Raw genomic sequence first — 65,633 nt, forward strand, 5'->3', positions numbered from 1 at the left:
ACTCAAAGCTCCTGGGTCCAGTTTTCTGGTAGGGCCAAAAGCCCCCTCTGTCACAGGTGCAGAGAGAGAAAGTCCCGGCCAGCTCTGTCGTGGGACGATGGGAATGTGAAGGGCAAAGGGCAGCAGGACACACGGGCTAGCAGAGGCTTCACAGTGCCAGGAAACCTAGGAATGTCCTCACAGTGAGCCCGTGAAAGGGCGGCCTTGGGGGGAAGGGAACCCTTATGTGCACAGTCCACATTACCCGGACAGAAGGAGCCCCTGTGTGCACCGTCCACAGTGAGACCGGTCTGCACTACAATTAAACTCAGCCCCCAGAGAGAACTCACACGGCACAGGGAAGCCCATAGTGTCACCCTCCCAGAGCCTGGGAGGTCAGGAGAGTGTCCCCCACAGTGTTCTCCTATTGTTCCCTTGGGGGGCAGGAGCAGGAAACCGCCCAGAGGGCGACACTCCAACGGCCCTCATCTGCAGGGCTGAGAGGCAGGTTTCTACTAGGGCGTGTGGGCACAGTGAGAGATGAAGCCCAGCCTGCAGCAGGTGTCAGGTGACCTTGGACAGTAAACAGGGTGTGGCCAGAGGAAGGGAGTGAGATAATTAGGGAGGGGCCACAGAAGGGGGTAAGACTGGTAGGGAGGGATCATAGGTAGGGAGGGGCCAAGGAAGTAGTCTCAGGGGTCAGCATTCAGCTCTTCCAGAACTTTCCAGCCACTAGACCTCTGGCCGACAATTTCACTGCCTCTCAGATGCATGATTGGGACCAGATCATTTCACTGACAAGAGTGAACTACTGTGCTTCACACACTTTCCTCTGAGAACACTTTTATCTTTACCATGTTTAACAAACTATTCATAACAAGCAATAGATCCTGAGCTTGTTCTTCAGGTGGGCTAGGGTGGTGGTTGTTCAATTTGACGTAATGGTGGTGGGAAGGGGTCATGGTGGTGGGACTGGTGTTGGAATATTGAATGAAATAAATTGTGAACAACTTCAAAATGTTAAATTATAGAAAAAAATTTATAGTGAATGAATGAAAAATGGAAGGACCTGACTCTCCAAGGACGGCCTCTGGGCCCAGGGACACAATACCAGGGCATCCTACTTGGACACGAACAGGGAACTGAGAGATTCTCTCCAGCACTGGCCGTGTCGTGTGTTCAGAGTGTAGGTGGTGGGGTAGGGTCAAAGGGAGGTGTCTCCTCCCCCTGGTTCCTGCGTCCAGCAGAATCAAGACGGGGCAAGGCCGAGGTCTCAGGAGAGGATGCTTGATCTCCTGACCAAGCCAAGTTGGGGTCGTCCTCAGCTCTGCATGCAATGGGCCCTGGATAGGAATTTCAGGTTGATCAGGGGTGGAGTTGGGATTCAGTTTCAGAGAAAGACACCGAGCCCTCCAGGCCCCTCCCCAGCCAGGCCTGTGTCCCACCTGACAGGATCCCAATTTCCGTCCCTCAGCCCTGCTCAGTCTGGGTCCTGCCCGTCATCTGCCACACACTCACAGAGAGCAACTCAAGGACATGCACAGGGAACTGAGTAGACACCAGGCCCAAGGCCAGCAGACCGCCTCTGTGGTTCCAGGATGATGGGAGTGGTCGGAGTAAGCCAGAGAAGTGGCTCCTGAGGCCTTTCAAGAACCTGCAGAGGGTGGTGACCCATTGACATGCATGTTCCAAATCCCAGATAGCTCCGGGCCTGGAGGGGCGGGGAGTTATGTTTCTAGGTGGACAAACAGCCTGACAATGGACACCGTTTCTGATCTGGAGATGTCTGAAACCAACCCTGGGGTCAACTCACACCCAGGTCTGAGACCATAAGAGGAAACTCCTCGTCACAGCGCCCTGAGGTGCCTTCAAGCTGGGAGCTGGGAGGGACCCCGGGAATACAGGGGATAGTGCCCGGCTCTGCCCTCAGGCAGGGCCCTGGTGGGACTCAGTGTCATGCCCACACTTCTCTAGCAGCCTGGGTGGGTCCAAGGAACATCACCTTCAGATCCTGGCAGGTACTTCCTCAGGTGTGCAGGCCTAGCATTGCCCTGTCCTGTGCTGGGGTCAGTATCTGCCTGGCCGTGGGTGCACTTTAAGGGGGACTCTACATGTGCCCTTCCTGACCCTCTCTCCTACAAATTGGGCACCCAGTGTTGAGGAACACTCTCACCCTTGTTCATTCAATCTGCTGCTTTTCAGTCGCCGTAGCTAGGCCTTTATTCTGTGGCACCTGTTGTGTTGAATCAGCGAACATCACAACACTCATGGATTACCTTCTGTTTCCCACAAACCTCCAGCACTGGACTCCTGGTCAGGGGAGCAATGCCCACTCAGTGCCATGGCCTTGAGGCCAGTCCAGAGGGTATCTAGTCCCCAAGTCTCACCCGGCACCTGCTTTCTCTTGTCCGGGTTACCTGTGCCAACAGGTGTTCACTCACCTGTGTTGATGTAGAGTCTCCGATTTGGAGGTGCTGGGCATCTTTCCATGTGCTGGACTCTTGCAGGCCATTTGCGACCATGAGGATGGACCATGAACACACTGTGCTAAGTGGACCTGGTCAGACAGAGTGAACATCCTGTGGATCTCTCTGAGATCACAGTGAAAGAATATCCACAGGGTTTATATCTAAGAGTATAAAGGGTTTGTATGTAGAATTGTAAATGGTTTGTACATAGGAGTTTAAAGGGTTTGTATCTGGGGCACGCCTGTGCGGCTCCTCCACAGCTGCACCCGCGTGAATCCAGACCCAGCTGAACCAACTACAACATGGACTGCTCCTAGCAGATTGTTTTCTGCCTGAGAACTAAGCTGCGACCCCATGCCCGCCCGGAAGGGGAAAGGTATTTCTCTCTCTCACCTGTCCCTTCCCGGGGATGAAGGGCGTGGGGACCGCCATATTATGACAACCACAGATGGGGTTTACAAGTTGCAATGATCAAATATCCGGAAGAAATCTCCCTGGACTTAGTTGTTAAAGTACAGAAATACAAAACCGCGCAACCTCATTTCTCTTCACAACAGGTCTGACTCTAGTGGGGTGCTCCTAATAATAATGGTGAGGTTTGTGTTGAAATATTGAATGTAACCAAAGTAAATAGAAAGTAAAGTGAAATTTATCAGTTACAAGGCGGGGGGGGGTGCGGGGGTGGGCGGGATGGGAGGTGTACTGTGGTTTTTGGTTTTTTTTGTCTTCAGTGGTGGGATATGGGCACTGGTGAAGGGATGGTTTTTTCAGCATTGTATGACTAAGACTTAAGCCTGAAAGCATTGTAATTTTCCACATGGTGATTCAATAAAATAAAATTAAATAAATAAATAAATAAAATAAAGGGTTTGTATCTAGGAAAATAAATGATTTGTATCTAAGAGTTTAAAGGGTGTGTATCTAAGATTATGAAGGGTTAGTATCAAAGAGTTTAAAGAGTTTGTGTGTAGAGTCTAAAGTGTTTGTGTCTCAGAGTCTAAAGGGTGTGTGTTTAAGAGTCTAAAGGGTTTTCAGGAAGTGGCCCAGAGCTTTCAGAGACGCCTGCGTTTCTGAATGCACTGGGGGTCTCCGTCTTAAGTAGTATGTAGGCACACCCTATTAATGTGTTTATAACCCTGCTAGGGTGGAAGTAATGGAGGGGACATCATAACCTATGAGCCACCAGGAAGATCTGGAGGGAGCTCAGGACTCTCCCTGCAGGAGTTATGCCAGACTGTGAGTCACAGCACGAGGACCCCTCATGTCAGCCCAGTGAGGCCACCAATCTCAGGCAAAGCCCAAGCTGAGCTCCCTCTCTATCCAACTGACATTCCAGAATCCTTCGTGTTTATTGAAATTCTTCAGCTGATGCTGCCTCTCAATGGCAAGAGACCATTTCTTCCATTCTGCTTGTGTTTGGACCACACTGGCAGTGTTCAGGGCTGCACAAGCTGTGACCTCAGGATCACTGTTGTTGGGGTTTGCATGACCCTTTGGTGAGCTAAGGGTGAACCTATGTTGGTTGTATGCAGGACAGGAGATGGACAAGCCGTACTGTCCCTCTGTCTCCTGAGAGGGTCCCCACGGCCCCATGGGTAGTCGTGTGCATCAGGGTCTTGAGAGCTGCTCTGAGGGCATATAGTGGTTGGGTTCATCCCCATACAAAGGGTCAAAGTCAGTGACACACCAGGCCAGCACCAGAAGCCAGTCACGCACTGACCCTACTGCACTCCCCAGCACTGTACATCTCAGCCCGGCTGCCCCGAGGCTTGAGGTCGGGGACAGTCTGACGTGGCCCCTGGGGGAGCGTGTGGGTGAAACAGCAGTGCCGGCAGTGCAGAGGGCTCGAGTGCATTGCGGCATAGGCAGCAGCCTGGCTGCTCCCAGGTGCTCAGGGATGCTGCTGCCCGGGGTGCCAGTCACATCCCTCAGAGCCTTGAGCCGTGTGCTGAGAGATGTTGCGGAACAGTTTTCCCAACAGTGCCCTATCATGTTGCCAGCAGGTTCGGGCAGACATGAACCAAGCATGATAGGCTAGTGGGGAAACACCTCAGGAGCAGCCAGTGACTGTTCACTTCATTGCCAAATACACACATATTTAATAGAGGGTTTGACTTCACAGGAAGATCCAATCACATAAAGTTTAGCATTAGTGGCCTGTCACCTTTCTTACTCTGCTTTATCCAGGTCCATTCCACATTCAGTCTAGATGCTGTGGTTAGGATGATTTTCTAAGCATTTGTGATAGTGTCTGTATTTGGGCTCATGTGACTTGGAGGTGCTGACTGGTGCTGACACCCTGCTCTTTCCAACTTTGCCCAGATCCTCCCTTGTGCGGAGCCTCCATTCTGTGCCACTTTGAAAGGTCGGATCTAACCTGCCCCAGTGCCCATCGAACAACCTCAGGGAGAGATACTCTAAAACAGAACACACCCTCAGGACCCCCCCTCTCTGCCCGATGCTCCACACAGGGTAGTGACACCTCTGTTTCTCTTCAGGGAATAGAACCAGCGTGAGACAGACAGCCGAGCCCCGTGTCAGAACCTGAGCTTACAGGAAATCACACAAACAGGCCCACAATCTACCATCTGAAGGAAAGGCAGCACCGAAATCCCATGGATGGAAACCACGGGTGTCACCTACACGGAGGCTGAGAGGCAAATAGTGTGCCGGGTGCTGGGTATTTACTGGGCACTGCAACTCTACAAATCCAGGCATCTCTGTGACCCATGGGCAGTGCACTTAAGCATCCCCAGGGAGTGGGCTGTCAGAGTTTAAGACTGAAAATCAGATACAAGAGAAGGAAGTCACTATTCAGAAATTGACAGTTATTCTCAAACCTTACTGGCACCCTAAGTGCAAAACAAAGCACAGTGAGAAGGGAAACGGTAGTGCAGGCAATGACACCCGTGCCACAGCTGTCCCCACCTAGCCCTGGAAAGTGTGTCCACACAGCGTCACAGAGACACATCTGGATTCACTGTGAACACTCGGTCAGACAAGACATTAATTTAAGCAACCTCCAGAGGGATCAGAGACCCCCTGGAAGGTCCTGGGAGAGACCCTGAGAGGGGCATGTGGCTGAGGCAGGAGGAATCTCCAGCTCATCTGCCCCAGCAGCTCGTCCCCATCATTTGCCTGCTGGAAGCTGAGCCACAAGGAAGCAACAGGCAAAGGCACGAAGCAGCTTCATCCCGCTGGGCCCCGAGGGAGGCAGGACTCTCCAGCACAGAGTCAGCATCCAGGAGGCAGAGAGGGGAGGATCCACACGCAGACTGCCCAGGTCAGGTGCTGAGCCAACTCAGATACTCCCGGGCCCCACTTCTCGGTCAGTGAAGTGAATCGACTGAAGTGTTCCCAGGCCCCACTTCCAGAGTCGGGCACTGCTGTGACTGGAGGGAACCTCGGCCTCCAGAAGTCGGAATTGGCTTCTTGCTGGACTCTGCACTGTGGTCACCCTTGGTCTCTTGACCTCATATGCGCGTCACCACATGTTTCAGGGCTCTCCTGCACCCACACGTCTGTGTAGGGCCCCTGAGCACTGAAGCTTATTGGCTCAGTCGTGGGCTCAAACCCAGTCGCCCCCGGCTCAGTTACTTGGATACCATATTGATTTTAGCCACAGTCAAGGGAGCATTTGTGCTCTGAGGATCTGTTCTGCATTTCCCACAAATTAGCCCCCAGGAACTATTCGCCACTAAGAACCCAGCCTGTCACTAGCAAACATTCTGTCCGCTCTGCAGTGCCTGCTCCCCTCCTCCTGCCACATCCTTTAAGCCCCTTTAAGTCCCATTCCTTGACTCCTCTGGTCCTTGGAAGGGAGGTGACCTCATGCCACATCTCCAGACGTGCCGCTGTCCTCCACAAACTTGCAGAGGCAGCCCAGTACTTCCATGGGCCCCTGAGTCCCTGCCCTTTCTTTGTCCAACCCCCAAATTCAGAAAATCTCACATCCTGTCTACAGGAGTCACCAACCCAATGCACCTCCAGGAGGTGGCAAGAGCCCTCTCTCATGTGGGCACAGCAACCTCCTGGGGGCTACTCGGGGCCTTTGCACCTTCACACCAGCTCCTGGACAACGGGGTCTGCATCCACCCACCCCCAAGTCCCAAAGTGTCGCGCGCCGCTTCGTCCAGTGAAGAAACACGCAACTCGGAGATCCTTTTGGCTGCGATTTATTCAGGAACTTTCTCATGCGTTAGAGAAGAAATCAGGAACAGGGACGAGGAGGAAGGAGGAAAGAGGGACGCATGAGGGAGAACCGACTAGCTAGGTGACTTCCCCCCTTATATACTTCTCCCTGCCTGTTTGCCCTCAAGTGTCTGCAGCTGATAAACCAGCCATAACTTGTGAGCGTGACAAGACATCCTGATTCCCCATCAGGTGTTGTTCATGAAGCACGGTGCAACCAACAAGAAACAGGTGTTCACGAAGCACGGTTCCATGGAGGCTCTCCACAGTTCCCCCTTTTTGTTTTAGAACAAGTCTGTGTAGCGACCTCGGCCCCCTTGGCCTTACCCGTCATTGGGAGCCCTCTCGCTTGTAGGTCCCTGTCTTAGGTTGGTCCAAGGGTCAGGTGGGGTATAGTGCACCCTTTCAAACTCCTCAACTACAGGAGGTCCCCTGCAGTTAAGGGCTCTCAGCTGCACAATACCTTTGCTACATCCAGCTAGACCTCATTGTTCCAAGCGAGATTATTGTTTCAAAATTGCAAGCCAAAGCTTGGGGGATTGCTGTGCCTCCAGGACCGGGGATACCTGCAAATATCACGCCTTTGTAAATAGTTGTACTTGCTGCATTTTGTATAGACACCAGGCAAAAACCAAAGCAGTGAGAAGCAATAAGGATAGTACTACTCCCACTCCACCCACTCTTTTATAAAATAGAGGGGACTTCTACTCTGGTCTTATTATTAAGGTGGGTACGGAAGGGATTAAAGCAGGCCAAGTTGTAGCAATGGCCCAAAAAGCTGCTTCTTCAGCTCGTATCATCACAGGAACCAGGCTGAACAGGAGCACCAGTTTCCACCTCTTGGTCTACTGGAGGTGCGGTCTTCCGTGTCAGACGTTCAGGAATCCACACTGGTTCTGCCCTGTCCTGTGGAAAAACACAAACAGAACCCCTGGCCCAGGTTAACACGGGGTCCGGGCCGTGCCATTCACCAGAAAGGATATCTTTCCATTTAACATATCCTTGGCACACAGGGATCTTTGAAGAATGCCTGTCTGCAGAGGAGATGCCCTTATCAATGATCAAAAAATTTAGAGTAAAAAGGTTCTTTCTCGAGGGGGCCGTCCCAGGCCAACTCCCCCTTTTTGTTTTATTAGGCATGCTTTAAGGGTGGAATGGGCACGCTCAACGATGCCCTGTCCTTGTGGGTTATACGGGAGGCCATGAGATAAAGAGACTCCCATCTGGGCACAAAATGCAGTGAATTTAGCAGAGGTGTATGCCGGACCTTTATCTGTTTTCAGTTGGGCTTGGATGCCCCAGGCTGCCCATGCTTCAAGGCAATGAGAGATAACATTTGTGGACCGCTCTCCAGGAAGGGGAGTGGCATGAATGATACCAGAGCACGTGTCCACGGATACATGGAGATATTTGAGCCTGCCAAATTCCGAGAAATGTGTAACATCCATTTGCCAAATGCGTAAAGGCACAAGACCACGAGGGTTTATGCCCATGGAGGGGGCAGGAAGAAAAGGGACACAGTGTGGACAATGTAAAACAATTGCCCGAGCTTCGGCTCGAGGGATTTGAAATCTATGTTGAAGGGTCCGAGAAGAAACATGGAAACGGTCATGAAGATTTTTTGCTAATTGTAGAGGGGACTGAATAATAAAACAAGATGGTCTAGTGAGTGCATCAACGCAAGCATTGCCTTCTGCTAAGGGACCCGGAAGGCCTGTGTGAGAGCGGATATGTGTGACAAAAAATGGTTTTTCACGGGTCCAAAGAATTTGCTGTAAAGCAGATAACAAGGAGGCTATCGAGCTGGAGGCCTTTATGGGTCCTGCCACCTCAAGTGAGCAAAGAGCATTTACAACATATCGTGAATCAGATATCAAATTGAAAGCAAAGGGGCAATGCTCAAACACTGTCAAGACAATGCGGAGTTCCACAACTTGAGGAGACGTAGTTGGAAATTGCATACGAATAGGATCTTGACCCTCTATCATATAAGCCCCCCAGCCTGTACTTGAACCATCAGTATAAATGTTTGGAACATCCCAAAGGGGTACATAAGAGGTGACTTTGGGGAAAATTACCGGATGGGTTTTAAAGAAGGTCATTAGTGGATGTTTGGGATAATGATTATCAATAACATTGGGAAAAGAAAATCGGAGAATCGCCCAATCATCATGTAAGTTATACAAAGAAACTATTTGGGTAGAATTATAGGGGGTTATAAGAGTATCTGGAAGCCCTCCGAAGTATTGCAAGCAGTCCTGAATACCAATCGGTCACTATCATGTGTCGCAGCTTCCTCTTCAATAGGGGGGGGGGGTCAGAATCCCCGTTAGCCCATCCCTGCTGAAATTGACGTAGGGAGGGATAAAGAGATGGACGGGTCATGGATGGTTCTCGGGGCCTTCCTTTCTTTTTTGGGGCGCGTCCCTCCATCAGCGGGGTTCCCCTAGAGGCCTCGCTTTCCACGTCTGAACCATCCTCTAGCTCAGAGGCTACAATGCCATAACGGCTGCCTCTGTCCGACAGTTCCTCCCTCGTCTCCTCTAACGCTTCCTGTCCCAGTTGTACGTCCTTACCGCACTTCTGATCCTCCAACCAACTTCTAACTAACTTACTAAACGCGAAAGTGAGGTGCAGCTCCTCAATACAGCCACAGAAAGCAAAAACAAAAAAACAAAGGGAAAGACAAACAAACATCCAACCAACAAACAAAACATACACATCCATGGATACCATAGTCCTGACTCACCACAGGAACTTCATCGTCACGACTTCTCGTGAACCTTAGTCCTGACTTACCACAGGAACCTCATCGTCACGATTTCTCATGAACCTTAGTCCTGAATAAATTGCAGCAAGTTCTGAATCCACCGGGGCGGGGGGTACTGGAGGTCGGGTTCCCCGTACGGGCCACCAGCTGTCGCGCGCCGCTTCGTCCAGCGAAGAAACACGCAACTCGGAGATCCTTTTGGCTGCGATTTATTCAGGAACTTTCTCATGCGTTAGAGAAGAAATCAGGAACGGGAACGAGGAGGAAGGAGGAAAAGGGGACGCATGAGGGAGAACCGACTAGCTAGGTGACTTCCCCCCTTATATACTTCTCCCTGCCTGTTTGCCCTCAAGTGTCTGCAGCTGATAAACCAGCCATAACTTGTGAGCGTGACAAGACATCCTGATTCCCCATCAGGTATTGTTCATGAAGCACGGTGCAACCAACAAGAAACAGGTGTTCACGAAGCACGGTTCCATGGAGGCTCTCCACAACAAAGGGCCTCTCACTCTGCTGGGGGCGAGCAGAGGTGAGGCGAGTTCACGGTGACATTGGATTGAACAACCACCCCAAGCCTGCCTGAAAAACAGGCTCTAATTTTTTATTTTCTATTGCTTCTTATGAATGATTTGCGAAATATGAGCATAAAAAGGGTGCCCAGAAGTCAATGTGTGAAGAACTTTTGTCAGTGAAATGATCTGGGTCTGGCAGTCAGCTGAGATGCAGAGAAAGTGTCTGCCAGGGGTTTTGTGGCCAGAAAATTCTGGGAGAGTTGAATGATGACCCCTGACGCTACTTCCTTGGGCCGTCCCTACCTGTGGCCCCTCTCTACCTGTCTCACCCCCTACCAGTGGCCTCTCCCTACCTATCTCACTTCTTACCTGTAGCCACTCCCTGTTTACTGTCCAAGGTCACCTGACACCTACTGCAGGCGTCCCTCACCTCTCACTGTGCACAAAGGCCCTAGCAGGGACCTGCCCTCTCAGCCCTGCAGGCTCAGGCCCTTGGGGAGTTTCCTTCCAGGGGACTTTTCCTGCTACTGCCCTGCAGGATAGAGTGAGAGGACGTCGGAGGGACACTCTCCTGACCCACCCACGCTCTGGGAGGGTGATGCCAAGGGCTACCCTGTTTTGTGTGAGTTCTCTCTGGGGGCCGAGTTCAGCCGTAGAGCTGACCATTCTAACTGTGGTAGGGAAATGTGGACGGTGCACAAAGGGGATCCCCTCCCCACAAGGATGTCCTTTCTGGGCTCGCTGACCAAGGAAACTTCTTCCATCTGAGGTCATGCTGAGGTTTCCCAGCGGTGTGAGGTCTCTGCTTGACCCTGTGACCTGCTGCTCTTTGCCCTTCACATTCCCATTGTCCCACGACAGAAATAACTCAGGATTCTCTCTCTCCGCTTGTGGCTTGTGGGCAGAGTGGGCTTGAGGCCTATGAGAAGACTAGACCCAGGAGCTTTGTGTTTTCGCTGCCAGGACTGGATGGAGGCAAATCGGCTGTGACTCACAGAGGACCAAGGAGAACAGTGCTGGCCTTTGAGTGTGGGCAAAATGGAAGCTGGCACCAACCCACCTAAAAAGATGCAAGATTTTTCTTGTGACAACTTTTTTGTGATTTGTTGGTCACTAGTATTTGTTCTTTGCTATCCTCAGGGCACCCTCATCCTCCCAATGGGGCTGGCCCTGTTTCCTGTACTGACTGAGATGGACAGTCATACATATTGCAATGCCAACACCACCTCTCAGAGTCCTCCCAGCTCCCGTCCAGGCTGATGCTGTGCTGAGCCCGAGTTTTCTGTATGTTTCCCTGCAGAGAGAAGCAGTCAGAAGCCTTGGCAATGCAGTACAACTCCACCCACTCTGTACATGGCCCTGACCGTGTTCAAGATCATTCTGGGATGTTCGAGAAGACATGGAGAGACTAGGTCCTTCCTCTCCTCAGGTTCCAGTGCAGGGTGGGGCAAGTGGCTCTGTGGATTCACCGAAAAATCCTCCTGCAAACTTGTGTTGGCTTAATTTGTGGCAATGTAGAACTCATCCCAGCTCTGGCTTCCCCTGGGAGGCCTCTGAACTAGGAATCCAGAGGAGGCCTTATCCAGGAGATGCCCCAGAGACCCTGACCCACAGTTACAGCTGATCTCTGAAATCCTGAAGCCCACATAGCCTGGGACCACGGAGGCCATGGCTTTCTGGGGTCACTAACTATCCTGGGTGGAGGTTGATTTCTGTCACACGTGGTAGCAGGTCATAAAGTGATTAGGATCTGATGGTGTGACTGTCCTATGTCAGCCCAGGAAACAGTGACCTATTTCTCTCCACCTGGACCTGTCAGTGGAAGTTTGAAACTCCTGGGTCTAGTTTTCTGATAGGGCCTAAAGCCCCCTCTGTCCACAGGTGGAGAGAGAGAAAGCCGCGGCCAGCTCTGTCATGAGACAATGGAATTCAAAAGGGAAAAGAGCAGCAGGACACAGGAGCAAGCAGAGGCCTCACACTGCGGGGAGACCTTGGCATAGCCTCAGATGGAAGAGCTCTCAGTGGTCAGTTAGCCAAAAGGCCATTTCCGGGAGAGGGGAGCCTCTATGTGCACCCACCGTCCAAGTTATCCGGAAAAGAGGGAGCCACTTGGTGCCATCAACTGAGAATGGACAGCTCTACAGCTGAAACCAGAATTCACAAGAACTCACACCATAAAGGGAAGCCTGCGGTGTCACACTCCCAGAGACCAGGATGGTCAGGAAAGTTCACCCTGACCTCTTCCCGCTCTCTGTGAGGCAGAAGCCAGAAAACCCTCCTGGAAGTGGATGCCCTGAGGGTCTAACCTGCAAGCCTGAGAGGGCGGGTCCCTGGCTAGGGGCTGTGGGCACAGTGAAAGGTGAGTAGAGCCTGCAGCAGGTGTCACGTGGCCTTGGACAGTAAACAGGGAGTGGCCACAGGAAGAGAGTGAGACAGGTAAGGTGGGGCCACAGGAAGAGAGTGAGACAGGTAGGGAGGGGCAAAGAAGGTAGCCTCAGGGATCAGCATTCAGCTCTCCCTGAACTTTCCGGCCACTAAACCCCTGGCAGACACTTTCTCTGACTCAGCTGCACTATCAGGCCCAGATCATTTCACTATAAGGGTGAACTACTGTTCTTCACAAACTTTTTTCTAGAACCCTTTTTTTACATCAAGTTTAGTGAATTATTTGTAACCAGCAATACACAAAAATTCTTTAGGGACTGTTATTAGGGCAGGCAGGGGTGGTGGGTGTTCAATTTGAAGTCATGCCAAGGGTACTGCTGGTGGGTTGGTGTTGGAATATTGAAAGTAATAAATTATAAATTATTGTGACCAACTTGATGAAATTAAAATTATAGAAAATAATTTAGAATGATTCACAAATGGAAGCACTGGAATCTCCATGAAGCACTCTGGACCCCAGACAGAGGGCCGGGGCCTCCTACCCAAAACGGACAGGGAGCTGAGAGATTCTCGCCAGCACTGGCCAAGTCGTGTGTCCAGAGACCAGGTGGTGGGGGCAGCGACAAAGCATGGGTCTCCCCCACCAGCACTTAATAGACATGGCGGGCCCCACCCACTCTGACTTTTAGCATATATAAAGGGGAACTTCCAGGAAGTGGATCCTTTCCGGCCTTCACCTGATATGGGGATGCAGCATCTCTGAGCCTTGTACAGAGGTTTAGTTCAGTTTCTTAAAGAATCCCTTAGAACATGGGGCACAAGGGTTAAGAAAAAAGACCTGCAGGAATTCCTTACTTACATCGGTGAGGTTTCTCCCTGGTTTCCCCAGGAAGGTACTATTGACGAAAAACGTTGGGGGAGAGTAGGACATTGCTTAAAAGATTATTATGAAACCTTTGGGCCTGAGAAAGTTCCTGTCCAAGCCCTTTCCTGGATGGAGACGAATCGGCCGTGACTCACTAAGGACCGAGGAGACGAGAGTGCTGGCCTTTGAGTGTAGCCAAAATGGAATCTGGCACCAACCCATCTGAAATGATGCAAGACTTTCCTAGTGACAACGTTTTTGTGATTTGTTGGTCACTGGTATTTGGTCTCTGCAATCCTCAGAGCACCCTCATTCTCCCAATGGGGCTGGCCCTGTTTCTTGTGCTGACTGAGATGGACACATATTGCGATGCCAACACCACCTCTCTGAATCCTCCCAGCTGCTGTCCATGCTGATGCTGTGCTGAAGCCGAGATTTTGTGTGTTTCCCTGCAGAGAGAAGCAGGCAGAGGCCTCGGGACTGCAGAAAACTCCCCGCACTCTGGACATGGCCCTGTCCCTGTTCGGGATCAGCTCTGTTGTGAGACAATGGGACTGGAAAGCACAAAGAGCAGCAGGACACAGGGGCAAGAGAGGCCTCACACTGCTGTGAAATCTTGGCATGGCCTCAGATGGAAGAGCTATCCGTGGTCAGCAAGCCAGAGGGACATCTCTGGGAGAGGGGAGACACTATGTGCACCGTCCAAGTTGTCTCAAACAGAGGGAAACACTGGCGCCATCAAAGGGAGAATGGCCAGCTCTACAGCTGAACCCAGCATCCAACAAGAACTCACATGGTAAAGGGAAGCCTGCGGTGCCACCCTCCCAGAGACCAGGATGGTCAGGAAAGTTCACCCTGACCTCTTGCCGATCTCCTCTGAGGTAGAAGCCAGAAAACCCTCCTGGAAGTGGATGCCCCGAGGGCCTGAGCCTGCAAGCCTGAGAGGGCAGGTCTCTGGCTAGGGCCTGTGAGCACAGTGAGAGGTCAGGGCCATCCTGCAGCAGGTGTCAGGTGACCCTGGACAGTAAACAGAAAGTGGCCACAGGAAGAGAGCGAGACAGGGAGGGAGGGGCCACAGGAAGGGGGCGAGACAGGGAGGGAGGGGCCGCAGATAGGGACGGGCCGAAGGTAGGAAGGGGCCAAGTAGGTAGCCTCAAGTGTCAGCATTCAGCACTTCCAGAACATTCCGGCCACTAAACCTCTGGCAGACACTTTCTCTGCCTCAGCTGCACTATCAAGCCCAGATCATTTCACCGTAAGGGTGAACTACTGTTCTTCACACACTTTCTTCTGGGAACCCTTTTTGAAAATCAAGTTTAGAGAATTATTCGTAACAAGGAATACACAAAAAATTCTTTAGGGACTGTTATTCAGGCAGGCTCCGGTGGTGGGTGTTCAATTTGAAGTCATGTTGGTGGAAAGGGGTAATGCTGGTGGGTTGGTGTTGGAATATTAAAGGTAATATATTATTTTGAGCAACTTCATGAAAATAAAGTTATAAAGAAAAGTTTTAGAATGATTGACAAATGGAAGGACTGAAATCTCCACGAAGCCCTCTGGACCCAGGACACAGCACCGGGGCATCCTACCCAAAACGGACAGGGAGCTGAGAGATTCTCTGCAGCACTGGCTGAGTCAAGTGTCCAGAGACCAGGAGTTTGGGGCCACCTGCAAAGTTTGGGTCTCCCCCACCAGCACTTGATGGACACGGCGGGCCCCACCCACTCGGTCCTGGAGCCTATCTAAAGGGGAACTTCCAGGAAGTGGATCCTTTCCGGCCTTCACCTGCCAACGGGATGCAGCATCTCTGAGCCTTGTCCAGACTCCCCGATTTAGCAACGTCGAAGGCCACAGCAGAGGACCGCCACAGAGTTCAGGTGAGTGGACTCTCCATCCACTCTCAGACAGGATGTAGGTCCGGGGGCTCTTGGAAACAGGAGATTTGGCTGGGGTCTAGATCAGGGAGAGGAGGATGTGCCAAGCAGGGTAGGAGGGGGCATTCCTGGGTGCGTGTGTATGGCGTGTGGGATTCCTTATAAAGTGCACTGCAGGGCTCTGTGGGATAATGTGTGCATGTGTGTGTTTTCCTGTGTGTACGCGTGTGTCTATGTGCATGTGTGTTTATGTGTACGTGTGTGTGTCTCTGTGGGCATGTGTGTGAATGTACTTCTACGTGTGTGTGCATGTGTATGTGGGTGTCTGTGCGTACACGGGCATATGTATGTGTGCATGCATGTGTGTGTGTGTGTCTTTGTGCATGTATGTTTGCATGTGTGTGAGTTGCAGTGAGTGGCCGTGTGTAACTCTGTGAGTGAATCAAGCTTATTTCTCCTTTCTTTAGGAGGCGGACTCTGCCGCCAATACCCAGAGATGAGTTCTGTGTGGGGACGACCCGCTCGGCCCAGAGGCCCTGCAGCCCAGAGAGCCCAGGCCTGGAAGGTGTCCCCGGGAGGAGCCCCGGAGCACGAGGACCCCAAGGTAAGTGTTGGGCTGGTGCAGGGAGGAAGTGGGAGGGTGGACAGGCCCAGAGTCAGGCCAGGAGGGGAAATGAGCGTGCCCGCCTCTGTCCTGTCCCGTCTCTCGCAGCTGGTCTTGGAGCTCATCACGGGTCAAGTGGGCAGGGCTTTCCATCGGGCATCAGTGGGCCATGGGCAGGGCTCCCTGTGCTCTGGCCTCAGACCCTGCCAGGCTCCAGCTGCCCTTTGCCGCTAGTGCCAGGGGGTGTTGGCCCGTGTGGAACCAACGGCTGCCCATGCCGAGACGAGTCCTCCAGGCCCCATGTGTCCCAGCCCTCTGGGGCCACAGGGGCTCTGGGCTGGAATCTCCCAGGGGATCCCTGGGGGGTTGGGGTCCTCGTTCTCCTGGCTACAACTGGCCAGTCCCTCTCTGACCCTGCACAGGCTCGCAGAGATCAGGATCAGATCATTTCACTGACAAGAGTGAACTACTGTGCTTCACACACTTTTCACTGGGAACACTTTTATCTTTATCATGTTTAGCGAACTATTCGTAACAAGCAGTAGATTCTCAGCTTGTTCTTCAGGTGGGCTAGGATGGTGGTTGTTCAATTTGAAGTAATGGTGGTGGGAAGGGGTCATGGTGGTGGGACTGGTGTTGTAATATTGAATGAAGTAAATTGTGAACAACTTCAAAATGTTAATTTATAAAAAAAAATTTAGAGTGTATGACTGACAAATGGAAGGACCTGACTCTCCAAGGACACCCTTGGGCCAGGGACACGACATGTGAGCCCGGTGAGGCAGCTGGGCTCAGGTAAAGGCCGAGCTGTGCTCTCCCTCTGTCAACTGACATTCCAGATTCCTTCATGATTTTTTGAAACTTTTGCTGATGCTGCTCCTTGATGGCAAGGGAACATTTCTTTCATTGTGTTTGTGTTTGGGTCACACTGGCAGTGCTCAGGCTGCCCATGCTGTGTCCTCAGGATCACTGTTGTTGGGGTTTGCCTGACCTTTGGGAAGCCGTGGTTGAGCCCAGGTTTGCCGTAAACAGGACAGGACCTGTGGAGAGCCTCCACGGGACCGAACCTCACAGATGGCGCCTGTTTCCTGTTATTGCATCTGGGCTTCATAAACAACTCCTAATAAGGAAACAGGATGTCCTGCCTCGCCCACGGTGTGTAACTAGCCTATCAGCTGCAGACACTCGGGCATAATCAGCAGCGAGAGGGATAAAAAGGGGGGAAGCCGCCTAGCTAGAGGTTCTTCTTCTTCCCCCTGCTTGGGAAGGTTCCTGAATAAATCCCTGTAAGAAGGATCTCTGGGTTGCGTGTTTCTTTGCTGGTGGAAGCGGCGCTCAACAAGGAGCCGAACACCAACAGATTTTATACTTGTTCTCAGCTTCACAGGTAGATCCAATCACATAAAGTTTAGCATTATTGGCCTCCCACTTTTTCTACTCTGCTTCGCCTCAATCCATTCCAAATTAAGGCAGGATGCTGTGCCTAGGGTGATTTACTAAGCATTCAGTGTCTGAATCTATGGCTCATGTGACTTGGTGGTCGGATGAGGCTGAAGGCTGGACACCTGGTGCTGACACCCTGTTCTTACCAACTTTGCCCAATTCCCCCCTCTGTGGAGCTTCCCTTCTGGGCCGCTTTGCAAGGTCCAGTTTATCTGCTTCTCACTGTGCTTTATTTTGCATTTAGGATGCCAGGCACTTTCCCTCCACCTCAGCCAGCAATCACACCTTCCTTCTTTCTAGAAGCTCCTGCCACGGCTTTGGGACAGAGCCCAGGAGCTGGAATTTTTCCTTCTGACGCGTCCCTTTCCCTAATTGCTCAAACGCAGTCACTCACCCTCTCCAGCCAGTGGCCTCTGCACAGGCTGGCACACTGTCCACCTCAGGCCTGGGGTGCTCTGCGTGGTGCCACTCCAGTCGGTGACTATGGAGGGCACATTTGTCGCTGCGGGCGGGCGAGCGCCAAACTCCATCCTGAATCTCTGGCTGCCTTTCCTAGACGGCGTCTTCCCCTCCGTGTTGACGAGAAACCCGCCTGCCCGGCCTGCAGTGCTTTCATGCTTGGAATAACCAGAATGCTTGGAAACTAAAACATTCCAGAGTTAGGAGCAGAAAGGAAAACAGTGGTAAAAGGAAATAAAACCAGAAATCGTAGGCAACAGAGAATAGCGGTGAGCCCGAGGCCATGAAGGAAACAGCAGGGGCGGTGGGGACACGTCCAGGACCGGGTGGATGTGACAGAGCGTAATGCCAGGATGCTCGCGGATGCGAGCCGGAGGCAGGAGACGCAGAGGACAAACAGCTGCTCGCGTCTCTACAGGAAGTGGGACCGCAGGAACAGAGCGAGAGTCTGGGCCCCTGCAGGCACCAGCCCCTGCCCATGCTGGTCCCGGGCATTTGCAGGGCTCCCCGTGGAGCAGAGCCGCGGTTCTCCGTGGCCAAGAGAGGGACGCATGACTGCTTTTCACACAGCAGCGGTGTCCCCTGAAGGGACAGGAAGGCGCTTGCTCTGCAGGCAGCTGGGGTGGCTCTGACCCGGCTTTGATTCCCAGCCCCTGCCAGGAGCGGCCCTGAGCACGATGCCGGGAGCGCTTCCTGCAGAGAGACACGGACACCAGGAACAGGGTCGCCCAGAAGCTGGGACAGAGCAGCCGTGTCTGTGCGGGACGGTAGCTGTGGGAGCCGGTTGGGGGGCACTCGGGCCTCGAAGGTGCAGAGAGACACAGCGGGCAGGCGGGAGGCGGGCGGGAGGCGGGCACACCGCTCTGGACTCAGGTTGGCGACATGGCACCCCTGGCAGGCTCCGACCCGCTCAGGAATGTGAAGCCTTCCAGGGCCGTGGGACTTTCCCGGCCTACAATAACACGGCGGCTCTCCAGAGCCCCAGGGACAAACTCCAGAAGGGAGCAGCAGCGTGTGTCAGACCACCCCTGGTGCCCTCTGCCCGCCTGGCACCAGCCTCTCCAGGGCCAGGGGGTTGACTCTGGAGGTGCCCTTTACCCTGCGGTGGGGCTGCTTCTATAGCCATTGCATGTTCATTCCCCTGGGACCAGCCAAGTCCCACCCCGCCCCTCTGTGCTGTTGGGGAACACTGGGGCAAGAGTCGGGGGACCTCGGGGTCCCTACAAAGCAAGTACGGAGCTAGCTCTGTGGGCTGGGGGTGGGAGCACAGGCAGTGCTGTGCAGCAGGATGCCAGGGCAGGGAAGTCCTTGCCGGCATCACCGTGGAGGTCGGAACCAACACAGACACCCCCGCACAGAAACCATCTGGGGTTTGGCGCTCAGCCTGTAGTGTCCACGTGGCCGGTCGTAGCCTCTTTGGGGTCCAAGTCAGCGGGGTGGGGGGGTGGTAGGAGGACTCGGGCCAGTCTTCTAGTCTGGCTAGGTTAGGACGCGGAGTATCGAAGAGGGAATCATTGTTTATACCAATGTCAGTTTATACCAAAGTCAGGTGGGGTCTCAGCTGCAGGGGCTCACGGCTGCCCGAATCCCCCTGGAAGAGGCTGTAAGGCTGCCCTTTACACCCTCCTGTGTCCCTGGGCTTGGTGTGGGTTTCCCGTGGACAGCGAGGAAGCCCACCTGGCCTGCTCTACCCACTGACCCTGGGCTTAGCACCGGGTGGTTTACATGCAGCGAGAGAATTTCAGTCCAGTGATGCAGACGCCTCTGGGAGCTGTCCCCGGCTTCCCTCGGAAAGGCCTGGGTGCCTGCATCAAAAATTTTCGTGATTGCTGCCTGTAAATATTTGGCGGGCTTCTCTGGACACTCGGTCTCTGATGCGACTCTTCAACTCTCCCGTCACAGACATGTGGACCAACATGCCCGTGACACGGTCCCAGGGACGTTTCCTCTCCAATGCAGGCCACCAGAGCTGGAGCCTGGGGCCCCTGGACCCAGCGACGTTCCCCAGCCAGCGCGTGGGCAGGAAGGCCACTTGGCCGTCCCCGCTCTCCTGCCCGCGCTCACCTCTCTGCTCGTCCCGACACACGTGGGGGGCTCAGGCAACTCTCGCCCTTGCCTGCTGGCTCTGGAGAGACCACCTGCCCTGCTCTGAGCTGTCCATGGAGTCTCCTGGCCAGGAGCCCAGGGGCCCGGTCAGGCTGCCCGGGGGCTGGGGTGGGCCCAATGATCTCGAGTGAAGGCAAGATTATCTTGGGGATTACCTCGAGTGGAGGCAATTGAGACTCACAACTATCGCTTTGACTGATTCCCTAGAGGCCAACAGGAAAGGCGCCTGGTTTGGGGGGTTCCAGATGTGGGGGCCCGGGTCTCCCTCATCCATGTTGAGTGCAGTAAACCGGCCTTTGCTCTAGCTGATGTGCCTCCTGGCATTCAGTTCCCCCGTCCTCAGCCTCTTAGGGGAGGGAGGGGAGGATCGTCTTGTTCCCCAACAGAACCCGGAGAAGCCCCAGGTGACGGCCACTGAGACCCTGAACCCAGCAGCCTGAAAGGAAGCAACGCCCCGGCAGTCACGAGTGAGCTCGTAGAGATGGCGGGCTGAGGGGTGCTCGGGAGACCCTGTGGCCCGGCTCCGTGCCGCCCTGGCCCAGAGGCCCCGGCCAAGCCACAGGTCCCGCAGCCCAGGAGGAGATCACGCAGGCACCCTCTCTCTAAACACTAAAGTTTGGGGTGATTTGCTACACAGCCATGGGCAACCGCTACAGCGAGGGGTCCAGAACACAGGTGCGCTACGTCTAGGATACCCTAGCGGGGGGAGGGGGAGAGGGTCCTGCCTCCCTCTGTCGGACACACACTTTCCCACAGCATCGATCAACGCTGCTACGGGGTGAGCTGTGCCTTTCTGCTGTTTTCCCGGTCAGTCGCGAAGGCAGCTCTGGGGACCTTCAGACGCTGTGCCGATGTGTGTGAGCCGGAGAGAAAAGGACTCGCTCCCCGGAGCAACTCCCAGCCCCACGCCCCTGGGAACCTCTGTAGCAACAGACTTTGACCTAGGTAGAAGCCGCAAGTGGGGGCAGGTTGGAGGAACCCCATAAAGCCACCTTGAACAAAGGGAGGGCGCGGATGCTGCCCGGGCTGTTTGCTGCTTGGCCCACGTGACCGGGCACATGTGTCGCCCACATCTCCCCACTTGAGCTGTGGACTTTCATGCTTCTGTGTCTAATGCTGGGGTGTGTGTGTGGAGAGAAGCCTGTGCTCTCTCCTGAGCGTTGGTCAACCCTCTCACTTTCTCTCCCTGCTTCCCTCCAAAAACCTCCAAATCTGCTTTTACTTCACCACTCGTCTACTCCTGAAATTCTTTTCTGCTGGTGTCCATCGGGGTGGGGCGGGGGGGAGAGGGAGGGGCACAGGCCCTGCTGTACTGGTATCCATCGGGAGAGGGACAGGCCTAGCTCTCGGTTCACAGGACCTAGAAACCTGTGAACTCGACGCTGTGGGACCCGTGCCAGCGTCCCCTGCTCTGGGTCCAGTCCATCGCCAAGGATCTACCCTCAGATTCCGGCCGCTTCTATGGAGACGACAATGTTATCCCGTGTCCCAGGTGCCTGTGCTCCTGCTGCTTCACTGTGGAGGCCCAGAGCGGGGACAAGCAGGGACAAGGGGGCCCGTAGGGGGGACAAGCGGCTCCCTCAGGCCTGGCCACCAACAGGGCGGGTGCCCTCTCTCTCTCTCTCTCTCTCTCTCTCTCTCTCTCTCACTCTCTCTCTCTCTCTCTCTGTGTATGACCTTCTCTGTCTCTCTGTGTGTCTGTCTCTCCCCCGGCCCTCTTTATTTCTCAGCAGACAGAGAAGAGCCCCTTGCTTCCCTTCCCCCTTCCTCTTTGGAGGGTCCCCTGCCACACACCCCCCCTCCAGGAAGAAAGACTGAGCCGCAGGAGGGAAGCCTTTGTAGAAGATTCTAGAACCCAACCCTCCTTCCGGCAGGGTGGAGCCGGAACCACCCACAGCTGCTCTCAGTCCCTCCTCCCGCCTCACCCCTCTCCCCCCCCTCCTCCCGCGGGAGAGTGTTAGTGAGGGGGCAGCTGGGGTATAGACCCCGGGAGGGCTCGGGGGTCCCTCCAGACTGCACCGGGCAGGGGGTGGCTTGCTGCAGTGTCAGCCTGACCCCGGGGGGCTGGGCAGGAGAGCCCTCCCGGAGCCCCGGGGGAGCCCACGAAGGCAGCCACTGGCCAAGGCCCGGACAAAGCTGCAGCCCTGTGGACCCCTGCTTGTCCCGAGGGCCTGGGGGTGCCAGCTTTGGGGCTCGTGGCTGTGGCAACTTCCCTGGGTGCTTCTGGGGAGGGGGACATGGCCGGGCTCCGCCCCCCCCCAGCCATGCCGTGTCCAAGGCGGGTGCCTGCACCACTCAGCACTGCTGGTGGCCCATCCCTGCTGCCCAGGACCACAGCCCCGGAGAAGGGAGGCCCCTGCCCGAGCACCGGGCTCAGCCCTGCGTCACTGGCTGGGCTGGATTCCGGGGCCCTCACGGCCTTCCGGAAAGGCCCTATCGTGTCCCTGGGGCTGTCGGGCCTGTCACTGTGCGCCGGGCACCGCGGGCAGATCTGGATCAGAGCTGCAGGGCTCCCCGAGGCAGGAGGACAAGACACTGGCCAGGCCTCCCCTCCCCTCTCTGGGCTCCCCCAGGGCCGCCTGGCTGGACGCTTCTGAGCCTCCCCCCACCCCTCCCTCCTGCTCTGCTCCCTTCCCTTCTTTGTATCCTCCCCTCCCTCCTTCTCCCTTTCTCCCCTCTCTCCCTTCTTAGTTTTTTATTTTATAATTTTATAAAGTAGCTCACAATATTTGATTACAGTTAATGTTCAAACACCCATCCCGCCATCACGACACCTTCCCCACCACCATATTTAGGATGTTTCCATCCGGAACCCCAATCCCTGTCCCAAGGCAGAACCAAAATAATATATTTTGTATTGTTTGTTATGAAAAGCCACTGAGAATGCTACCAATAAGTACCCTTAGAGGAAAGAGGGTGAAGATTGTTGCATTTCACCCAGGGAACATCAAGCCCTTCTATAAGAGATCACTTACATGGTGTTAAAGGTTGAGCCCTGTGTGCTTTATATAGATACATATATATGTAAAAAAAAATACTTCCCGCTAATATTGGTTGCCTACTACTTTGAACCCCATCAATTGTGGTGTGGTTCCCTTAGAGTACGGGGAGGGGGTGTGGTATGAAGTGTCCAGGAATAGATTGACTCGTGGGTGAGGCTCGGCCCAAGCATCTGGAGAGTGGCTGTGAGCCTGGCAGTGGTTGAGTTCTGGAGATTTTTGGCTGCGGGGCTGGGTCTCCTGGGTGGGGAGGGCTCTCACCCGCCTTCTTCTGGTGACCCATGAGCCTCTCTCCCTTCTTCTCTGCTTCCTCCCTCCCCCCTCCCTTCCCTTCTTTGTATCCCTCCCCCCACCCCCTCCTCTCCCTCCCTCCCTCCTCCTCTGCTTCCTCCCCTCCCTCCTGCCGCAGAGGCTCACAGTCTGTGGAGGTGGAAGCGGTACTCAGGACACTCAGACAGAGGAGGGGCCCGTGGGGTCCCAGACAAGCCCCCAGCAGGCTGCCCTGTGCCCAGACTCTTGGGTGAGGGCACGAAGCTCAAGTCTCACCCCGGCCTGGGGTCCTGCTGGCCGGCACCTACATCCTTGTACCCGAGGCTCCACACCAGCTCTGAGGGTTGGGCCAGCTGGGCCTCGTGCAAGTGGGCTGTGGGGGGCCGCAGGGCTGGGCGTGTGCCCCCAGCTGCCCGCGTCCTGCACAGACTCCTGGGCTGTCCGAGGCGGCTTTCGTCTCCCCTGGGCTGAGCGGAGACAGTCCCTGTCCACTGCCGCCTGAGAGGTGGGCTGGGCCCCTCCAGCACCCACGCTGAGCACGTGCTGACCCTGGGGGACAGCAGGGAGCCTCATGGGTGTCCCCCACCACCAGCCCCAGGGGAGTGGCCCAAGACCCTGCTCTGGTTGTGGTCACCTCATCCGGAAGGGTCCAGCCGGAAGGAGAAGTCCCCTCTCTGGTCAAGGGGAGATGCCTACGAGTGCCCCCCTGCCAGCTCCTGCTGGCCTGCGCTGGTGTCCACTCCTGGTGTAGGAGTCAGTGTTCCATTGGGGGTGCTCTGGGGTCACTCCTGGCCGGCTCAGGGGCCTTCTGGGGTGAGACCATCGCAAGTGCCCAGCCCTCTGTGCTCCGGCTTCGACCCTCAAGTCCCTTTATCGTTGCAGCCCTTGCCGCTGGATGAGAGAGACCCACCATGGGCGGCCTTTATGCCCACCACTAACCACCCACCGCCCACCACCCACCACCCACCACCTGCCCCGCTGCATCTTTGGGCAGTGCCAAGGCTGCCCTCTGCTGGTCAGCGCTGGTACTGCTAGACCACTGTCCTCTGATGAGAAACTTTGAGCCTGACTTGTTCCTGATCATTTCCTCCCTTATTTTGGGGGCCACAGCTGGTGGGATTCCAGGGGCTATTCCTGTGTGGTGCATGAGGGGCCCTGTGTGATGCTGGGGACAAACCAGGCACCGCCCAAGTGCCTTAACCCTGCACGTCTCTCCGGCCCCAACCGGATCATTTCCTGAGGAGCAAACGGGAGGTTACAGAGACGAGTCACCCATGAGGCCGAGACGTCTGTGCTGGGCTCGGCCTGACCGTCCCCACCACGGAGAGGGGTCCTCGGACACAGCAAGAACCCGGTCAGCTTGACCAACCACAACCAAACCACTGTCTCTTGAGGGGCCATGCCCGCAGAGCCGCTGGTGTGGACGGTGAGTCCCACTGCCGGGCGGGTGCCATGGGTCACCCCACATGTCTGTCACCTGTCACAGGTTCTGTGTCCCCGCGGGGCCATGTCCTCTGCCCACTGGCCTCAGGTTCTAAGTGAAAGGCTCAGGAAAGGCAGGGCAGGCTCTGGGCGCGGGGAGGCTGAGCCTGACGAATGACAAGCACACGGAGAGAGCCACCTGGCTCCACGTCAGCCTCACCCTGGCGCCTCCGGCCCCGTCTGGGGCAGCAGGCGGCTGGGGCTGGGCAGAGCTCGCTGGGTCCCGTTGGAGGCACTCTCGGGTCCCCAGGTGACAGCCCACACCACCAACAGAGACACGGGCCTGTCACAGGTGAGAGAAGCCTGTGGCCGGCGGAGAACACGGCCCCTGACCTTTATTGCGGAGACTGCAGGGCTGGGGGCCGGGGTGAACTGCGTGGGTTTCAGACATGGGGCACGGTGGGGTTCAGAGGCTCCCGATTCTCGCACGGCTGCAGCAGCAGACAGCAGTGCAGGGAGCGGTGGCACAGGCCCACGAGCTCTTCGCTCTTCTGACAGTGCTCCACACAGTGGCCCTTCATCCGGGAGCACCTCTCGTCAAAAATCCCACTCCTGCCTAGGGGAGGGAAAGGTGGAGAGAGGGATTCCGGCCTCACACTGCCTGTGATGGGGGAAAGCGGGGTGGCTGGGGGGTCTCCCTGGGCGTGTTCAGCCCTCCGACAGAGGTGACACTGGGACCCCCCTCACTGCCCAGGCTCTGTTGATTCTGGACACGGCTGACCCTCGGGACATCAGGCTGCCTGGGGGCAGCAGCAGGGCCACCACTGGCCACCAGGAGCAAAGGCCAGAAGCTCGCAGACGTTGGTTCCAAGTGCATGCAGATCCCTTCCCCAGCAGGAGAACGAGGTCCGGCTCCATCCATCAGGGGTGGGGACACAGGAGAGAGCCGGGGACCTGCACGCTGCCTTCCTGCCCTGCTGGCCAGGCCCGCAGAGCCCAGGCTCAGGGTCCGTGGGGGGAAGACCCAGGTGCAGCCCCGGGGGAGCGAGTCCTGATGGGAAGGATGTTCTGTTCACTGAGCCAGAGGACAGGCTCAACCCCTGCCTGGCTCTGGACACCCCGACAAGCTGGGCGCTCGTCACCCCCGACCTCCTCCCCGGGAACAGACCAGCTGCACCTTCCGAGGCGCTGAGCTCCGCACGCGGCAGCCCTGGACGGAGCCTGGCCACAGGGCACCCAGCCCCCATTCCTGCCCTGCCAGCCCAGGGTCACTCAGCTCGGGCAGGACAGAGGGCCCCGGGAGACGCTGGTGTGGAGCCGGAAGCACCATCCAGTTTGCGAGGCTTTGGGGACCATCCATCTAACACCACGTGCCTGAGGAATAGCTCTTCCTGCTCTCCTGCTGGACCTAGTATCCCGTCCAGGGCCAACACGGTGCCCCTGGACACACTGTCCCCCTCCCCATCGCTCAGGCCTCACTGCTGTCCTGGCCTTCCGTCCACAGCCTGGGCATGAGGCCAGCCCCGGGCCCTTCTCCTGCCGTGTCTGTTTCCGAGACGCCGTGGCACTCCCTAATAACAGTGGCAGGAGCGGGGCCGAGCAGAAGCGACACTAGGGGGGTCGTCCCTGACAGCCAGTGCCCTGCAGGGCCCGACACCAGGGCCGGGGCCTCCCACGGCGGGTCACACGGACAATCACGGCACAGGGTCCCCGGCCAGGAGCCTTACCTGGGGCCACCCGGGAGAGGAGAGCCAGGAGAAGCAGCAGCGTCCTCATGCTGGCGGGCTCGGTGGTCCTCGGCATTCTGAGGACACCCACTCCTTCCTGGCCGATAGCATCTTGACCGCTGAGCCACGGCGGGAGGGAGGCATTTCGTGCCGTGCGGCTGCAGCCCACACAGCCCAGAGTGTCCCTCAGCCCCAGCCCCTGCCGCTCTGGTTCTGCTAATGTAGCCGCAGAGACAGGGCAGGCCGGATCAGAGAGGTGGGAACGGGGGTCCTGGGACCCGCATGTTCGTGCTCCTGTCCCTTAGTCGGCCCTGGGAGCGAGCCACTGCTCGTGAGCACTGTGGGGTGGACACTCTAGTGTGCCAGGCTGGTACACTGGCTGGATGGAGTCTGGATCCCGGCCCCGAGCCGTCTCAGCTGTGAGCCCCTGTGATCACTTGAGGGAATCTCACGTCTTGATTGAAAACTGTGACTCTCCTTCAGGACAGAGAAATGCTGCCAGTGGCGCAGCGTCCTGCTTCTAGCTGTCATGCAAGAGGTGAAAACACAAACTGAAAAGCACCCTCGTGTCCCTCCCCTGACACTCGTCCTCCTAAACGCCCGTGGGTGGACAACTGCCGGAGGAGTGCTCTCTGGGGAAGGACCCCAAACCAACCACTGCCCAACCTCTCCTATACACCCCCCACAGCTGAGTGAGGGGCCCAGCGGGATGTGGGGGTGGGCGAGGTGCAGACTCTGCTATCCAGGACCTGGCCTGAGGGTGCACAGGGCCCCGAGTAGCCCCCAGGAGACTGCCGGCGCACACATGAGTGAGGAGCCCTGTGCCATCTCCGGGAGGTGCATTGGATCGGTGACTCCGGTGGATGGGGCGTGAGAGTTCCTTAAACTGGGCATTGGGCAAGGAAAAGGCAGGAGCCCAGGGGACAGAGTGTTTGCTAGAGACGGGCTGGGTTCTTCGTGATGAATAGTTTCTGGGGGCTAATTCCTGGGAAATGCAGGACAGATCCTCAGAGTGGAACCGCTCGTTGGCTGTGGCTAAAAGCAACGAGGTGACTGAGCCGGGGGCGGCTGGGTTTGAGCCCACGACTGAGCCAATAAGCCCCAGTGCTCAGGGGCACCTTCATAGACGTGTGGGCGCAGGAAGGCCCGGAAGCAGGTGGTGGCACTCATGCGGGGCAGGGTCAAGAGGCCAAGAGTGACCACAGTGCAGAGTCCAGCAAGAAGCCAATTCCAACTTCTGGAGGCCGAGGTTCCCTCCAGTCACAGCAGTGCCCGATCCTGGCAGTGGGGCCTGGGAACACTTTAGTCGATTCACTTCACTGACTGAGAACTGGGGCCCGGGAGTATTTGCGTTGGCTCAGCCCTTGACCTGGACAGTCTGCGTGTGGCCCCTCCCCTGTCAGCCATGGGAGCCGTGTACCAGCCGGTCCCTGGCTCTGTGCTGGAGAGTCCTCCCTCCCTCCCTCCCTCCGGGCCCAGCGGGATGAAGCTGCTTCTTGCCTTTGCCTGTTGCTTCCTTCTGGCTCAGCTTCCAGCAGGTAAACGAGGGGGACAAGCTGCTGGGGCAGACAAGCTGGAGATTCCTCCTGCCTCAGCCACACGTGCCTCTCAGGGTCTCACTTGGGACTGTCCCAGGGGGTCTTTGCTCCCTCCTGGGGTCCCTTAAAGAAACGTCTGACCTGACAGAGCGCTGGCTGCAAGTCCAGCTGCATCTCTGTGATGCCGTGTGGACGCGCTCTCCGGGGCTGGGTGGGGACACGGGTGTCATTCCCTGGACCGCTGTTTCCCTTCTCACTGTGCTTTCTTTTGCATTTAGGCTGCCAGGCAGGATTCGAGAATAGGCGTCAGTTTCTGACAGGTGAGTTTCTCCTCTTGTGTATGATTTTCATTCTCAGAACTCTTGGCCCGCCCACTCTCTGGGGACTCTTGAGCCCACCAGCCCCATGGATCAAAGAGACGCTGGGAGTCATAGAACGGCAGTGCCCAGCAATTGTAGGCGCCTGGCACAGTATTTGCCCATCAGCCTCGGGGTCAGCGGCATCCATGGCTTCCATCCACAGAGAAATTTCTGCTGTTGCCGTTCCCTCGGCTGTCGGCACGTGGGCCTGGTGTGGTCTCCCGTAAACTCAGGTTCTGGGATTGGGCTCAGCTCTCCAACTCTCCCTGGTTCTGTTCCCTGAACAGAAAGGGTGTCAGAGGTGTCACTCCCCCGGTGGGGAACAGCAGGCTGGAGAGAGAGGCAGGTCCTGAGGGTGTCTCCCGTTTCAGAGAGTGTCTCCCTGAGGATCATTTGATGGGTGCTGGAGCAAACAAGACCCGACCTTGCAAAGTGGCCCAGAAGGGAGGCTCTGCAGAAGGGAGGATCTGGGCAAAGTTGGCAAGAACAGGGTGTCAGCACCAGGTGTCCAGCCTTGAGCCTCATCCGACCTCCTAGCCACATGAGCCCCAGATACAGACACTGTCATGTACGCTTAGTAAGTCATCCTAGGCACAGCATCTAGCCTTCATGTGGAATGGATCAGGGCGAAGCAGAGTAGGAAAGGTGATAGGCCAATGATGCTAAACTTTATCTGATTGGATCTTCCTGTGAAGCTGAGACCCTCTGTAAAATCTGTGTGTGTTTGGCAATGAAGTGAACAGTCTCTGGCTGTTCCCGAGGGTGCTTCTCTGAGTACCCATCATCCTTGGCCCCATGTATGCCCAGACCCACTGTGCAACGTGATAGGGCACCGTTGGGAAAAACTATTCCCCAAGATCTCCCAGTGCACAGCCCAATGCTCTGAGGGCTGTGACGGGTGCCCTGGGCAACAGTGTGCCGGAGCACCTGAGGGGGGCTGGGCTGCTGCCGCTGCCAAGACACACTAGAGGCCTCAGCCCTGCCGTCTCTGGTGCTTCATCCGCACCTGCCCCCAAGGGCCGCATCAACTCTCCCCCACCTGGAGCCTTGGGGCCACCGGGTTGAGACTCACAGTGTTAGGGAGTGAAGAAGGGTCAGTGCCCGAGTGCTTTCCGGCACTGACCCGGCCAGTCACTCCCTGTGAACCTGACTCAGGGGGTGAGCCCAGCCAGCAGATGCCCTCAGAGCAGCTTTCAAGGCCCTGATGCCCGCGACCACCCATGGGGCGGGAAGACCCTCTCATGGGGACCGAGGGACAGTATGGCAGTCCAATTCCTGTCCTGTCTATGGTCAACCTGGGTTCAGCCTCGGCTCCCCAAAGGTTATGGAAGCCCCAACAACAGTGATCCTGAGGACACAGCACGGGCAGCCCTGAGCACTGCCAGTGTGGCCCAAACACAAGCACAGTGGAAGAAATGGTCCCTTGCCATCGAGGGGCAGCATCAGCAGAAGATTTTGAAAAATTGAAAAGGACTCTGGAATGTCAGTTGGACAGAGGGAGAGCACAGCTTGGCTTTACCTGAGCCCACCTGCCTCACTGGGCTGACATGAGGGGTCCTCCTGCTGGGACTCGACTCTCAGTCTAGTAGAACCCCACGGTGCTTCCTCCTGCAAGGCAGAATCCTCAGCTCTGGATCTTCCTCGTGGCTCAAGGATTGTGGTGTTCCCTCCCTTACTTCCACCCTCACAAGGTTATAAACAGGGTTTATGCCTACAGGCTGCTTAAGAATGGAAACACCCACTGCATTCTGAAATGCAGGCGTCTCTGAAAGTTCTGGGCCACGTCCTGAAAACGCTTTAGACTCAGATACAAACCCTTTAAACTCTTAGATACAAACCCTTTAGACTTAGATACAAACCCTTCAGGCTTTTAAATACAAACCCTCTGACTCTTAGATACAAACCCTTTAGACTCTTAGATACAAAGTTACCCTTTCTGGAATCCTTGCTTACAGAGCCTCAGGAATATGTGTCAGCAGCTCTCTGTGTCTCACTGTCTCTCTGTCTCTGTCTCTGTCTTTCCCAGGTGATTTTGCTCCGTGTGAGCCCTGCAGGCTGGGCCGAGGCAAATGCAGAAAGGAGTGCCTTGAGGATGAGATTGCCATGGGGAATTGCAAGCTCAACTTATTCTGTTGCCAGCCGAGCTTCCGTTAAGCTGGGCCAGACTCCTGTCGCCGTTTCCTTCCTCCTGAGTATAACAGGAACCCACAAGGTGCCCATGTCCTGTTCTGTATTGATATTGATCCGTGCAGTGTCACCCAAAGTGTTGTGAGTGGAGTTACAAATTGATGGAATACACAATACTCTGCATTTCCTCAGTTCTCAGCTACCTCTGGGGTGTCCTCATAGCATCTCCGACTGTATTGGGCCTAGAACAATGCGTCAGATGGAGGACTTCAGCACGCTATTTCATAATGCTTGTATGTTGTCATATGATGGCGTCTGGAGCGCTACTGGTGCCCTCCATGTTAGATAACCCCCTTCCGTAGCTCAGTAGCCGCCGAGGACCTAATGGCTTCACCTGCCAGGGCGTCTCCATCTCTGCCTCTGCCTGGGACCCTCCCAAGTGGCCTCCTCTGACCTCCTGAGCTCACGTCCACATTCCCCGGGGGCAGCCGCTTTCATCTCCTTGTTACACTGTGAGTCTTCTTAGAGTCCATCTCAGAGAGAGCCCACAGGACTTTCTCTCTGTCTGACCTGGTCCACTTAGCACACTGCGTCCATGGTCCATCCTCGTGGTCGCAAACGGCCTCCACTGAGTCCAGCACATGGAAAGATGCCCAGCACCTCCGAATCAGAGACGCTAAACCAACACGGGCAAGTGAACACCTGTTGGCAAGGGTAACCGAGAACAAGAGAAAGCAAGTGCCGGGCGGGACGTGGGGACTGGAGACCCTCTGGCCTGGCCTCCAGGCCACAGCCCTTAGTGGGCATTGCTCCCCTGATCAGTAGTGCCAGTGCTGGAGGTTTGTGGGAAACAGAAGGTAATTCGTAAGTGCTGTGTCCTTCACTGATTCAATACAACAGGTGCCACAGCGTGAAGGCCCAGCAACTGGTGCCCACGGCGACTGACCAGAAACAGATTGAAGGAATGAGGGTGAGGCCATTCCTGAAATTGGGGGCTCAGTTTGAAGAAGAGAGGGTCGGGAAGGGCACATGTAGAGTTACCCCCAAAGGCCACCCACAGCCAGGAAGATACTGACCCCAGCACAGGTCAGGGCAGTGCTGGGCATGCACATTCGAGATGGCACCTGCCAGAGTCCAGGGGTGAGGTTCCTTGGACCCTCCCAGGCTGCCGGAGGAGAGTGGGTGCAATGCTGGGTACCACCTGGACCCTGCCTGAGGGGAGAGCTGTGCACCATCCCCCACATTCCTGGGGTCCCTCCCAGCTTGCAGCTCTGAAGGCCCCTCAGGGAGCTATGAAGGGGAGTTTCTTCTTACGGTCTCGACCTGTGTATGAGTTTGACCCCAGGGTGGGGGTCAGACATCTCTGGATCAGAAACAGGGTCCGATGTCAGGCTGCTGGTCCACCTGGAAACACAGCTCCCTGCACCCTCCAGGCCCGGAGCACTCTGGGATTGGAACGTGCAGGTCAGCGGGTCACCGCCCTCTGCAGGGTCTCAACAGGCCTCAGGAGACCCTTCTCTGGCTCACTCCAGCCACTCCCATCATCCTAAAATCATAGAGACGGTCTGCTGGCCTTGGGCCCTGGTGTCCACCATTAAGGTCCTTGAGTTGCTCTGTGTGAGTGTGTAGCGGGTGATGGGCGGGACCCAGACTGAGCAGAGCTGAGGGAGGAAAATGGGGATCCTGTCAGGTGGGACACAGGCCCAGCTGGGAGGGGCCCGGAGGGCTTGGTGACTTTCTCTGGAACCAACTCCCACCCCCACCCCCTGATCAACCTGAAATTCCTGTTCAGGGCCCACTGCAACAGAGCTGAGAGAGACCCAAACCCGGCCCGGTCAGGAAGTCAAAAATCCTCTCCTGAGCCCTCGGCCTTGCAGGAACCAGGGGGAGGGGACATGGAGTGTGTGTGATCAGAGACGTCTGCCAGGGAGAGACCAGACACACGGGTGCAACTGAGACACTTTATTGCAGGAAAGTCACTGTGTCAGCGACTTTCGTGTAGAGGAGTCCCAATGACACCCCAGGGCACTGTCCCAATGACACGCCCATCATGCTCTGAACACACACAGGACACGGGCACATGCAGAGCCCACCCACCGCAATGACGACCCCAGCACAGTCAGGGCACCGCTGGGCGTGCACACACCACATGGTACCTGCCATGGTCCAGGCCCCAATAGAACGAAGGGCCACAATCTGCTGCTGCTCGTTCCTCCCTCGGTCCACTCTCACTGAGTCTGTGGGGACAGGATTGAAACAGCCTCAGACACAGGATCTGGAATTCTACTGAGAGTCCAAACTCCGGACAATACTTCTCGGGCACCTGAGTGCGAGTCCCATCACAGCCCCCAACTGTCAACAGTCCCCCTGCTGCTCTGGGCCAGGTCCTAGCAGTCCCCCAGGGAGAGTCTGGGCCTGGGAGGTCTCCTCCACAGCAGCAGTATAGTCCAGGTCACAGGCAGCAGCAGGCACAGGCTGGTGGGCATCGGTGGGTCAGCTCAGTCCTGCTCGCTCTCGTCGGAGGACGAGGACACCAGGAGGTCCTCATAGAGCACACTGAAGGGGCGCAGGGTCGGGCCTATTGCGGGTGGGCTGTGGGCAGGGAGCTCAGGGGCGGCCAGGAACCCACAGCTCCACTGGTCCCTGTGCAGCCTCCGGAACACCATGGTGAGGGGCCGGCCCCCTGCAGGATCCCAAGTCGGAGGTGGGGTGCTCCCGGGGCAGGCCAGGCCTCCTGCCTGCTGTGACTGCAGGCCTAGGGCTGGGAGCCTCCTTCGGGTGCCTGCGTGTCTTGCTGGCTGCTCTCCTGGGTGCGGACAGGAACTGGGACCTGGGCAGGGCATTTAGTTCCAGGGGCCAGCGTGTCTTGTCCTTGGTCCCTGCCCAGCCTTATGTCTGGGCTGCTTCTCTGAGGTAGGGGGTGGGGGCCGAGCCTCCATTTCTTCAGAGTGGTCCGCTGCTCCATCACTACAACCGAGGGCTTCAAACTGGATGAGTGCCCGGGGCTTGGGACTGGGAGCCAGGCCAGGTGTGCGGGCGGCTTCCAATGTGGGGCTCCTGGACGTGGGCACGCAGCTCTGTGGAAGGCCAGGCGCTCTCCCATCCATGGGGCTCAGCTCCGGATGGCCCCGGTGTGGCCTGCGAGGCAACTCCTCTGCCTGGACGGGTCTTTCAAGAACGTGCCCAGTCTGGGCTCTGCATGGCTGCTACAAGGAGAGAGAGAGAGAGAAAAGCACAAATTAGACACAGTGACATTTGCATCCCCAGCTCAGACCCACACCAGTGTCTATGCTGACAGTCCTCAGCACAAGAAAACACTGAGGTGGACAGAGAGAGGGACACGTAGGTGACCCTGGACCATGAGAGGGACATGGGAGGGGGTGTTTGGGGGAGAGCCAGGGTCAGAAGGAATGGGTGAGGCTTGGCCCCTCTACTCACCCTCACGTAGTCCCAGGACTCCTTCCCCTCCTTCTCGATGGCCTGGACCTTCTGGTCCTGTGTCGTGGGGCATCTCTGCAGCAGAGACCCCCTCCCGGGAATGAGCCTGCAAACAGCACATCAGAGAGTCAGTCATCCCTGCCCATCCCTTGATCGTCCACCCCTGTCCTTTGTGCCTGACCTGTCCCGCATCCCTGTGGGAGAGCGGAGGGAGAGCTGCGGGGTCTCTGCACCAGCGTCCTCTCCTGCTGGACTGTCCTGCTGCCCTTCCCCCTCCACCCCCAGGGCCTCTCTCTGGGTGCCACGACCCTGGCTTGTGGCCCCAGGAGAGAGGTGCCCAATGGGAGGTAGGAGGTGGGCTCCCTCCTTCCCTCACTCTCCGGGCTTCCCAGTCAAATGTCCTCATGGGAAGAGGGAGACACAGAATCTGGGACGCAGCCCAGAGATGATGGAATGGGCCCAGTACTCACCCAGGTCCACTGACCTTCGGGGTGTCGGGCCCCCTGGAGGGCACTGGCTCACAGCGGGGTGGCATGTTCTCCTTTCCCTTCAGGCATCTCAGGGGCTGGAGGACTAGGGCCCCCTGCCAGCGTCTGATGGGGCACCTGGGGTTCCGTGCCTGGTGCCCGAAGGCGCCGCAGTTCTTGCACTTCACCTGTGGAGAGAAGGGCCAGAGTGAGGCACGGGCTCTGCGAGCCTGTGCAGGGTCAGAGAGGGGCTGGCAGTGGGAGCCAAGGAGGAAAAGGACCCCATCCCCCCAGGTATGCCCTGGGAGATGCCACCCCAGAGCCACCATGGCTGCAACGGGGCAGGACAGGGAGGGCCTCGAGGACTCGTCTTGGAAGGCGAGCCTGTTCCACTCGGGCCAACACTCCCTGGCATAACGGCAAACGGCAGCTGGGGCCTGGCAGGGTCTGAGGCCAGAGCACAGGGGACTGCCCATAGCCCACTGATGCCTGAAGGAAAGCCCTGCCCGCCTGATGTGGGATGGGCTCTCAGACCAGCTCTAAGAGCTGGGACAAGGCAGAGATGGGCACGCTCATTTCCCCTCCTGGCCTGACCCTGGGCCTGTCCACCCACCCGCTTCCTCCCCGCACCAGCCCACCACTTACTCTGGGGTCCTCACTTTCCCGGGCTCCTCCCGGGGGTGCCTTCCAGGTGTGGGCTTTCTGGGCTCCAGGGCCCCTGGGCCAAACAGGTCGTACCCACATGGAACTCATATCTATGGATTGGCAGCAGAGTTGGCCTCCTAAGGAAATGAGAAAGAAGCTTGAGTGACTCACAGACCACACACGGTCACACACTGCAACTCACACACACGAACACACACATGCACATACAGACACCCACATGCACAATCACACACATGCACACAGACACACACGCAGACACACACGCAGACACACATGCACACATGCACACACACATGCACACACAGACACCCACATGCACATTCACACAGACATCCACACGACATTCACACACATACACACGCACATTCACACACATGCACACACATACACAAGTGCACACACACATGCACACACAGACACCCACACGCACATTCAAACACAAACACCCACACGCATATTCACACTCATGCACATTTACACACACACATGCACACAGACACACACGCACACAGAAACACACAGGCACACAAACACATGCACAGAGATACACAAATGCAAACATACACAGGTACATGCACACACATGCACACACACACAGATCCGTACTGTGCACTTTAGGGAATCCCACACGCCCACTCAGATGTACCCAGTACATGGGATGGCTATGTTCCCTCCTGCACTGCCTCGCCACAACCTCCTCTCCCTGATGGAGCACCTAGCACAACCTCTAACAAGAGCCCTCAGCTCCAAGAGCCCTCAGCCCTGCACCCCTGCCAGAGAGCACATGGAAAGTCCACTTACCTGATCACGGTGGCCGTCCTCTGCTGTGGCCTTCAACGGCGCTAAGTCGGGGAGGCTGGACAAGGCTCAGAGATGCTGCGTCCCCTGGCAGGTGAAGGCCGGAAAGGATCCACTTCCTGGAAGTGGACCAAACCATTTTTGGTGTCCTACAAAAAGACTGAAGCTTCTCAGTGAATAAGGGATAGCAAATGAAAACAACTGCAGTATGGATTCCTCTTATAAATTTTTGCCAGCTTTATAAAAATAGAAGCGCTTCTTTTTTGACCCAATTTTAACAAGCAGGAGACAAGCTAGTTAGACTGAGAAACAAGGGATAACCCAATAGACTGACAGGTAATTTTAACCCTAGGGACTGCCCTTCCTTTCTCTGTCTATCTGGTTTTTTTCCTGGTTCTTGGGGGGTCAGATCGATTGATCAGGTATGTATGAATGCACATGTGCATGTGATTTTTTGTTGTGTTTCTGTATGTCTGTCTGTGTTAAGTGTTTAAATATTGAAGTCAGATTGAATCAGAAGTGGAAATCCTTGTAACTGGGCAAACAACCCCATCACAAAGGTTAGTAATATGTACTCCAAAAAATTTTAAAAGTTTGGGTGTTTTTGGAGCTTATTAAGAATTGTAAAATTAGAGCATGAAACTAAGGTGAAAATTGTTAAAGATTGGTGTAAAAGGTTCATGATTTGAAATATCTAAGGTATAAGAACTATTAAAATTAATTAAAAAGATGTTTTCCTCATGCTTTGTAAAAATGGTACAGGTTTTGTTATGCTAGTACATTTTTTCTCTCTAAATATTTATATTACAATTTTTGTTTGTATCTGCATTATATTGAGTAGTTAAAAAGAGACCCCCTCCCAGGAATGAGCCTGCAAATAGCACATCACAGAATCAGTCATCCCAGCAGCGTCCCCGGATCGTCCACCCCATCGTTGGTGCTCAACCTGTCCTGCAGCCCTGTGGGAGAGCGAAGGGAGAGCTACGAGGTCTCTGCACTAGCGTCATCTCCTGGTGGACTGTCCCCCGGCCCTCTCTCCTGCACCCCCAGGGCCTCTCTCCAGATGCCACGATCCTGGTCTCTGGACACCCAGAGAGGCACCCTCTGGGAGGGAGGAGGTCGGCTCCCTCCTTCCCCCACTCTTGCAAGCTGCCTGGCCAAGCATCCTCATGGGAGTAGGGAGACAGAATCTGGGATGCAGCATCGAGCTGCTGGAACCGGCCCAGTACTCTCCCGGGTTCACAGGCCTTCTAGACGTCGGGTCCCCTGGAGCTTGCTGGCGCACAGCAGGGCATCCTGTTTTCTTTTCCTTTAGGGCATCCCAGGCGTAGGAGGACCAGGGCCCCCTGCCAGCGCCTGATGGGGCACCTGAGGTTCCCTGTCCGGTGCCCAAAGGCGCTGCAGTCCTTGCACTTCACCTGCGGAGAGAAGGGCCAGAGTGAGGCAGGGGCTCTGTGAGCCTGCACAGGGAGAAGAGGGGGGCTGGCCAGTGGGAGACAGGGAGGACAAGGTCCCAGTCCCCCCTGGAGATCCCTGGGGAAATGCCAGCGTGAGCCCCTGTGGCTGCAGCAGGCTGGGACAGGGAGGGCCCAGAGGACTCATCTCGTCAGGGGCAGCCTGATTCCACACAGGCCAACACTCCCTGGCATAATGACAAACAGAAGCCGGGACCTGGCAGGTTCTGAAGCCAGAGCAAAGGCAGCCCTACCCACGGCCCACTGATGCCCTGCCTGCCTGACCTGGGAGGGTCAGCTCAGCTCTGAGAGCTGGGAGAAGGCGGAGACGGGCACACTCATTTCCCCTTCCGGCCCTGACCCCTGGCCGTCCACCCTACCCCTTCTCCTACACCACCACTTACCCTGGGGTCCTCGCACTCCGGGGCTCCTCCTGGGGGTACCTTCCAGGCATGGGCTTTCTGGACTCCGGGGCCCTCAGGTCGAAAGGGTCGTCCCCACACAGAACTAATCTCTGTGGCTTGGCACTAGAGTTGGCCTCCTAAAGAAACGAGAAAGAAGCTTGAGTCACTCACAGAGCCAAACATGGTCACACAGTGAAACACACATGCATGCACATGCACACAGACACACACATATGCACACATGCACACACATGTACACACATAGAAATGCACACACACATGCACACACAGACATCCACACATATTCATAAAAACGATCACACACAGACGCACACATGCACATAGATACACTCAAATGCTCAGACACACACACACACGCACACACATGCACACATATACACACACAGAGCCCTGCTTGCGCTTTGCACAAATCCCCAATCACTCACTCAGATGCACCCAGGATGGCCATTCTCCCTCCCGCCCTCCCTTGGCACATCCTCCTCTCCCTGACGGAGCCCCTAGCACAACCTCCTGTTTCTAAAAGCCCCCAGCCTTGCACCCTACCTGAGAGCTGAAGGAAAGTCCACTTACCTGATCACGGTGGCCATCCTCTGCTGTGGTCTTCAATGCTGTAAGTCAGAAAGACTGGACAAAGCAATCAGAGATGCTGCGTCCCCGTGGCAGGTGAAGGCTGGAAAGGATCCACTCCTGGAAGTTCCCCTTTATATAGGCTCAGGTGGGAGTGGATGGGCCATTGTGTCCATCAAGCCAGGTCGGGGGAGACCCTCCCTTTGCCGATACCCCCACCACCTGCTCTCTGGACACACAAGACGGCCAGTGCTGGAGAGAATCTCTCAGATCCCTGTCCATTTCTGGGTAGGATGCCCATGGGCTGTGTCCATGGACCCAGAGGGAGTCCTCGGAGAGTCAGGTACTTCCATTTGTCAGTCATTCACTCTAATTTTTTTCTATAATTTAATTTCTTTGAAGTTGTTCACAATAATTTATTTCATCCAATATTCCAACACCAATCCCACCACCGTGACCCCTTCCCACCACCATTACTTCAAAATGAACAACCACCACCCTAGCCTGCCCGATAACAGGCTCTGAGAATTTATTTTGTACTGCTTGTTATGAATAATTCTCTAAACATGATTTTAAAAAAGTGTTCTCAGAGGAAAGTGTGTGAAGCACAGTAGTTCACTCTTGTCAGTGAAATGATCTGGTCCCAATCGTGCATCTGAGAGGCAGAGAAACTATCAGCCAGGGGTTTAGAGGCTGGAAAGTTCTGGAAGAGCTGAATGCTGACCCCTGAGGCTACTTCCTTGGCCCCTCCCTACCTGTGATCCCTCCCTATCAGTCTTGCCCCCTTCTGGGGCCCCTCCTTACCTGTCTCACTCCCTTCCTCTGCCACTCCCTGTTTACTGTCCAAGGTCACCTGACACCTGCTGCAGGCTGGTCACTGTGCCCACAGGCCCTAACCAGGGACCTGCCCTCTCATCCCTGCAGGCTCAGGCCCTCAGGGCATCGCCTTCCCGGGGGTTTTCCAGCTGCTGCCCCATAGGGCAGAGTGGGAGGATGCTGGGGGGACAATCTTCTGACCTCCCAGGCTCTGGGAGGGTGACGCCATGGGCTCCCTGTGCTGCGTGAATTTTCTCTGGGGGCTGAGTTTAATTGTAGAGCAGATTTTCTCACTGTGGATGGTGTATATAGGGGCTCCCTCTGCCTGGGTAATGTGGATGGTGCACCTAAGGGTTCCTCTCCCCCGGGGCCACCCTTTCTGGGCTCACTGTGAAGCCATGCCTAGGTTTCTAGATGGTGTGAGGCTTCTGCTTGCCCATGTGTCCTGCTGCTCTTTGCCCTTCACATTCCCGCCATCCAAAGACAGAGCTGGCCGTGATTTCTCTCCCTCTGCCTGTGGACAGAGGGCCTTTAGGTCCTACCAGAAAACTAGACCCAGGAGCTTCTAATTTCCACTGCCTGGTCTGAGTGGAGATGAATCGGTCATGAGTCACAAGGACCAAGGAGAACAGAGCACTGGCCTTTGAGTGTGACTGGAACGAAGTTGTACCCAATCTACCTGAAAAGACGTGAGATTTTTCTCAGTGACTACTTTTTCATGATTTGTTGGTCACTGGTATTTGGTCAGTGCTGCCCCCCAGGGCACGGTCATCCTTTCAATGGGGCTGGCCCTGTTTCCTGACAGAGATGGACAGTCATATATATTTCGACACAGAGGCCACCTCTCAGAGTCTTCCCAGCTCCTGTCTCGGCTGATGCTGTGCTGAGGCTGAGTTTTCTGCATGTTTCCCGGCAGAGAGAAGCAGGCAGAGGCCTCAGTGATGCAGGACAACTCCCCCCACTGGGGACATGGCCCTGACCCTGTACAGGATTGTTCCGGGATGTTCTGGATAGACATGGAGACACTTGTTCCTTCCTCTCCTCTGGTTTGGGTGCGGGTTGAGGCAGGTGATTCTATGGATTTATGGGAACATTCTCCTGCAAACTGCCCTTGGCTTGAGTCCACCACAATGTAGAGCTCACCCCAGCTCTGGGTCTCTCTTGGGACCTTCCCAGGGTCTCTGTTCACTCCCGGGTTACTTAAAGTAATGTCTGACCTGACTGAGTGCTCGCTGCAAATACAGCTGTGTCTTGTGATGCCATGTGGACATGATCTCTGGGGCTGGGCAGGGACAGCTTTGGCACAGGTGTCATTCTCACATGGCCGGTTCCTTTCCCAATGTGCTTTGTTTTGCATTTAGGGTGTCAGGCAAAATTTCAGGATAGTCGTCAGTTTCTGACAGGTGAGTTCCTTCTCTGGTGTATGATTTTCACTATTAGAATTATGACAACAGCATCCCTCCCTCCCAAGGGTCACAGAGATGCTGGGAGTCAATAAAGTGGCAGTGCCCACCAATTTCCCAGCACCCGGCACACTATTTGCCTCTCAGCCTCCAGCTCAGTGACACCGTGGTTTGCATCCACAGAGAAATCCCTATTGCTGCCTTTCCTTCGGCCTTTAGAATGTGGGCCTGTCTTTGTGGTCTCCCGTGAGCTCAGGTTCTGACACAGGGCTTGGCTCCACATCTCACCCTGGTTCTGTTCCCTGAAGAGAAACAGTTTCAGAGGTGTCACTGCCCTTGTGGGGAACAGCGGGCTGGAGAGAGAGGCAGGTCCTGAGGGTGCCTTCTGTTTTAGAGTCTATCCCTGAGGAGCATTCGATGGGCACTGGGGCAGACAAGACCCAATCTTGCAAAGCGGCCCAGAAGGGAGGCTCCACAGAAGGGAGGATCTGGGCAAAGTTGGCAAGAACAGGGTGTCAGCACCAGGTGTCCAGCCTTGAGCCTCATCCGACCTCCTAGTCACATGAGCCCCAGATACAGACACTGTCATGTACGCTTAGTAAGTCATCCTAGGCACAGCATCTAACCTTAATGTGGAATGGACCAGGGCAAAGCAGAGTAGGAAAGATGATAGGCCAATAATGCTAAATTTTATGTGATTGGATCTTCCTGTGAAGCCGAGACCCTCTATAAAATCTGTGTGTGTTTGGCAATGAAGTGAACAGTCACTGGCTGCTCCCGAGGGTGTTTCTCAGTGCACCCATCATCCTTGGCCCCACGTCTGCCCAGACCCGCTGCGCTATGTGATAGGCGATGTGTCAGGGTCCTGGCCAGTGGACCCTGGGAAACTGGAGTAAGATCCCCCAGCCACCAGACTTACTCCCTATAGGAGAGTTAGGGGGAAGGGAAGAAGCCTCTGCCCTGCCCCTCTGCGCACCGCGGCCACCCGCACCGCCGACACCGAGAAAGAACCACGCAGAGGGGGGAGAGTTGGAGGTCCAGCAACTCTCATTTTTATTAAGCTCACATGCTAATATTTAAAGAAGAAATTTTAGGGAGGAGTGGGCGTTATGGACACCTGGTTATCAGCTCTGGAGTAAACATTTTGCTGGGCCCTTTACAGATGTTAACTGATGATTTATGTTCCCCTCCTCTCAAGGTCGGGTATGCTAGCTCAGGCATTGGTGACTTTCAAGTTTCATCCTCGACCAGGGAGCCTTTCTGGGTGGAGTGCTGGCACAGGGCCTTAGGGCCCTGTTTGAAGAGCGCCTGCTCCTGCTTCTAAGGGCAGGGGATTTGGCCAGGGTCTCAGGCTGGCTGCTGAGACCCCAACAGCCACGTTGGGGAAAACTGTTCCCCAGCATCTCCTATCGCCCGGCCCAATGCTCTGAGGGCCTGTAACGGGCGCCCTGGGCAGCAAGGTCCCGGGAGCACCTGGGAGAGGCCGAGCTGCTGCCCCTGGAGAGAGCCCCTCGAGGCCTCAGCCCTGCGGGCTCTGGCGCTTCATCCTCACTTGCTCACCCGCCCCCGGGGCCTCATCAGACTTTCCCAAACCTGGAGCTTCGGGACCCCCAGGCTGAGATGCACAGTGCTGGGGAGTGCAGTAGAGTCAGTGGCTTCTGGCACTCTCCTGGTCGGTCACTCACTGTGACCCGGACTCACGGGATGAGCCCAGCCGGCAGATGCCCTCAGCACAGCTCTCAAGACCCTGATGCCTGAAGCCACCCACTGGCAGGGTGGACCCTCTCAGGAGACAGAGGGACAGTATGGCACGTCCGGCTCCTGTACTGTCTACGGCCAACCTGGGTCCAACCTTGGCTGCCCAAAGGTCAGACAAATCCCAACAACAGTGATCCTGAGGACACAGCACGGGCAGCCCTGAGCACTGCCAGTGTGGCCCAAACACAGGCACAATGAAAGAAATGGTCCCTTGCCATCGAGGGGCAGCATCAGCAAAAGTTTCAAAAAATCATGAAGGAATCTGGAATGTCAGTTGACAGAGGGAGAGCACAGCTTGGCATTTACCTGAGCCCAGCTGCCTCACTGGGCTCACATGAGCGGTCCTCCTGCTGGGACTCGACTCTCAGTCTAGCAGAACCCCACGGTGCTCCCTCCTGCAGAGCAGAGTCCGCAGCTCAATTGGGATCTTCCTGGTGGCTCATGGTTTGTGGTGTCCCGTCCTTACTTCCATTCTCACAAGGTTATAAACACTGTAACAGGGTTTGTGCCTACCTGCTGCCTAAGAATGGAGACACCCACTGAATTCTGAAATGCAGGTGCCTCTAGAAAGCTCTGGGCGAGTTCCTGAAAACTCTTTAGACTCTTAGATACAAACTGTCTACACTAATATATACAAACTCTTTACACTATTAGATACAAACCCTTTATAATCTTAGATACAAACCCTTTAAATTCTTAGATACAATTCCTTTAGGCTATTAGATACAAACCCTTTAGGCTGTTAGATACAAATCTTTTATAATCTTAGACACAAACCCTTTTCACTCTTAGATACAAACCCTTTTACTCTTAGATACAAACCCTTTATAATGTTAGATACAAACCCACACTTTCGTGGGCTGGACCCTTTCTTGCAGAACCTCAGGAATGTGGTCAGCAGCTCTCTCTGTTTCTCTGTCTCTCTGTCTCTATCTCTCACAGGTGATTTCGCTTGTGTGAACCCTGCAGGTGTGCCGGGGCAAATGCAGAAAGGAGTACCTTGAGGATGAGATTGCCATGGGGAATTGCAAGCTCAACTTCTTCTGTTGCCAGCCGAGGTTCCCTTAAGCCAGGCCAGTTTCTTGTCGCCGTTTCCTTCCTTCTGGGCATAATGGGAATCCACAAGGTGTCCATAGCTTGTTCTGTATTGATACTGATACTTGCAGTGCCAGCCACAGTGTTGTGAGTGGACTTACAAATTGATGGAGTACACAATACTCATCATTCCCTCATTTCTCGTCTACCTCTGGGACATCCTCATAGCATCTCCCACCATATTGTACCTAGAACAATGCATCAGAGGGAGGACTTCAGCACGTTATTCCATACACTTACGTGTTGTCACATGATTGCTCCTGGAGCGCTACTTGGTGCCCTCTATGTCAGATAACCTCCTTATGTAGCTCGGGAACCACCAAGGACCCGATGGTTCCCGTGCCATATCGTCTCTGTCACTGCCTCAGCCTGGACCTCCCCTGTGGCCTTCTCTAACCTCCTGGGCTCATGTCCACGTTCCCCGGGGGTGGCCACTCTCGCCTCTCTCGTTACACTGTGGATCTTCTTAGAGTCCATCTCAGAGAGTCCCACAGGACCTTCTCTCTGTCTGACCTGGTCCACTTAGCATACTGCGTCCATGGTCCATCCTCGTGGTCGCAAATGGCCTCCACTGAGTCCAGCACATGGAAAGACGCCCAATACCTCCGAATCAGAGATGCTAAACCAACACGGGCAAGTGAACACCTGTTGTCACGGGTAACTTGGGACAAGAGAAAGCAGGTGCCGGGTGAGACATGGGGAATGGAGACCCTCTGGTCTGGCCTCTAGGCCACGGCCCTGAGTGGGCATTTCTCCCCTATCCAGGAGTGCGGATGGTGAAGGTTTGTGGGAAACAGAAGGTAATTTGTGAGTGCTCTGACTTTAGCTAATTCATACAACAGGTGCCAAGCATAAAGGCCTGACTACTCGTGCACACTGGTGACTGACCTGCAGCAGATGGAAGGAATGAGGGTGAAACCTTACTGATTACAGGGTGCTCAGTTTGAAGGAGAGAGGGTTGGGTAGGGCACATGCAGAGTCCCCTCCAAAATGGCAACCACAGCCAGGCAGATACTACCCCCAGCATAGGTCAGGTAGTGCTGGGCGGGCATATTCGAGGTGGTACCTGCCAGTGTCTGAAAGTGATATTCCATGGACCACATGGGCAGCAGGAGGAGTGTGGGCATGACGCTGGGTACCACCTGGGCCTTGCCTGAGGGGAGAGCTGGGCACCTTCCCCCAGATTCCTGGGGTCCCTTCCAGCTCCCACATCTGAGGGACCCACAGGCGCTGTGAAAGGAGGTTTCCTCTTGCGGTCTCGACCTGTATGTTTTGGACCCCAGAGTAGGTCTCAGACATCTCTGGGTCAGAAATGGTGTCCGATGTCAGGCTGCTGGTCCACCTGGAAAGAGACCTCCCTGTACCTTCCAGGGCTGGAGCTATCTGGGATTTAGGATGTGCAGGTCAGCCGGTCACTGACCTCTGCAGGGTTCTGACAGGCCTCAGGAGCCCCTTCTCTGGCTCACTCCAGCCACTTCCATCACCCTGGAACTACAGAGATGACCCGCTGGACCTGGGTCCTGGTCTCTACCGTTAAGGTCTTTGAGTTGCTCTAAGTGAGCGTGTAGAGGGTGATGGGCAGGACCCAGACCGGGCTCATCTCTCATTCTCTCATAGCAGGGCTGAGGGAGAGAAATGGGGATCCTGTTGGGTGGGACCCAGGCGTGGATGGGGAGAGGCCTGTAGGGCTCAGTGCTTTTCTCCAGAACTGACTCCCACCCCAACCCTCTGCTCAACCTGAAATTCCTGTTCAGGCCCACTTCGGGCTGAGCTGAAAGAGACCCCAATACGACCTGTCAGCAAGTCAAGAATCCTCTCCTGAGCCCTCAGCTTTGCCCTGTCCTGAATCTGCTAGACACAGAAACCAAGGGGAAGGGACACTGAATGTGCATGATATGAGACGCCTGCCAAGGAGAGAGCAGACACAAGTGCAATTCAGACACTTTATTGAAGGAAAGACACTGACATGAGGAGTCCCAATGACACTCCAGGGCACAGGCCCAATGACACTCCCTATCATGCTCTGCACACACATGGGACACAGGCACAGGCAGAGCCCACCCACTGCATCCACAACACCAGCACACTCAGCGCAACGCTGGGTGTGCACACACGACGTGGTACCTGCAATGGTCCTGTCCCCAGCCACGAAAGAAAGAAGCGTCACAATCCTGTAGCTGCTGCTGTGCCTCCCACCGTCTGCTCTTGCTGAGTCTGTGCAAACAGGATAGAAACAGCCTCAGACACAAGATCTGGAATTCTACTGAGTGTCCAAACTCCAGATAATGCTTCTCGGGCACCTGAGTGCTAGTCCCATTTTGGCCACCAGATGCCAATAGTCCCCCCCTGCTCTGGGTCAGGTCCTAGGGGTTCCCGAGGGAGCATCTGGGCCTGGGGGTCTCCTCCAAAGTAGCAAGATGGTACGGGTCACACGAGGCAGGGGCCCAGACTGGTGGGCATTGGCGGGTCAGCTCAGTCCTGTTCGCTCTCATCAGAAGACGAGGACACCAGGAGGTCCTCATAGAGCACACTGAAGGGGCGCGGGGTCAGGCCTAGGGCAGGTGGGCTGCAGGCAGGGGGCTCACGGGTATCCACGCATGGGACCGAACTGGCATCCAAGAACCTACAGCACCAGCGGTCCCCCTGCAGCCTCTGGAACACCATGGTGAGAGGCTGGACCCCCACAGGGTTCCCCAGATGAGGCAAAGGGCTCCCAGGGCAGGCCGCAACCTCCTGTCCATGAGTACTGTAGTCCTGGGGCGGGGAGCCTCTTTCAAGCACCTGTTCATCACGTTGGCCACTCCCCTGGGCTTGGGCAGGAATTGGGGTGTGTTCAGGACGGTCAGTTCCAGGGGACAGAGTGTTCTGTCTGTGGCCGCTGCCCAACCTTTTGCCAGGGCTGCTTCCCTGTGGTGGGAGGCAGGGGCCGAGCCTTCGTTTCTTCGGGGAACTGTGGGTGTGGTCTGTGAGTGCGCTGGCCACTCTCTTGCCCGATGCTCCATCGCTGCAACCGCGGGCTCCAAACTGGATGAGTGCCCGGGGATTGCGGCTGGGAGCCAGGGCAGGTGTACGGACAGCTGCCCATGGCAAGCTCCTAGAAGCGGGCACACAGCTCGGTGAAAGGCCCGGTGCTTTCCCTGCCACGGGGCTCAGCACATGACGGTTCTGGGATGGTCCGCGAGGCAATTCCTCAGCCTGGACGGGTCCTCCAAGGATGAGCCCAGTCCGGGTTGTGCATGGCTGCTGCAAGGAAAGAGGGAAAAGCACAAATTAGACACACTGACATTTGCATCCCCAGCTCAGACCCAAACCAGTGACCATGACGAAGGTCCCCAGAACTCTAGAACACTGGGGTGTACAGAGAAAAGGACAGGTCAGGGGACCCTGGACAGTCAGAGGAATACCAGACAGGGGACTCGGTGGGGGGTGGGGGGGTGCCCAGGATCCTGAAGGATTGGCGAGGCTTGGCCCCTCTGTACTTACCCTCACATAGTCCCAGGACTCCTTCCTGTCCTTCACTAAGGCCTGGGCCATCTGGTCCAGTGTTGAGGAGCATCTCTGCAGCAGAGAACCCCTCCCGGCAATGAGCCTGCAAATAGCATATCACAGAGTCAGTCATCCCAGCCCAGCCCTCAATTGTCCACCCCCGACCCATCCCTCAGCCCTGTGAGAGAGCGGAGAGAGAGCTTGGTGGACTCTGCACCAGCGTCCTCTCTGCTGGACCGTCCCACTGCCCTCCGTCCTCCACCCCCAGGGCCTCTCTCTGGGTGCCTCGACCCTGGCATTGGGAACCCGGGAGAGAGGCGCTAACTAGGAGGGAGGAGGTCGGCTCCCTCCTTTCCCTACTCTCTGGAATGCCCGGTCAAGCGTCCCAAGGGAGTTGGGAGACACAGAATCTGGGACAGAGGCCCAAACTGCTGGAAACGGCCCAGTACTCACCTGGATGCGTAGGCCTTAGGGACGCCCCTGGAGGACGCTGAAACACAGCATGGTGGCATGTTCTCCTTTTCCTTTGGGCGTCCCAGGGGCTGGAGGACCAAGTCTCCCTGCCAGCGTCTGATGGGGCACCTGAGGTTCCGTGCCCGGTGCCCAAAGGCGCCGCAGTCCTGGCACTTGACCTGCGGAGAGAAGGGCCAGAGTGAGACAGGTACTTTGCGAGCCTCTGCAGCGTCAGAGAGGGGCTGGCCAGTTGGAGCCAGGGAAGACAAGGACCCCAACCCCCCAGACTCCCACTGGGAGATGCCACCCCAAAGCCCCCATGACCTCAGAGGGCTGTGACAGGAAGGTCCTGGAGGACTCATCTCGGCAGGGGCAGCCCCATTCCACATGTGCCAACACCTCCTGGCTCTAGCGGCAAACAGAAGCCAGGACCTGGCAGGGTTTGAGGCCAGAGCTCAGGAGGCCCTGCCCATGGCCCACTGATGCTTGAAGGAAAGCCCTGCCCGCCTGACCCAGGATGGACTCAAAACCAGCTCTGATAGAGGGGACAGGGCAGAGATGGACACACTCATTCCCCCTCCCGGCCTGACTCTGGGGCCGTCCCCCTTCAGCTTCCTCCCTGCACCTGCCCAACACTTACCTTGGGGTCCTCATGTTCTGGGGCACCTCCCGGGGACACCTTCCAGGCCTGGGCTCTCTGGGCTGCAGGGCCTCTGGGCTGAGCGGGTTTCCCCCCGACAGAACTCATCTCTGGGTATTGGCGGCAGAGTCGGCCTCCTAAAGAAAGGAGAAACAAGCTTGAGTCACTCACAGAGTCACACAGGGCCACACACGGCAATTCGCAAACATGCAAACATACCTGCACAAAGACACACACACATGCATGCACACATAAATACACATATGTAAAAACAGACACCCACATACACGTTCACACACACGCAGAAGTACATTCACACACATGCCCAGAAAGACACACACACATACACATAAAAACACACATGCACATAGACACACGCGTACACACAAGAAGACACACACAAGCACACATTAACAAACAGAGCCCTGCTGTGCATTTTATACGAAATCCCACATGCCATTCACATGCACCCAGGAATGCCCCCTCCTACCCAGCTTGGCACATCCTCCTCTCTCTAATCTAGACCCCAGTCAAATCTCCTGTTTCCAAGAGCCCCCGGACCTACATCCTGTCTGAGAGTGGATGGAGAGTCCACTCACCTGATCTCTGTGGCGGTCCTCTGCTGTGGTCTTCGACGTTGCTAAATCGGGGAGTCTGGACAAGGCTCAGACATGCTACATTCCCGTGGCAGGTGAAGGCCAGAAAGGATCCACTTCCTGGAAGTTCAACACCTTTATATACGCTCCTGGTGGGAGTGGGTGGGGCCTCGGTGTCCATCAAGTGCTGTTGAAGGAGACCAAAACTTTGCAGGTGGCCCCAAACTCCTGGTCTCTGGACACATGACTCAGCCAGTGCTGGAGAGAATCTCTCAGCTCCCTGTTCATTTCCGGTAGGATGCCCAGGTGCTGTGTCCTGGGTCCAGAGGGATTCATGGAGATTCCAGTCCTTCCATTTGTCATTGTTCTAAAACTCTTCTTTATAATTTTATTTTCATGAAGTTGTTCACAATATTTTATTACCTTTAATATTCCAACAGGAACCCATCAGCATTACCCCTTTCCACCAACATGACTTCAAATTGAACACCCACCACCGGAGCCTGCCTGAATAACAGTCCCTAAAGAATTTCTTGTGTATTCCTTGTTACAAATAATTCTCTAAACTTGATTTTAAAAAAGGGTTCCCAGAGAAAGTGTGTGAAGAACAGTAGTTCACCCTTACGGTGAAATGATCTGGGCCTGATAGTGCAGCTGAGGCAGAGAAAGTGTCTGCCGGAGGTTTAGTGGCCGGAATGTTCTGGAAGTGCTGAATGCTGACACTTGAGGCTACCTACTTGGCCCCTTCCTTCCTACCTTCGGCCCCTCCCTGTCTGCGGCCCCTCCCTACCTGTCTCCCCCCCTTCCTGTGGCCCCTCCCTCCCTGTCTCGCTCTCTTCCTGTGGCCACTTTCTGTTTACCGTCCAGGGTCCCCTGACACCTGCTGCCGGATGGCCCTGACCTCTCACTGTGCTCACAGGCCCTAGCCAGAGACCTGCCCTCTCAGGCTTGCAGGCTCAGGCCCTCAGGGCATCCACTTCCAGGAGGGTTTTCTGGCTTCTACCTCAGAGGAGATTGGCAAGAGGTCAGGGTGAACTTTCCTGACCATCCTGGTCTCTGGGAGGGTGACACCGCAGGCTTCCCTTTACCATGTGAGTTCTTGTTGGATGCTGGGTTCAGCTGTAGAGCTGGCCATTCTCCCTTTGATGGCGCCCGTGGCTTCCTCTGTTTCAGACAACTTGCACGGTGCACATAGTGTCTCCCCTCTCCCAGAGATGTCCCTCTGGCTTGCTGACCACGGGTAGCTCTTCCATCTGAGGCCATGCCAAGATTTCCCAGCAGTGTGAGGCCTCTCTTGCCCCTGTGTCCTGCTGCTCTTTGCCCTTTCCAGTCCCACTGTCTCACAACAGAGCTGGTCGCGGCTTTCTCTCTCTCCACCTGTGGACAGAGGGGGCTTTAAGCCCTATCAGAAAACTAGACCCAGGAGCTTCGAATTTCCACTGCCAGGTTTGGGTGGAGAGAAATAGGTCACTGCTTCCTGTTCTGACCGAGGACAGTCACACCCTCGGCCCCGAATCACTCACGGCCTCCTACCTCGTGTGACGAAAATCGGCCTCTGCCCCTGAGAGTCAGATACCACAAAAAGCCATGGCCTACGCGGTCCCCAGCTACGTGGGCTTCAGGCTTCTAGAGATCACTGTGCCTGTGGGTCAGGGCCCTGGGAGCATGTCCTGGCTCTGGCCTCCTCAGGATATCTACTTCAGAGGCCTCCCAGGGGATGCCAGAGCTGGGATGAGCTCTACATTTCCGCAGATTCAAGCGAACAAGAGTTTTCAGGAGAATGTCCCGATGAATCCACAGAGCTACCTGCCCCACGGGCAACCCAAACCTGAGGAGAGGAAGGACCGAGTCTCTCCGTGTCTCTCGGAACATCCTGGAATGATCCCGAACAGGGGCGGGGCCATGTCCAGAGTGCGGGGAGTTTTCTGCAGTCCCGAGGCCTCTGCCTGCTTCTCTCTGCAGGGAAACACGCAAAAACTCGGGTTCAGCACAGCATCAGCACGGACAGCAGCTGGGAGGATTCAGAGCGGTGGTGGGTGGTGTTGGCATCGCAATACGTGTCCATCTCAGTCAGCACAAGAAACAGGGCCAGCCCCATTGGGAGAAAGAGGGTGCACTGAGGATAGCAGAGACCAAATACCAGGGACCAACAAGTCACAAAAAAAGTTGTCACTAGAAAAGTCTTGCATCATTTCAGGGGGCTGGTGCCAGATTCCATTTTGGCTACACTCAAAGGCCAGCACTCTCGTCTCCTCGGTCCTTTGTGAGTCACGGCCGATTCGTCTCCATCCAGGTCTCGCAGTGGAAACTCAAAGCTCCTGGGTCTAGTCTTCTCATAGGCCTCAAGCCCCCTCTGCCCGCAGGCGGAGAGAGAGAACCCAGAGTTTGCTCTGTCGTGGGACAATGGGAATGTGAAGGGCAAAGAGCAACAGTACACAGGGGCAAGCAGAAGACTCACCACGCTGGGAAACCTTGGCGTGACCTCCTGAGGAGGCCAGAGCCAGGAGATGCTCCCAGGGCCCTGACCCACAGGCACAGTGATCTCTAGAAGCCTGAAGCCCACGTAGCTTGGGACCGCGTAGGCCATGGCTTTCCGTGGTATCTGACTCTCAGGGGCAGAGGCCGATTTTCGTCACACGAGGTAGGAGGCCGTGAGTGATTTGGGGCTGAGGGTGTGACTGTCCTCGGTCAGAACAGGAAGCAGTGACCTATTTCTCTCCACCCAAACCTGGCAGTGGAAATTCGAAGCTCCTGGGTCTAGTTTTCTGATAGGGCTTAAAGCCCCCTCTGTCCACAGGTGGAGAGAGAGAAAGCCGCGACCAGCTCTGTTGTGAGACAATGGGACTGGAAAGGGCAAAGAGCAGCAGGACACAGGGGCAAGAGAGGCCTGACACTGCTGGGAAATCTTGGCATGGCCTCAGATGGAAGAGCTACCCGTGGTCAGCAAGCCAGAGGGACATCTCTGGGAGAGGGGAGACACTATGTGCACCGTGCAAGTTGTCTCAAACAGAGGAAGCCACGGGCGCCATCAAAGGGAGAATGGCCAGCTCTACAGCTGAACCCAGCATCCAACAAGAACTCACATGGTAAAGGGAAGCCTGCGGTGTCACCCTCCCAGAGACCAGGATGGTCAGGAAAGTTCACCCTGACCTATTGCCGATCTCCTCTGAGGTAGAAGCCAGAAAACCCTCCTGGAAGTGGATGCCCTGAGGGCCTGAGCATGCAAGTCTGAGAGGGCAGGTCTCTGGCTAGGGCCTGTGAGCACAGTGAGAGGTCAGGGCCATCCGGCAGCAGGTGTCAGGGGACCCTGGACGGTAAACAGAAAGTGGCCACAGGAAGAGAGCGAGACAGGGAGGGAGGGGCCACAGGAAGGGGGGGAGACAGGTAGGGAGGGGCCGCAGACAGGGAGGGGCCGAAGGTAGGAAGGAAGGGGCCAAGTAGGTAGCCTCAAGTGTCAGCATTCAGCACTTCCAGAACATTCCGGCCACTAAACCTCCGGCAGACACTTTCTCTGCCTCAGCTGCACTATCAGGCCCAGATCATTTCACCGTAAGGGTGAACTACTGTTCTTCACACACTTTCTGCTGGGAACCCTTTTTTTAAAATCAAGTTTAGAGAATTATTTGTCACAAGGAGTACACCAAAAACTTCTTTAGGGACTGTTATTCAGGCAGGCTCCGGTGGTGGTGGGTGTTCAATTTGAAGTCATGTTGGTGGAAAGGGGTAATGCCGGTGGGTTGGTGTTGGAATGTTAAAGGTAATAAATTATTTTGAGCAACTTCATGAAAATAAAATTATAAAGGAAAGTTTTAGAATGATTGACAAATGGAAGGACTGAAATCCTCACGAAGCCCTCTGGACCCAGGACACAGCACCGGGGCATCCTACCCGAAAACGGACAGGGAGCCGAGAGATTCTCTCCAGCACTGGCCGAGTCAAGTGTCCAGAGACCAGGAGTTTGGGGCCACCTGCAAAGTTTGGGTCTCCCCCACCAGCACTTGATGGACACGGCGGGCCCCACCCACTCGGTCCTGGAGCCTATCTAAAGGGGAACTTCCAGGAAGTGGATCCTTTCCGGCCTTCACCTGCCACGGGGATGCAGCATCTCTGAGCCTTGTCCACACTCCCCGATTTAGCAACGTCGAAGGCCACAGCAGAGGACCGCCACAGAGTTCAGGTGAGTGGACTCTCCATCCACTCTCAGACAGGATGTAGGTCCGGGGGCTCTTGGAAACAGGAGGTTTGGCTGGGGTCTAGATTAGGGAGAGGAGGATGTGCCAAGGCAGGGTAGGAGGGGGCATTCCTGGGTGCGTGTGCATGGCGTGTGGGATTCCTTATAAAGTGCACGGCAGGGCTCTGTGGGATAATGTGTGCATGTGTGTGTTTTCCTGTGTGCGCGCGCGTGTCTGTGTGCATGTGTGTTTATGTGTACGTGTGTGTGTCTCTGTGGGCATGTGTGTGAATGTCCTTCTGCGTGTGTGTGAATGTGTATGTGGGTGTCTGTGCGTACACGGGCGTATGTATGTGCGCATGCATGTGTGTGTGTGTCTTTGGGCATGTATGTTTGCCTGTGTGTGAGTTGCAGTGAGTGGCCGTGTGTAACTCTGTGAGTGAATCAAGCTTGTTTCTCCTTTCTTTAGGAGGCCGACTGTGCCGCCAATACCCAGAGATGAGTTCTGTGTGGGGACGACCCGCTCGGCCCAGAGGCCCTGCAGCCCAGAGAGCCCAGGCCTGGAAGGTGTCCCCGGGAGGAGCCCCGGAGCACGAGGACCCCAAGGTAAGTGTTGGGCTGGTGCAGGGAGGAAGTGGGAGGGTGGACAGGCCCAGAGTCAGGCCGGGAGGGGAAATGAGCGTGCCCACCTCTGCCCTGTCCCGTCTCTCGGAGCTGGTCTTGGAGCTCATCACGGGTCAAGTGGGCAGGCCTTTCCATCGGGCATCCGTGGGCCATGGGCAGGGCCCCCTGTGCTCTGGCCTCAGACCCTGCCAGGCCCCAGCTGCCCTTTGCCGCTAGTGCCAGGGGGTGTTGGCCCGTGTGGGATGGGCTGCCCATGCCGAGACGAGTCCTCCAGGCCCCACGGGTCCCAGCCCTCTGGGGCCACAGGGGCTCTGGGCTGGAATCTCCCAGGGGACCCCTGGGGGGATGGGGTCCTCGTCCTCCTGGCTCCAACTGGCCAGTCCCTCTCTGACCCTGCACCGGCTGGCAGAGCCCCTGCCTCACTCTGGCCCTTCTCTCCGCAGGTCAAGTGCAAGGACTGCGGCGCCTTTGGGCACCGGGCACGGAACCTCAGGTGCCCCATCAGACGCTGGCAGGGGGCCCTGGTTCTCCAGCCCCTGGGACGCCCAAAGGAAAAGGAGAACGTGCCGCCCCGTTGTGCACCAGCGCCCTCCAGGGGCGTCCCTAAGGCCTGCGGATCCAGGTGAGTACTGGCACGTTTCCGGCAGCTCGGGGCTCCGTCCCAGATTTGGTGTCTCCCAACTCCCATAGGATGATTGGCCGGGCATCCCAGAGAGTAGGGGAAGGAGGGAGCCCACCTCCTCCCTCCCAGAGAGCGCCTCTCTCTGGGGCCCCAAATGCCAGGGTCGAGGCACCCAGAGAGAGGCCCTGGGGGGGTGGAGGACGGAAGGCAGTGGGACGGGCCAGCAGAGAGGACGCTGGTGCAGAGGCCCCGCAGCTCTCCCTCCTCTCTCCCACAGGGCTGGGCGACGGGTCAGGGATGAACGATCGAGGATGGGCTGGGCTGACTGACTCTCTGATGTGCTGTTTGCAGGCTCATTCCCGGGAGGGGATCTCTGCCGAAGGGATGCCCCGCGACACAGGACCAGAAGCCCCAGGCCTTAGCGAAGGACGGCAAGGAGTCCTGGGACTCCGTGAGGGTAAGTACGGAGGGGCCAAGCTCGCCCATTCCTTCATGATCCTGGGCGCTCCCCCCCCCACCCCCCCGCCACCGTTTCTCCTCTCTGGTGTCCCTCTCACTGTTCAGGGTCCCCTGACCTGTCCCTCCTCTGTCCACCCCAGTGTTCTAATGTTTGTGGTACCTTCGTCAGGGTCCCTGCTTTGGGTGTGAGCCGGGGACGCAAATGTCACTGTGTCTAATTGGTGCTTTTCTCTGTCTTTCCTTGCAGCGGCCATGCACAACCCGGCCTGCGCAGGTCCTTGAAGTACCCGTCCAGTCTGAGGAGGTGCCTCGCGGACAACCCCAGAGCAGTCCTGAGTTGAGCCCCGTTGCCGGGAAAACACCGGGCCTTTCGCCGAGCTGTGTGCCCGCTTCTAGGAGCCCCGCATGGGCAGCTGCCCGTACACCTGCCCTGGCTCCCAGCCGCAAGCCCCGGGCACTCATCCAGTTGGGATGCCACAGTGGCAGCGATGGAGCAGCAGGCGAGAGAGCATCAGGCAAGAGAGCGGCCAGCGCACTCACAGACGCCACCCACAGTTCCCCGAAGAAACGGAGGCTCGGTCCCTCCCCCTCCCCCCAGGGAAGCAGCTTGGGCACAAGATTGGGCAGCGGCCACCGACAGGACACTCTGGTCCCTGGAAATGAATGCCCTGTCCACACCCCAGTTCCTGCCCAAGCCCACGAGAGTGGCCAACGTGATGAACAGGGGCTTGAAAGAGGCTCCCAGCCCCAGGCTCCTAGTAGCCACGGACAGGAGGTTGCGGCCTGCCCTGGGAGCCCTTTGCCTCACCTGGGGAACCCTGTGGGGGTCCGGCCTCTCACCATGGTGTTCCGGAGGCTGCAGGGGGACCGCTGGAGCTGTGGGTTCCTGCCTGTCAGCTCAGACTCCTCTGTAGCGGCCCCTGAGCCCCCTGCTTGCAGCCCACCCGCCGTAGGCCCGACCCCGCGCCCCTTCAGTGTGCTCTATGAGGACCTCCTGGTGTCCTCGTCCTCCTCCGACGAGAGCGAGCCCCCTGCTTGCAGCCCACCAGCCGCAGGCCCGACCCCAAGCTCCTTCAGTGTGCTCTATGAGGACCTCCTGGTGTCCTCGTCCTGCGACGAGAGTGAGCCCTCTGCTTGCAGCCGACCCGCCGCAGGCCCGACCCCGATCTCCTTCAGTGTGCTCTATGAGGACCTCCTGGTGTCCTCGTCCTCCGACGAGAGTGAGCCCCCTGCTTGCAGCCCACCCGCCGCAGGCCCGACCCTGCGCCCCTTCAGTGTGCTCTATGAGGACCTCCTGGTGTCCTCGTCCTCCGACGAGAGCGAGCAAGACTGAGGCCAATGCCCACCAGCCTGTGCCCCCGGCTGCATGTGACCCGGACTCTCCTGTTACTGTGGAGGATACCTACGGGCCCAGACTGTCTCTGGGGGACCCCTAGTACCTAGCCCAGAGCAAGGGGGACTGTCGGCAGTTGGGGGCCAAGATGGGACTCGCACTCAGGTGCCCGAGAAGCATTGTTCCAAGTTAGGACTCTCAGGAGAATTCCAGATCCTGCGTCTGAGGCTGTTTGAATTCTGTCCCCACAGACTTTGCAGAAGAAGACGGTGGGATGAACAGCAGCAGAATCCTGGCCTTTCGTTCTGCTGTGGCCGGGGCTAGGACCATAGCAGGTACCATGTCGTGTGCGCACGCCAGCGGTGCCTTGACTTGCTGGGGTCTTGGGTCGTTAGGTGGGCTCTGCATGTGCCCATGTCCCATGTATGGGCAGAGCAGGATGGGCGTGTTATTGGGACTGTGCCCTGGGATGTCATCGGGACTCCCCATGTCAGTGACTTTCCTCCAATAAAGTGTCTGAATTGCACCTATGTCTGGTCTCTCCCTGGGAGGCATCGCCCGTCACGCACATCCGGGTCCCCTCCCCCTGGTTTCTCATCCAGCAGAACCAGGATGGTCAGAGCCCAGAGCTCAGGAGAGGTGTCTTGTCCTCCTGACTGGGCCGGGTGGAGGTATCTCTCAGCTCAGTCTCAAGTTGGCCCTCGACATGAATTTGGGATTTGGAAGGGGTACGTGTGGGATTCAGTGCCAGAGAAAGGCACCAAGCCTTCCAGGCCCCTCCTCATCTGGGTCTGGGTCCCATCCATCAGGATCCCCTTTTCCCTCCCTCAGCTTTGCTTGGTCTGTTTCTCACCCATCACCCGCTACACGCTCACACAGAGCAACTCAAGGACGGGTCGGGCACATTAATGTCACTAGGGCGCCCCAGCGCTAGAAGACTCCCGTGAGAGGGTTAGGGGGTCACAGCCATGAATCCCAGGTAAATTCTCATTCCATGCAGAAGAAAAACTATGCATCAAGTAGGCACTCGTTACCAAGCATTCCACTGGTCACTCCTTTTTAAGAAATTATTGGCGATCTTTTCTCTGTCTATCCGTTCTTGATTTTGATGGTGGGACAGTCATTGAGTAAACGTATATATGTTTCTCCGGGGCTTAAGGAGTCCCTTAGGACACGGGGCACTAGGGTTAAGAAAAAAGACCTGCAGGAATTCCTGACCCTTACTTACATTGGTGAGGTGTAAGGTCTCCCTGGTTTCCCCAGGAAGGTACTATTGAAGAAGAACGTTGGGGGAGAGTAGGAGATTGCTTAAAAGATTACTATGAAACCTTTGGGCCTGAGAAAGTTCCAGTCCAAGCCCTTTCCTATTGGAAACTCATTCATGATATTCTTAAAATTGATCATCACTCCCCTGAAGTAAAGAAGATTGTCCAACATGGGAGAGATTTCTTAAGAACATTGTCATTACCCCCCTCCACCTGCTCTTGGGTTGTGATTCCTGTGCCCAACAGTGACAGCCCTCCCGCTGATAAGACACAATCCAGAGATTCCCATCAGACCAAGGCCCTTTATACACCCCTCCCTAAAGAGTCCCCCTGACAAATTATCCCCCACTGATGTTCCAACCCTGGAGAATGAGACCGCCCATTATCATGATCATGAGTCTCTTCCCCCTCTTGGAGCCTTTCCTACCTTACCCCCACCCTATCCTAACTTGAGCCTATTTCGGCCTCTACACTCCCTTGCGTGCCTAAAGACCCTCCTCTTGGTGCTCTGGTTCTCGATTGGATTTCGTTTCCAGTGCCCTGGATAGGGCCCAAAACCACTGCTGGCTGGCCCCTAATGACTGATATCTTTTATCAATCCTGCCTGGCACCCTAAATGCAAAACAAAGCACAGTGTGAAGGGAAACTGCTGTGCGGGAATGACACCCGTGCCACAGCTGTCCCCGCCCAGCCCCGGAGAGCACGTCCACACAGCGTCTCAGGCACGCCACTGGATTCTGGATTCGCAGCCAGCGCTCCGTCAGGTCAGATGTTTCTTTAAGGGAACCCAAGAGGAGCAGAGACCCGCGGGAACTTCCCGAGAGAGACCCTACAAGCATGTGTGGCTTCGGCAGGCGGAATCTCCAGCTCGACTGCCCCAGCAGCTCGTGCCCATTGTTAACCTGCTGGACGCTGAGCCACAAGGAAGCAACAGGCAAAGGCACGAAGCAGCTTCATCCCGCTGGGCCCCGAGGGAGGCGGGACTCTCCAGCACAGAGTCAGCATCCAGGAGGCAGAGAGGGGAGGATCCACACGCAGACTGCCCAGGTGAGGGGCTGAGCCAACTCCAATACTCCCAGGTCTCACTCCTCGGTCTGTGAAGTGAATCGACTGAAGCGTTCCCAGGACCCATTGCCAGGATCAGGCACTGCTGTGACTGGAGGGAACCTCGGCCAGTGAAATCCGGGATTGGCTTCTCGCCAGACTCTGCACTGTGCTCACTCTGGGCCTCTTGACCCTGCCCCGTATGAGCACCTCCATCCCCTGAGCACTGGGGCTTAATGGCTCACTCGTGGGCTCCAACCCAGCTGCCCCCGGCTCAGCTACTCGGATACCACATTGCTTTCAGCCCCTGCCATCAAGCACTTCTGCTCTGAGGATCTGTCTTGCATTTCCCACGAATTAGCCCCCGGGAAGTATTCGTCACTCAGAACCCAGCCTGTCACTAGCAACCACTCTGAGCTCCGCCTGCTCCCCTCCTCCTGCCACACCCTTTAGGTCTCTCAAGGTCCCACTCCTTGACTCCTCTCGTCCTTGTAAGGGACGTGGCCTTGTGCCTCATCTCCAGACATTCCCCTGTCCTCGACAACCTTGCCCGAGCAGTCCGGTACTGCCCTGAGCCCCTGAGCCCCTGCCCTTTCCTTGTCCAACCCCCAAATTCAGAAACTCTCACACCCTGTCCACAGGAGTCACCGACCCAATGCACCTCCAGGAGGTGGCAAGAGCCCCTCTCTCGTGTGGGCACAGCAGCCTCCTGGGGGCTACTCGGGGCCTTTTGCACCTTCACACCAGCTCCTGGACTGCGGTGTCCGCATCGTACCCGCCCCCAAGTCCCACAGGGCCCCTCACTCTGCTGGGGGTGAGCAGAAGTGAGGCGACTTCACGATGACATTAGATTGAACAACCACCCCCAAGCCTGCCCGAAGAACAGGCCCTAGTTTTTTTTTTTTTCTATTGCTTCTAACGAATGATTCGCTAAATATGAGCATAAGAGTGTTCCCAGAAGACAGTGTGTGAAGGACAGTAGTTCACTCTTGAAGGCGACATGAGCTGGGCGTGCTAGTCAGCAGAGAGGTAGAGAAAAGTGTCTGCCAGGGGTTTAGTGGCCAGAAAGTTCTGGAAGAGCTACGTGTTGACCCCTGAGGCTAATTCCTTGGGCCGTACCTACCTGTGGCCCCTCTCTACCTGTCTCACCCCAATGAGTGGCCTCTCCCTACCTGTCTCGCTTCTGACCTGCAGCCACTCCATGTTTACTGTCCAAGGTCACCTGACACCTCCTGCAGGTGGCCCTCACCTCTCACTGGGCACAAAGGCCCTAGCAGGGACCTGCCCTCTCAGACCTGCGGGCTCAGGCCCTTGGGGCATCGCCTCTCGTGGGGCTTTTCCTGCTGCTGCCCCACTGGGCAGAGCAAAAGGACTTTGGAGGATCACTCTCCTTACCGGCCCACGCTCTGGGAGGTTAATGCCACACAAGCTTCCCTGGGTGGTGGTGAGTTTTCTCTGGGGGCCGGGTCCAGCCATAGAGCTGACTGTTCTCACTGTGGTCGGGAAACGTGGACAGTGCTCCACTCAGGGGCTCCCCTCCCCTCGGAGATGTCCTTTCTGGGCTCGCTGACCGAGGAAAGCTCTTCCATCGGACGTCATGCCAAGGTTTCCCAGCGGGGTGAGGCTTCTGCTTGCCCCTGTGTACTGTTGCTCTTTGCCCTTCACATTCCCATTGTCCCACGACAGAGCAAACTCTGGGTTCTCTCTCTCTCCGCCTGCGGGCAGAGGGGGCTTGAGGCCTATGAGAAGACTAGACCCAGGAGCTTTGAGTTTCCACTGCGAGACCTGGATGGAGACGAATCGGCCGTGACTCACAAAGGACCGAGGAGACGAGAGTGCTGGCCTTTGAGTGTAGCCAAAATGGAATCTGGCACCACCCCACCTGAAATGATGCAAGACTTTTCTAGTGACAACTTTTTTTGTGACTTGTTGGTCCCTGGTATTTGGTCTCTGCTATCCTCAGTGCACCCTCATTCTCCCAATGGGGCTGGCCCTGTTTCTTGTGCTGACTGAGATGGACACGTATTGCGATGCCAACACCACCCACCACCGCTCTGAATCCTCCCAGCCGCTGTCCGTGCTGATGCTGTGCTGAACCCGAGTTTTTGCGTGTTTCCCTGCAGAGAGAAGCAGGCAGAGGCCTCGGGACTGCAGAAAACTCCCCGCACTCTGGACATGGCCCTGTCCCTGTTCGGGATCATTCCAGGATGTTCCGAGAGACACGGAGAGACTCGGTCCTTCCTCTCCTCGGGTTTGGGTTGCCCTTGGGGCAGGTAGCTCTGTGGATTCATCGGGACATTCTCCTGAAAACTCTTGTTCGCTTGAATCTGCGGAAATGTAGAGCTCATCCCAGCTCTGGCATCCCCTGGGAGGCCTCTGAAGTAGATATCCTGAGGAGGCCAGAGCCAGGACATGCTCCCAGGGCCCTGACCCACAGGCACAGTGATCTCTAGAAGCCTGAAGCCCACGTAGCTTGGGACCGCGTAGGCCATGGCTTTCCGTGGTATCTGACTCTCTTGGGGCAGAGGCCGATTTTTGTCACACGAGGTAGGAGGCCGTGAGTGATTCGGGGCTGAGGGTGTGACTGTCCTCGGTCAGAACAGGAAGCAGTGACCTATTTCTCTCCACCCAAACCTGGCAGTGGAAATTCGAAGCTCCTGGGTCTAGTTTTCTGATAGGGCTTAAAGCCCCCTCTGTCCACAGGTGGAGAGAGAGAAAGCCGCGACCGGCTCTGTTGTGAGACAATGGGACTGGAAAGGGCAAAGAGCAGCAGGACACAGGGGCAAGAGAGGCCTCACACTGCTGGGAAATCTTGGCATGGCCTCAGATGGAAGAGCTACCCGTGGTCAGCAAGCCAGAGGGACATCTCTGGGAGAGGGGAGACGCTACGTGCACCGTGCAAGTTGTCTGAAACAGAGGGAGCCACTGGCGCCATCAAAGGGAGAATGGCCAGCTCTACAGCTGAACCCAGCATCCAACAAGAACTCACATGGTAAAGGGAAGCCTGCGGTGTCACCCTCCCAGAGACCAGGATGGTCAGGAAAGTTCACCCTGACCTCTTGCCGATCTCCTCTGAGGCAGAAGCCAGAAAACCCTCCTGGAAGTGGATGCCCTGAGGGCCTGAGCCTGCAAGCCTGAGAGGGCAGGTCTCTGGCTAGGGCCTGTGAGCACAGTGAGAGGTCAGGGCCATCCGGCAGCAGGTGTCAGGGGACCCTGGACGGTAAACAGAAAGTGGCCACAGGAAGAGAGCGAGACAGGGAGGGAGGGGCCACAGGAAGGGGGTGAGACAGGTAGGGAGGGGCCGCAGACAGGGAGGGGCCGAAGGTAGGAAGGAAGGGGCCAAGTAGGTAGCCTCAAGTGTCAGCATTCAGCACTTCCAGAACATTCCGGCCACTAAACCTCCGGCAGACACTTTCTCTGCCTCAGCTGCACTATCAGGCCCAGATCATTTCACCGTAAGGGTGAACTACTGTTCTTCACACACTTTCTGCTGGGAACCCTTTTTTTAAAATCAAGTTTAGAGAATTATTTGTCACAAGGAGTACACCAAAAAATTCTTTAGGGACTGTTATTCAGGCAGGCTCCGGTGGTGGTGGGTGTTCAATTTGAAGTCATGTTGGTGGAAAGGGGTAATGCCGGTGGGTTGGTTTTGGAATGTTAAAGGTAATAAATTATTTTGAGCAACTTCATGAAAATAAAATTATAAAGGAAAGTTTTAGAATGATTGACAAATGGAAGGACTGAAATCCCCACGAAGCCCTCTGGACCCAGGACACAGCACCGGGGCATCCTACCCGAAAACGGACAGGGAGCCGAGAGATTCTCTCCAGCACTGGCCGAGTCAAGTGTCCAGAGACCAGGAGTTTGGGGCCACCTGCAAAGTTTGGGTCTCCCCCACCAGCACTTGATGGACACGGCGGGCCCCACCCACTCGGTCCTGGAGCCTATCTAAAGGGGAACTTCCAGGAAGTGGATCCTTTCCGGCCTTCACCTGCCACGGGGATGCAGCATCTCTGAGCCTTGTCCACACTCCCCGATTTAGCAACGTCGAAGGCCACAGCAGAGGACCGCCACAGAGTTCAGGTGAGTGGACTCTCCATCCACTCTCAGACAGGATGTAGGTCCGGGGGCTCTTGGAAACAGGAGGTTTGGCTGGGGTCTAGATTAGGGAGAGGAGGATGTGCCAAGGCAGGGTAGGAGGGGGCATTCCTGGGTGCGTGTGCATGGCGTGTGGGATTCCTTATAAAGTGCACGGCAGGGCTCTGTGGGATAATGTGTGCATGTGTGTGTTTTCCTGTGTGCGCGCGCGTGTCTGTGTGCATGTGTGTTTATGTGTACGTGTGTGTGTCTCTGTGGGCATGTGTGTGAATGTCCTTCTGCGTGTGTGTGAATGTGTATGTGGGTGTCTGTGCGTACACGGGCGTATGTATGTGCGCATGCATGTGTGTGTGTGTCTTTGGGCATGTATGTTTGCCTGTGTGTGAGTTGCAGTGAGTGGCCGTGTGTAACTCTGTGAGTGAATCAAGCTTGTTTCTCCTTTCTTTAGGAGGCCGACTGTGCCGCCAATACCCAGAGATGAGTTCTGTGTGGGGACGACCCGCTCGGCCCAGAGGCCCTGCAGCCCAGAGAGCCCAGGCCTGGAAGGTGTCCCCGGGAGGAGCCCCGGAGCACGAGGACCCCAAGGTAAGTGTTGGGCTGGTGCAGGGAGGAAGTGGGAGGGTGGACAGGCCCAGAGTCAGGCCGGGAGGGGAAATGAGCGTGCCCACCTCTGCCCTGTCCCGTCTCTCGGAGCTGGTCTTGGAGCTCATCACGGGTCAAGTGGGCAGGCCTTTCCATCGGGCATCCGTGGGCCATGGGCAGGGCCCCCTGTGCTCTGGCCTCAGACCCTGCCAGGCCCCAGCTGCCCTTTGCCGCTAGTGCCAGGGGGTGTTGGCCCGTGTGGGATGGGCTGCCCATGCCGAGACGAGTCCTCCAGGCCCCACGGGTCCCAGCCCTCTGGGGCCACAGGGGCTCTGGGCTGGAATCTCCCAGGGGACCCCTGGGGGGATGGGGTCCTCGTCCTCCTGGCTCCAACTGGCCAGTCCCTCTCTGACCCTGCACCGGCTGGCAGAGCCCCTGCCTCACTCTGGCCCTTCTCTCCGCAGGTCAAGTGCAAGGACTGCGGCGCCTTTGGGCACCGGGCACGGAACCTCAGGTGCCCCATCAGACGCTGGCAGGGGGCCCTGGTTCTCCAGCCCCTGGGACGCCCAAAGGAAAAGGAGAACGTGCCGCCCCGTTGTGCACCAGCGCCCTCCAGGGGCGTCCCTAAGGCCTGCGGATCCAGGTGAGTACTGGCACGTTGCCGGCAGCTCGGGGCTCCGTCCCAGATTTGGTGTCTCCCAACTCCCATAGGATGATTGGCCGGGCATCCCAGAGAGTAGGGGAAGGAGGGAGCCCACCTCCTCCCTCCCAGAGAGCGCCTCTCTCCTGGGGCCCCAAATGCCAGGGTCGAGGCACCCAGAGAGAGGCCCTGGGGGGGTGGAGGACGGAAGGCAGTGGGACGGGCCAGCAGAGAGGACGCTGGTGCAGAGGCCCCGCAGCTCTCCCTCCTCTCTCCCACAGGGCTGGGCGACGGGTCAGGGATGAACATGAACGATCGAGGATGGGCTGGGCTGACTGACTCTCTGATGTGCTGTTTGCAGGCTCATTCCCGGGAGGGGATCTCTGCCGAAGGGATGCCCCGCGGCACAGGACCAGAAGCCCCAGGCCTTAGCGAAGGACGGCAAGGAGTCCTGGGACTCCGTGAGGGTAAGTACGGAGGGGCCAAGCTCGCCCATTCCTTCATGATCCTGGGCGCTCCACCCCCACCCCCCCGCCACCGTGTCTCCTCTCTGGTGTCCCTCTCACTGTTCAGGGTCCCCTGACCTGTCCCTCCTCTGTCCACCCCAGTGTTCTAATGTTTGTGGTACCTTCGTCAGGGTCCCTGGTCTGGGTGTGAGCCGGGGACGCAAATGTCACTGTGTCTAATTGGTGCTTTTCTCTGTCTTTCCTTGCAGCGGCCATGCACAACCCGGCCTGCGCAGGTCCTTGAAGTACCCGTCCAGTCTGAGGAGGTGCCTCGCGGACAACCCCAGAGCAGTCCTGAGTTGAGCCCCGTTGCCGGGAAAACACCGGGCCTTTCGCCGAGCTGTGTGCCCGCTTCTAGGAGCCCCGCATGGGCAGCTGCCCGTACACCTGTCCTGGCTCCCAGCCGCAAGCCCCGGGCACTCATCCAGTTGGGATGCCACAGTGGCAGCGATGGAGCAGCAAGCAAGAGAGCAGCAGGCAAGAGAGCGGCCAGCGCACTCACAGACGCCACCCACAGTTCCCCGAAGAAACGGAGGCTCGGTCCCTCCCCCTCCCCCCAGGGAAGCAGCTTGGGCACAAGATTGGGCAGCGGCCACCGACAGGACACTCTGGTCCCTGGAAATGAATGCCCTGTCCACACCCCAGTTCCTGCCCAAGCCCACGAGAGTGGCCAACGTGATGAACAGGGGCTTGAAAGAGGCTCCCAGCCCCAGGCTCCTAGTAGCCACGGACAGGAGGTTGCGGCCTGCCCTGGGAGCCCTTTGCCTCACCTGGGGAACCCTGTGGGGGTCCGGCCTCTCACCATGGTGTTCCGGAGGCTGCAGGGGGACCGCTGGAGCTGTGGGTTCCTGCCTGTCAGCTCAGACTCCTCTGTAGCGGCCCCTGAGCCCCCTGCTTGCAGCCCACCCGCCGTAGGCCCGACCCCGCGCCCCTTCAGTGTGCTCTATGAGGACCTCCTGGTGTCCTCGTCCTCCTCCGACGAGAGTGAGCCCCCTGCTTGCAGCCCACCAGCCTCAGGCCCGACCCCGATCTCCTTCAGTGTGCTCTATGAGGACCTCCTGGTGTCCTCGTCCTCCTCCGACGAGAGCGAGCCCCCTGCTTGCAGCCCACCAGCCGCAGGCCCGACCCCAAGCTCCTTCAGTGTGCTCTATGAGGACCTCCTGGTGTCCTCGTCCTGCGACGAGAGTGAGCCCTCTGCTTGCAGCCGACCTGCCGCAGGCCCGACCCCGATCTGCTTCAGTGTGCTCTATGAGGACCTCCTGGTGTCCTCGTCCTCCGACGAGAGTGAGCCCCCTGCTTGCAGCCGACCTGCCGCAGGCCCGACCCTGCGCCCCTTCAGTGTGCTCTATGAGGACCTCCTGGTGTCCTCGTCCTCCGACGAGAGTGAGCCCCCTGCTTGCAGCCCACCCGCCGCAGGCCCGACCCTGCGCCCCTTCAGTGTGCTCTATGAGGACCTCCTGGTGTCCTCGTCCTCCGACGAGAGCGAGCAAGACTGAGGCCAATGCCCACCAGCCTGTGCCCCCGGCTGCATGTGACCCGGACTCTCCTGTTACTGTGGAGGATACCTACGGGCCCAGACTGTCTCTGGGGGACCCCTAGTACCTAGCCCAGAGCAAGGGGGACTGTCGGCAGTTGGGGGCCAAGATGGGACTCGCACTCAGGTGCCCGAGAAGCATCGTTCCAAGTTAGGACTCTCAGGAGAATTCCAGATCCTGCGTCTGAGGCTGTTTGAATTCTGTCCCCACAGACTTTGCAGAAGAAGACGGTGGGATGAACAGCAGCAGAATCCTGGCCTTTCGTTCTGCTGTGGCCGGGGCTAGGACCATAGCAGGTACCATGTCGTGTGCGCACGCCAGCGGTGCCTTGACTTGCTGGGGTCTTGGGTCGTTAGGTGGGCTCTGCATGTGCCCATGTCCCATGTATGGGCAGAGCAGGATGGGCGTGTTATTGGGACTGTGCCCTGGGATGTCATCGGGACTCCCCATGTCAGTGACTTTCCTCCAATAAAGTGTCTGAATTGCACCTATGTCTGGTCTCTCCCTGGGAGGCATCGCCCGTCACGCACATCCGGGTCCCCTCCCCCTGGTTTCTCATCCAGCAGAACCAGGATGGTCAGAGCCCAGAGCTCA

General features: G+C 56.5%; 1 protein-coding gene across 1 annotated transcript; it reads right to left on the reverse strand.

Moving 5' to 3' along the window:
* Positions 1 to 32,159: 32,159 nt before the first annotated feature.
* LOC129402212 (protein FAM90A27P-like) lies at positions 32,160 to 44,112 on the reverse strand. Its single transcript, XM_055127766.1, has 8 exons — positions 44,052 to 44,112; positions 37,917 to 37,954; positions 37,326 to 37,462; positions 35,471 to 35,525; positions 34,007 to 34,191; positions 33,537 to 33,642; positions 32,947 to 33,304; positions 32,160 to 32,904 (listed from the first exon to the last, which is right to left on the reverse strand). Exons 1-8 carry the CDS (start codon positions 44,110 to 44,112, stop codon positions 32,597 to 32,599), a joined length of 1,248 nt encoding a protein of 415 aa, XP_054983741.1. The 3' UTR covers positions 32,160 to 32,596.
* Positions 44,113 to 65,633: the final 21,521 nt, after the last annotated feature.

The sequence above is a fragment of the Sorex araneus genome, chromosome 1, assembly GCF_027595985.1.
Source record: "Sorex araneus isolate mSorAra2 chromosome 1, mSorAra2.pri, whole genome shotgun sequence".
NCBI classification, from domain to species: Eukaryota; Metazoa; Chordata; class Mammalia; order Eulipotyphla; family Soricidae; genus Sorex; species Sorex araneus.

Excerpts from the sequence above, each read along its gene's own strand:
- LOC129402212 (XM_055127766.1), bottom strand. The coding sequence starts at position 44,112 with ATGCCCACACTCCTCCTGCTGCCCATGTGGTCCATGGAATATCACTTT. Across the intron at positions 37,463-37,916 it reads AGGATGGCCACCGTGATCAG|GAGGCCAACTCTAGTGCCAA; the intron begins GTAAGTGGACTT and ends TCGTTTCTTTAG. Across the intron at positions 35,526-37,325 it reads CGGAGTGCGAGGACCCCAGG|CCTCCCCGACTTAGCGCCGT; the intron begins GTAAGTGGTGGT and ends AGCCTTGTCCAG.